At 40.1% G+C, this 72,089-nt stretch overlaps 3 long non-coding RNA genes across 4 annotated transcripts; 1 reads left to right on the top strand and 2 right to left on the bottom strand.

Annotated features, from left to right (window-relative positions):
* Window positions 1–34,070: 34,070 nt before the first annotated feature.
* On the bottom strand, window positions 34,071–39,015 carry LOC148005195 (uncharacterized). The gene is made up of 3 exons (XR_015622996.1): window positions 38,811–39,015; window positions 37,532–37,656; window positions 34,071–36,341 (listed from the first exon to the last, which is right to left on the bottom strand). It is a non-coding gene; the product is annotated as an uncharacterized LOC148005195 (long non-coding RNA).
* Window positions 39,016–41,692: 2,677 nt separating this feature from the next.
* LOC148005193 (uncharacterized) lies at window positions 41,693–68,100 on the top strand. 2 transcript variants are annotated; one of them, XR_015622993.1, is made up of 7 exons: window positions 41,693–42,067; window positions 44,413–44,649; window positions 52,804–53,066; window positions 54,153–54,342; window positions 54,439–54,512; window positions 58,687–58,800; window positions 65,847–68,100. It is a non-coding gene; the product is annotated as an uncharacterized LOC148005193 (long non-coding RNA). The 2 variants fall into 2 exon arrangements; XR_015622994.1 differs by having other exon boundaries at window positions 58,691–58,800; window positions 65,847–68,075.
* Window positions 54,721–65,585, bottom strand: LOC148005194 (uncharacterized). Its single transcript, XR_015622995.1, has 3 exons — window positions 65,430–65,585; window positions 63,450–63,642; window positions 54,721–57,180 (listed from the first exon to the last, which is right to left on the bottom strand). It is a non-coding gene; the product is annotated as an uncharacterized LOC148005194 (long non-coding RNA).
* Window positions 68,101–72,089: the final 3,989 nt, after the last annotated feature.

The raw sequence follows: 72,089 nt of genomic DNA, 5'->3' as shown, positions 1-72,089 counted from the left end.
TGGTGGTGTTGGTGGTGGTGGTGGTGGTGTCTGGTTGGTTGATATTGTTGCTCTTCCTATAGGGTTGTAAACCCCTTCAGCCCCTTCAGTCCTTTCTCTAATTCCTCCGTTGGAGTCCCCGTTCTCATTTCAATGGTTGGGTGGGAGAATTTGCCTCTGTATTTGTCATACTCTGGCAGAGCCTCTCAGGAGACAGCTATAAGAGGCTCCTGTCAGCAAGCACTTCTTGGCATTCACAATAGTGTCTGGGTTGGTGTATGCATATGGGATGGATTCCCAGGTGGGGCAGACTCTGGATGGCCATTCCTTCAGTTTCTTCTCCACATTTTGTCCCCATATTTCCTTTATTGTTTTTAATTTATTCATTTATTTTTATGCTCCAGATTGTATTCCCTTCCCAGTCCACCCTCCGACTGTCCCACATCTCATATCTCCTCACCCCTCCCCCTGCCCTCTCCTTCTCCACCAGGATGTCTGCATTTCCTTTAGACAGGAGCAATTCTGGGCTAAAAATTTGGAGATAAGTGGGTGGCCCCATGCCCCAACCCAGGGCCTTGCCTAACCTCTGGTCTCTACAGGTTCTCCCTTCCCTTTGGTGGGTATTTTAGCTAATCTCATCCCTGTTGGGTTAGCTAATTTTAAAAATTAGCAACTAGCAGTATGAGTCTAAACATACATGTTGATGCATGTATCTGTCACTGTCACCAGGATATAGGACAAATTCACCCCTTCACTACTTTTCCTTGAAATGCTTTTCTGTGAACTTGCTCTATCACAGCAGCATGGTAATCATCAACCCTGCTGACTGTACTGAGAATAACTGGGCACTAAGGTGTGGTTCCTTTGCAGAATGTCATAGGAACAGAATCAACACTGTGCTCAAAATGGACTTTCTTCACATTGCATAACTCTCTATATCCCATGACGTCTACTGTATCAAAACTTCATGTACTTCCAAATATTCAGTTATAAAGATATACTGCCTTTTTACATCTATGTGTTTACTACAGGAGATTGGAATTGTTTCCAGGATTTAGTGGTTATAAATAATGACAGTGCAAAAAATGGGGTACAGGACTAAACAAAGAATTCACACCTGAGGAATATCAAATGGCTGAGAAGCACCTAAAGAAATGTTCAACATCCTTTGTCATCACGGAAATGCAAATCTAAACAACCCTGAGGTTCCACCTCACACCAGTGATAATGGCTAAGATAAAAATCTCTGGTAATAGCAGATGCTGGCGAGGATGTGGAGAAAGAGGAACACTCCTCCATTGTTAGTGGGATTGCAAACTGGTACAACCACTCTGGAAATCAGTCTGGAGGTTCCTCAGAAAATTGGACATTGCACTACCTGAGGACCCAGCTATACCTCTCTTGGGCATATACCCAAAAGATGCCCCAACATATAACAAAGACACATGCTTCACTGTGTTCATAGCAGCCTTATTTATAATAGCCAGAAGCTGGAAAGATCCCAGATGCTCTTCAACAGAGTAATGGATACAGAAAATGTGGTACATCTACACAATGGAGTACTACTCAGCTATCAAAAACAATGACTTCATGAAATTCATAGGCAAATGGATGGAACTGGAAAATATCATCCTGAGTGAGGTAACCCAATCACAGAAAAACACACATGGTATGCACTCATTGATAAGTGGATATTAGCCCAAATGCTCAAATTACTCAAGATGCACAGAACACATGAAACTTAAGGAGGATGACCAAAATGTGGATGCTTCACTCCTTCTTTAAAAGGAGAACAAAAAATACCCATAGGAGGGGATAGGGAGGCAAAGTTTAGAACAGAGACTGAAGGAACAGCCATTCAGAGCCTGCTCCACATGTGGCATATATATATATATATATATATATATATATATATATATATATATATATATATATATCCACCAAAACGAGATAAGATGGATGAAGCTAAGAAGTACATGTTGACAGGAACCAGATATTGCTCTCTCCTGAGAGACATAGCCAGAACATGTCAAATACAGAGGCAAATGCCAGCAGCAAACCACTGAACTGAAAACAGGACCCCAGTTGGAGGAATTAGAGAAAGGACTGAAAGAGCTGAAGGGGCTCGCGACTCCATAAGAACAACTATGCCAACCAACCAGAGCTTCCATGGACTAATCCACTATACAAAGACTGTACATGGACTGACCCTGGGCTCCAACTGCATAGGTAGCAGTGAACAATTTTGTTGGGGCACTAGTGGAAGGGGAAGCCCTTGGTCCTGCCAAGGCTGGGGACTGTTGGGGGGGCAGTAATGGGAGGGTGGTTGGGGAGGGGAACACCCATATAGAAGGGAAGGGGGACAGGTTAGGGGGCTGATGGATAGGAAACTGGGAAAGGGAATAACATTTGAAATGTAAATAGGAAATACCCAATTTAATAAAAATGGAAGAAAAAATAAAATAAAATCAATTATGATCTTTAAAAGTAAATGAAAGCTACTATAGTTGAATACTGGTAATGATCATGATAAATGAAGGTTCTTCTAAGTTAAAAAATAATGACACTGAAAATATTTATACATAAATTTTATGTAAACCTAAGTTATTATTTCTCTAAATATCTAGACATGGCTGGTAAGTCCACACGGTAAGTACATATTAAAAAGAAAAACAAAAACTGCCCTTCCAAAACATTTACAAAAGGGTGCTCATTTTGAATCCTCACCTGCAGTGGAGGAGTGGTCTGGCTGCTCGTGCCTGCCCTCAGTTGGCAATGCCTTCCATTACTAAAGATAATCTCACGTGTGTGGTTCCTAACTCTAGAGATTCTTGATGGAGAATCTGTTTGTCTCTTGCTTCTGTTTTAATTGAAATCTTTATTTTTATATTGTTGAATATTGGATGTTTTTTATATGTTCTGAATAAAACTCCTCCATATGTATTGTTTATAAATCTTTTCTTTGTCTTCCCTCATTTTCTTTTTAGAATGTGCCACGGCTCTGAAGTCTTCATTTGGATAAAAAAAAAAAACCCTAATTTACTCGTTTATTCTGTGGATTGCGCTATTGATGTTTAAAATGCCTTCTGTCCAAAAGACATGAAAGATTTCTCATGTATTTTCATTCTTAAGGTGTAAATGGTATAATTGGACTTTTTCTTTTTACTACACAGTAAGGAGTGTAGTCATTCCATGTTCTCTTTACACTTTTCCCACATCTAAGGATACATTCTTCCTGTTTTCTCAGAGCACACAATACTCACGTGCTGCTCTTTTATCTATAGCTCATCTCTCATTATAATTCACTTCAGTTTATTACAGAGGAATTATTAGTACTTTCTCCTCATGTTTCTTCTGTTACTTCTGACTGATATGGAAACCTGTGTAGATGGGCCTCTACTGATTTATTTCAAGGAAAATGATAAGGAGAGAAATGTGTATATGTGTGTGTTTCTCTGTGTGTACACAGGTATGTGCGTGTTGCTTGAGTGTTCATTGTGAGAACAAATACAGTGGTTTAGATGGGAATTAAACTCAAACTATGTATTAACCTTCATCAGTGAGAGCTTTTATTAATGGTATCTAACTCCATAGGAAAATAAAAAGCATGATAAATAGCAAAGATGAGATTAAAAAATATTGACTTTTGTCTTTTCTGCAAAATAGGAAAGATATGCTCCTCTATTCTCATTTTAGCAGGAAGCCGCACAAATTCAACAAATCTCCTCAGCTGGTCTTTCAAGAGAACACTCAGAAGCCTTTGTCCTCTGCCAGGCACTGACCTTACAAGTCAGTTCCTCGCCCTGTATGGTTTTTATCCCCTGTGACCCTCCCTAAAGGTGGAGGTAAGGGAATTGGTTTATATCAGGTGTAGAAAGTTTGCTGTTAGCTGAACAAAGAACTATTCTTGATTTCATATAAAAAAAAAAAGCCACAAAGCCATCATGTTTGTTAAACTGGTATGTAAACATCCAGATGCCATTTTCTCTGCTGTTGAGTGATTTAGTACATCGGAAACACCCACAGGATAGGATCAGAGAGATTCGACATTATAATCCACTTTGAAGACCCCAGCGCCTGGCAGATTAGCTGGTACAGTTGGGAGCACAGTCCCAAGTTACCCAAGACCAGTATCCTGAAACAAACAACAAATCTATAATTTATAGCTTTGTAGATGTTTGAGTGAATGGAATCAGCAAAAAGGGATAGAAGCAGCTCGCGCTTTGGGCTAGCACTGTCAAAATCAGATCAAGTCTGGGATACAGTCACCAGCAGCAGACAATCATTTATGAGAGCCTGAAAGAATGTAGGACACCGTCTTCTGCACAGGCCACACCCCTGCACTCTCTCCCGCCCCACTCTCTCGACTGTTTGAAAGCAGTAAAGTGAGAACAAGACAACAGAATCTTAGAACAGAAGGAGAGGAGATGGAAGTAAGAAAATACACTTAATAGGATGGCCTGAAGGAACTTACAGAAAACTGCCTCCCCTCTCCCAGCACATAGCATTTGCCATTGCTCCATGCCTCGGGCTAGGACTGTGTGCCCAGCTCTTCTTTCCACCTTGGGATTCAGTCTGCCTTGGGGTTCACAGATTCTGCTCATTCTGTCCCAGCTGCTGTGAGTTTGTGTGCTGCTCTCCTGCTGTGTGTCTCCCTGTCGTCATGTACCACCTCTGATGTTTGCACTCCATTCTCTTCCTTCTCAATGGTCCTGAAACCTTGGAGAAAGGGTGTACAGTGTACATGTTCATTTTAGGAATGGGCATTCTGTAGTCTCTGATTTTCTGCAACTTTGGTCAGTTGCAGGTCTCTGAGTTAATCTCCACTCAGTGCAAATAAAAACTTCTCATGTGAGAGTGAAGAGATCCATTGACCTTTAGGTATACTGATCACTCACGGGGAGCTGGTTTACACTAACTTTATATAGCACAGAAGTAGTATATTCTCTTCATGGGGCATATTGCCTGGCTAGCCTTAAGCTCTTAGATAAATAATAGTGCCATATATGTTTCATCTCTTAGAACAGGACTTAAATACAATCAGAAAGTAGTTCGCTGCTCCCATGTTTGTATAGCCAGTCATTATTGTAGCTCACAGAGCTCACTCACATCTGGGTATGATTGATGACTACTATTCTCCTCTGGTAGCTTACACAGCACATTCTAACAGCATAAAGTTAGCCAGTGGGAATGAATCTTCCACATCCTTACTACTTTGATTTAATGATGTTTTACAGCGAAATTATGAGGTGTTTTTAACAATGGGTTCTTACCATCAAGTTCTGGATGGAAACCAAGAGTAATAGCAATAGATTGTGGGGTGTGTGTGTGTGTGTGTGTGTGTGTCTGTGTGTCTGTGTGTATGTGTGTGTGTGTGTGTGGTCTATAGGACCTCACTGGGCAAAGACCTCAAAAGAAGTAACCCATTCCTGGCAACTGGGTTTTTTATTTGTTAATCTAGCTTTGTTCTTAGTGTCTAATGGGACATTGTTGGCTATTATAACGTAATTCCATTTTAGCTCTTTTTTTTTACATGTGTGTGTATTTGAGTTTCTGAATATACATGTGAAACTTCTATCAGAGGTTTCCGTATGTCTTTTTGAATGGCCTTTAGTGTTATTTATCCCTTCCTAGACTCCCTCCTTTACCAGTCCTCCACTCCAACACTCCAGTTTAGCCCTTTCTGTTCCATTAGTCCCCTCTTACCCTTTGCAACAGTGCATTTTTCTCTCCTCTTCCTTGAATGACCTTTTGCCCCCACATGACTTCTTATTAATTTCATGTCTTTTGTGGACATTCCAGGTGGTAAAATATATCAGAAGATTCAAAGCTAACACCCAGAGATGAGATAAAGCACATTTACCTTTCTGGGCCTGGGTTACCTCACTCAGTAGGATTGCTTCCAGCTCTATCCATTAACCTGAACATTTTATAATCTCATTGTTGTTAATGGCTGAACAATATTCCATTGTGTAAACATATCACATTTTCATCTAATTATGTAAATTTTATTACCTGTGATTTATTTTATGTTAAATTGTTTCCATACATTTTTGTTTTGTCCCCTTGGGGTCAGGGAGGGTACACAGAGGACATGTCTACATGTGTGAAGCTTTCGGTTCAGTTCCTGGCGACAAATGTTGACTCTTGTTTTCTGCTTGGCCAGGAGAATATTAATGAGTTTGAAAAATGAATAGCAACTTCTCTTCACAGTTTGCTTTTGGAAGCAATTAAATACGTCATGTTTTTTCCTTTGAGAAAGTAACATGATTAAGGCAAGAATGGGAAAGATCTTTGTGTGTGGAAGTTTGGGGAGGAAAAGGGAAGGGCAGAAAAGAACTTCATTTCTCTGCTTTCTATTCATGTCTCACTCTAGTGTGAGACTACCTACTTCTTCAGGGGCAGGCGGGGTATGAAGTAGTCAAAGAATCCTGAGCTGAGTTTTCAAAGCTTTTCTGTGACACAAATGAAATATTTCTCAACAATTCACAGGGAGGATTATTCCTTCTTTCTGGAAAAGACAGTCCAGTGGCCTTTTTAATCACAGATACACATCTTTACATGTGGGGACAACTGACATTTCAACTCCAGGTTACTAGAGGTGCTTGAAGGTAACGTTCTTCGATAAGAGCAGAACCGTATTTAAGCTGAAAACCAAGTCTTTTGACATCAACTTTAAATGCTAAAAATAAAATTAAGATATTTTAGCAGTTATGAGAAATATAGATCTACACAATGTGGTGGGGACCCTACCCATTCGCACAGTAGGGTCATTACCCTACACATATACACAGTAGGGTCATTACCCTTCACATATACACAGTGAGGTGGCCACGCTGCTCATATATACAGCAGGATGTTTACCCTGCACTTATACATCATATACACATTGGGGTGGTTATTCTATACATATATACAGAGTGACTCACAGCTAAAAAATATTCCAAAGCATTAAAAATCACCATATGAGTAAGATTCATGGGCATATGTCTAGCTTAAGACATAGGGCACAAAGACAATAGAGAGACTTGGGTTTTGACAAGAACCTATGTGGCATTTTTCTGTCCATGAAGAAAATGCAATCATAAACTAAATATTCAACTGAAGGTCCAGGAGACTTAGTAAGAACATGTTAAGGTGGGCATATATAAAGCAGACAGGTAAGACACATTTCTCCCACTTCTCCATAGAGTCACAGATCTGCTTGTTTAAGGGCCTAGTGTAATTGATCTTGGCACCTTCTGAATTTTGCCAATTTTCTCACAGAATTCAAACCAAGAGGTAAGATCCCTTCCTTCTGATTCTTGCCCCCTTTTTTCTTGGTTAATCATGCTTTCTTCAACTATACCCTTGCTTGAACAAGTATGCTTCTGCTCTTATCACTGCTAGAAACGTCACCTTCAAGCACCTCTAGTGACCTGGAGCTGAGACCTCAGTCTCCACTTGTAAAGATGTCCCTGTGTGACTGACAACACACCGGAATGTTTTCCAGAAGGAAAGAATGATCTGACCTGCCAGTGGTTGAGAAATAGTTCATTTGTGTCACAGAAAGGCTTTGAACACTCAGTTCAGGATTCTTCAACTACTTCACATCCTCTTTCCCCTGGAGAGGTAGTTACTCTAGAGTAAGACATGAACAGAAAGCACAGCAAGTCCTGAGCATGGGAACTACAGGTCAGGACTGTTCAGGTGTCTATCTACCAGTTCCCATCTCTGTGACCTAAGTAAAACCCGTGCTGGAGTCATCATTTTGCTTCTACAAACATGTTCCTGTCATTAAGTAGGAACTGGAGGAGCGCTCTGAGCTTCCTTCAAGTCTTTTGGTTCTTTATACCGCAGGTGGCCAGAAGCCTCAAATGGTTAGGCCTCAAACCTGGGACAAACAGCTGAGATGCCTTTAAACCTATCAGAGTTGATGCTGGGCGCCTGCCTGGTTCCCGTACGTTCTCTCAGTCCCTGCCTGTTACAGGGTCCTCCTGGCTGGTATACCCTGCTCCCTCTCCTGAAGTCTCAAGCCAGAGGACAGAGGATGGGCTGCCCTTCCCCCAGCTGCTCATCTGCTATATAAGCCAATCATTTTGGCTATGCTGGCTTTGTTTGTTTGTTTATTTTCTTATTTATTTTCATTTTGCCCTTTTGGCATCTTGGTCTTGTGATTTTTGTTGTTGTTGTTTTTTTTTAAATTTTCTTTTGTGGGGCAGATTGCCAGGGCAGAGGGAGGATAAGAAGGGCTCAGGAGATGAGTGGGATTGGGGTGCATGGTGTACACTTCAAGAAGAATCAATTCAAGTTTTAAAAAATGAAATGAAAACACATGGCTTTCACTTACATGAACAACAGCAACCAGTATTCCAGAAAGCTATCTGTCCTCGGGCAAGTGGAGTTTACAGGTTAGAGGAATTTTTGTTTTATAGATCTCTTAAGCACAGTAATTTAAAACTTAAAACATAACTTTAACCCTCATACCTCACTACAAGGTCCAGCTCAGGGTCTGGACTCTCCCAGATGTCTCTGCCTCTGGCTATGCTCTGTCTTTTATCTACAATAAGTTAAAAATTACCACATGAGCAGTCATATTCTCTCTTTCTTTCTTTCTTTCTTTCTTTCTTTCTTTCTTTCTTTCTTTCTTTCTCTCCTTCCTTCCTTCCTTCCTTCCTTCCTTCCTTCCTTCCTTCCTTCTCTCCTTCTCTCCTTCTTTCCTTCTTTCCTTTTTTCTTTCTGTCTTTCCTTCTTTCTTTCCTCACAGATATAGTATGTTAGGATCCTTCCCTCTTATCTCCCCTGGCCCCGATCCCCCTCCCTTTCTCCTAAGAGAAGGGGAGACTTTCAATGGATATCAACCTGCTTTGGCATATTAAGTTGCAATAAGACTAGGCACAACTTCTTCTGTTGAGGGTAGATAAGCAGCCCAGCTATGGGAAAGAAGTCAGAGTCAGAGACATCTCCTGCTCTTGCTATTAGGGTTCCCCCATGAGGACCAAGTTGGACATCTGCTACATATGTGTAGAAGGGCTCAGGTCTGTTTCAAGAGTGTTCTCTGGTTGGTGCTTCAGTCTCTGTGAGCACCTAATGGGCTTAGTTGATTCTGTAGGCTTTCTTGCAGTGTCCTTGACCTTCCTGGATCCTTCAGCCACCCCTCCCCCTCCATAAAATTTCCTGAGCTCCACCTAATGTTTGGCTATGGGTCTCTACATCTGTTTCCATCAGTTGTGGGGTGGAGTCTCTTACATGACAGTTACACTAGGCTCTGGTCTGCAAGTATAGCAAAGTATCATTAATAGTGTCAGGGATGGGCACTCTCTCATAGCTTGGGTCTCAAGTGGGGCCAATCATTGGTTGGCCTTTCCCTCAACTTCAGCTCCATCTTTATCCTTGACCACTTTGTAGACAGGATGAATTGTTGGTTGAAGTTTTTGTGGCTGGATTGGTGTTCCTATTTCTCTATTCGAACTCTTGTCTGGTTACAGGAAGTGGCTGTTTCAGATTCTATATCCCCTATTCCTAGGAGTCTTAGCTAGGGTCACCTTCATAGATTCCTGGAGTTTCTATTGTCCTAGATTTCTAGCTCAGACCAGAGACGCCTGCCCTCACCAAATGTTGTTGGCCTAACTGGATGTCTGCATGTAGAAGAATGAAAATATATTCATATTTATCACCCTACACAAAACTCACATCCACCTGGATCAAAGACCTCATCATAAAACCAGATATACTAATATGATGTAAGAGAAAGTGGGGAATAGCCTTGAATGAATTGGTACAAAAGATAACTTCCTGAAGAGAACACTGAGCTCTTGTGAGAGTCGGTTGTTATAAGAATGAAGATGACCCAGAATTGCTCTCTGGTAGCTCTGTGAAGTGTTCTTTCACTCTTGTATGAACTCTTGATATTTGTCACAAAGTCCTCACCAGAGTGAGCCAAGTTGTTCCTGACATACTACTCTAGACTTTCCAGAACTGTGAGCTAAATAAACTTCTTTTTTTTTTACTCTATTAACCCACACAGGCATTTTGTTACATCAATAAAAAGTGAACTAATAGAACCACTACATTAAGTAAACTTTACTTAGTGTACCAAATAAAATACAATGGTAAACGCTAATTCTTCAGACATCAAATTAGCAAACACCGTGACATCATCTTTAAAGCAAGGACTTATATATTTGGCTAAAGTTATAGTTCAAGTTGGATCTAAGAAACTGAGTTAATTGGAAGATTGAGTCAATTTTCCTCTGTCAAAACGTTTGTAAATCTCAGTTTTGTTATAGGTAGACACTAAATTTACATACTGTGACTCTTTCTTGAGCCACTTTTATATGTGAAATATTGATTTGTCACATGAATAAGACATTTCCTGGGTGAGATTTCAGCATAAGTAAAATATCTTCAGTGTACAATTTCCTCTTTTAAACCCTGGAAAGAATTTAGTATAATTAAGGTCTAAACAATATTGACTCTGAAATTAAGTAAAAATATAAGGAAATTAATGCAATGGATGATAACGTAAAAGCAGATTTTTCTCCAGACACCAGGAGAGTTGTTTGTAGTGTCAGGTTCTTTGTGGGTATGTGACATACTGTGCAAGGGTAAAGACGGAGGTTTGACTGAGACAATGAGACAGAAGTGTTACAGAGGAATTGCTTTTCTTGAAACAGCTACAGTAGACCTCCACTGACTGTCTATGGAAACAGAGTATAGCTTTGACCTAGATTTTTAACAGTGTAGCATGCTCCTATTTTAGTTTTGATCTATTAGTTCAAAGCGATTTAGAGCTTCCAAGATGTACTGCCTTACGTCTTCTGAGAGTCATTTCTCTTTCTTTTTCACAGTCTTCTCCCTGTTTATGAATCTATCCTTTTTGTAAAACAGCAATATGCTTAAAATCCGCATTTAATGGCTAGTTCTAGTTACTGCGTCTGGCAAAAATAAAAGTGAGTGATGTTTCAGAAACTGATGTTTTGTGGTTTAGGCTGTCTTTAATATTTCACCGGAAGTTAAAGTAAAATGTGCTATTTTTTATAAAGTATATTTTAATCTGTTTTCAGTTTATTGCCTTAGTGACAGATGCCAGAATGTTCCTCAGTCCCTGGTCCTAATTGAAAACCTGGATGGGCACTGAGACATTCCAAACTGTAAAGTGAGATGAAAAGAGATCTAAATATCTTGATTTGGAAGAAATCTGAAGAATTTCAAGGTTTTCAACCTTAAAGCTACAAACAAGTGAGCTGGCAAAGTCTGACTTATTTCCCTGCATTCTTGTGGCGCTCAGAGGGTGTGGCCCAGGCTAGGGTGCCAGCCAGCAGTATCTTGGGGTTATGGATACACGATCCCAGGATGTCCTCATTCTAAAAGCATGTGTATTGATAAATATCCTTCAGGGAACTGAAGCTTGCTTTGATCCTGAGACTCAGGTCTGCACTGTTCTTCCTGGTTAGTCAAGTGCTAAGGCTTCTGTCCTGCAGACACAGGCAAGGAGATGTTATCAGTGAGTGGGTGTGGATCCCCAGCCTTTCCCCATAGTGCACATTGGGTGTCTCTGTTTTGATGTGGTCGCAGACCATATCAGCAGTTGCCGTTTGAGCCCCAAGGTTTGGTTGGGCTTTGTTAAAACCGAGCAGCCTTGATATTGAAGCAATCTGCATACAGATGGGACCTTAAAGTACAGCCAAGCTTCGATCTCCCAAATGCTTCTGCAAACATGTAGTTCTTTCTCCTTGCTTTCTCTCATGTAGTAATTGGTACACCATGAGTGAGATGTTTGTAACATAGAATAATAAAACTGGAAATACTCTGAGGCTTTGAGTGGGAGGAAATTGGAAATCACCAGTTTATCTCCCAAGCACACAGTGAGTGGCCTGCCAGGTAATGAAGGCAAATCAGATATTTTTAATAATTATTTTCTTTGTTTACATTTCAAATGTTGTCCCCTTCCTGGGCTTCCTTCCACGAATCCCCCACCCCACCCCCATCCCCTTTGCCTCTAAAAGGGTGCTCCTCCACCACCCATCCACTCCTGCCTCACCCCTCTAGCATCCTCCTTTTCTGGGGCATCAAGCCTCCACAGAACAAGTGCCTTTCCTCCCATTGATACCAGATGAGGCATTCCTCTGCTACATATTTTACAGGAGTCATGGCCTGGCCCATAAATACTCTTTGGTTAGTGGTTTCATCCCTGGGAGTTCTGAGTGGTTTGGTTAGTTGATACTGTTGTTCTTCCTATGAGGTTGCAATCCCTTTCAGCTCCTTCAGTTCTTCCCCTAACTCTTCCACTTGGGTATGTGGGCTCAGTTCAGTGGTTGACTGTGAGTATCTGTATCTGTCATATTCATGTACTGGCAGAGCCTCTTAGAGGACAGCCATGCCAGGCTCCTATCTGCAAGAACATCTTGGCATTAGCAATAGTGTTGGGGTTTGGTGTTTGCAAATAGGATAGATCCCTGGTGGAGCAGTCTCTGGATGGCCTTTCCTTCAGTCTCTGCTCCATTTTTGTCTCTGCATTCCTTTAGACAGGAACAATCATGGGTTAAAGATTTTGAGATGGATGGGTGGCCCCATCCCACCACTGGGGGCCATGTCTATCTACTGGAGGTGTTCTCTTCAAGTTCTATCTCTTCTCTATTGAGCATTTTGGCTAATGATAACCAGGCTCACAGCCAGAAGCTAGAAACAGCCCAGATGTCCCTCAACAGAAGAATGGATACCAAAGACATGGTACATTTATACAATAGAATACTACTCAGCTATCAAAAATGAGGACACCACAAATTTTGCAGGCAAATGGATGGAACTAGAAAATATCATCCTGAGTGAGGTAACCCAGACCCCAAAGAACATGCATAGTATGTACTCAGTGATAAGTGGATATTAGGCTGAAAGTTCAGAAATACCCATGATATAATTCACAAACCATATGAAGCTTAACAAGAAGGAAGGCCAATGTGTAGATGCTTCAATCCTCTTAGAAGGGGGAACAAAATAATCATGGGAGGCAGAGGGAGGAAGGGACCTGGGTGGGAGAGGGGAAGGAGAGGATAATGGGGTAAGGGATGGTGGGGGAGACCACTAGAAAGTCCCAGATGCTAGGAATGTGAGAAGTTCCCAGGACCCAATAGGGATGACATTAGGCAAATCAGATTTTTGTCTTCAGTGAAGTATCCTGGCAGATAGACAAGGTGGGCACAGAGATGGGAGGTTGGAGCCTAGTCCATGTCCAAAGTCAAAGAAGAACCAACAGAAATCATGGAAGCCGGAAGGGTGGCTTTGAAGGAAGCAAAGTCTAAAAATGATCCAAGGGAAATGGTTTTAATCAAAGGGTGGTCAAGCCAAGCATATTGCTTAAGAAAATCATAAAAATGGTTGTAGTATGGAAACTGATTCCAGAATAAAAGTCATTTTCTGAACACTTGATTGGGATTTCTAAATTTAATCATTTTCATCTGCAACAACAAATGTCCAAACCACATAAGAAGCTCTGGCTTTGCATATTTTAACAGTTTCCCCCTTTGCTTTCTGTCTACCAATATGTTTCCTCTCTCATTTGGTGATGCATTATATCCATGTTTCCTATTCACGTTCCATTGACTTCTGGCATAATGGTGATCACAGCATCCAAAGGCAAGAGTTTTAGGTCCACGTTAGTGCCCGAGTTTCCATAACTGCTCATACATTTGTTCATGGCCTTGGACAGGCTGTCTTAGCTCTCTAAGCCTGAGTTTTTTCTTTAACATGTGATAATGGGCTGGAAAGATAGCTCAGCATTTAAGAGCTCATAAAGCTCTTCTAGAGGACTTGGGCTTGCTTCCAAACACCCATGTTGAATGACTCATCATTCCAGCTTCTGGGAACCTGATGCCTCTTTGTGGCCTCTATAGGCAGCTACACACACACATGTACACACACACACACACCCCACACCCCACACCCCACACCACACACCACACACCACAAATCAAAACAGAAGCATAATATCTATAAAGCACTTGCTACATGTTTTCTGCCATGCAGGGGACAGGCACAATGGTGGCTGTTTTTATTACTTATATGCCTAAGTATTCTGAAGATTAGGCTAAGTGAGTATTGGAAGGTGTTTAGTGAAATAGTATAATAGATTTATGGGAATGACATAAAAATATAAGGGGTCAAAACAAAGCAAAGGTGCACAGCTTAAAATATCAGCTCAGTGTACAAAATCTGCAGATATATTCCATGTTATACAATATGGTTTCACTCTCAACCTTTAGAAAATTAAATTTTATTAATATCAGTATGCCAATATGGAATAAATTATGTGTTCTGTTCATTCATTTTTAGCTTGGGAATTGTATGGTTTGTTTTTTTCTTCTGGATACTGTATATTTCTCTCTCTCTCTCTCTCTCTCTCTCTCTCTCTCTCTCTCTCTCTTTCTGTGTGTGTGTGTGTGTGCGCGCACACTTGTACCTGTATTCCTCATACCTTAGGGTAATGAGGACAACAGTTGGTTTTGGGAAATGAGTTAAGAAACATGTATAGTTTTAAAACACAAATATAAATATTATTACAAAATTACATTATCCATAGAAGAAAAGTACTTTTCTTAATCCTGGATGTATATCCTAAAGAATATTAATCATAATCACTGAGAGACAGTAGCCTAAGCATGCTCATTACAGAATTATCCACAACAGTCAAGATATAGAATCTTGAGTCTGCTGGCCAGCAAGTGGATAAAGAAGACATATCATATACATCACAGTAGTAGTGTTTAGCTTTAAGAAAATAAGCAACTTTTACTTATGATAACATGGGTGAAGCCAGCGAGTATTATGCTAAGTGGAACAAGTTAGTAGGCAAACTCATGGAGCAACTGCTGCTACTTATTGCCAGGAGTAGTAGAGGGTTGTGTATTGCTGTTCATTGAACATAAAATTTCAGCTCTGCTAGGCAAAAAAGTTCTAGAGATCCGCTGTGCATTACAATGCCTACAGCCAACCACACAGGACTGTACACTGTAGGATTAAAGATCTCCCTTTATTTTTTACCATAAAACAAATAAAAGCCATAAAACAATGAAAAGAAACAAAGAAGGCTTTGGTAGGTATTAGATAGATGTACCTATTGTGGTTATTATGGTGATGTTAGCAAGAACGTTTGTATGAAATTGTGCACATTAAATGTTTGTGCCCTTTATAAACCAATCATGCTTCAATAATGCTGTTATAAAAAGATCCAAAAGCCTTACTTTCCTTAAGTCTATATTTGACATTCAGTTGGTGAGGGTCATTTCCATTTGAGATGTAGACCAGCACAGTCACTATCTCTTCCACATGTCACTCTTTAGTGCTGCTTGGAGATAAACATTCTCACGCTAACACACGTCTCTGCCACTTTGTCTCTGCCACTTTCTTTGCTTGCCTAATAGGCAAGTTCAGACTGAGAAGGTGAAAGTCTAGCAACCACTACCAAAACTAAGAGAAGAGTATTTTCTAACCACCCACACTACCTGAATGCTCTCTTGGAATCTGCTGTGTGCCTAAGATGCTATCTGCCTCAGGCAGGTAACTTTGGCCTTTCTCAAAACCAAATATTATTCTACAAGGAAATGATAAAAATGAAAATATTGTTCTCTCAAGTATTATCAGATTTGTGTGTTTCTAAACAGTATGAGGCTAGTTTTAATACCTGTGCACTGTCCACATCCGTCTACTGGTGTCCCATGGATTTGGCTTCGAAGACTCAGAGAAGATGGAATATTTTATTTGTAAGAAGTTTAAGGGTGGGTAAGAACTATAGGAAGAAATAATTTTCTTTCTCTCTTAATGTGTATTGAATTTACATATTTTTTATTGTTTAATACCTTTTCAAGTTGTTCCTGAATGGAAGTAAGCATCTACTATTTTAAGGTATGAACACACAAGGGTTTTGACTGTGCATTGTACTTGACTAGCTTATGGCATTTGGTTCCTGGGGCCATCTTCAGATGGAAATTGCTGTCTCTAGTTTTCATTGCTGTCCCTTGTTTTTATGACAGCATTGTTGTGCCCTTCCCCTAAGGTTCCCAACCACTTTCAGTCTCAGGACCTCTCTTTTGTCCTTGGTGTTTCTTCTCCATTTCCTTTTCTCTTGGGTCCCACTTTTTATCTTGATTGTGTTTCAATATCCAGGGCACTTTCACTGCTTTATAAATGTCACATGTATACTAATAGATGCACTTCATATTCTAACACTGTCTACCTGCTTGCCTGGATGGATAGGGCAGATTTTTATAGACATTCTAAATTTGAAGGGTCTGACACACAACATGTATTTTCTCCTACTAACCTTAGACTTGCTTCTTTTCCCCTGCTTCTCTCTCACCATGCTGTGAGGAATCTACAGTAACCTTTAAAACTCTAGGCTGTGATGGAATCTCTCCACTGCCTGCAGACTTTTCACCACCAGGAATGTCTCATGTGTCTTTCAATTGTTAACTCTCAGGCATCCTACCTAGCACGGGTTGTGTGATGCTTTGTGCTCCGTTGGGTTGATATGGTACAAGCTCTTTCTAAATAGACCCTTTGTAGATTTTAATATTGCCTAGAGCAATACAATGTTTGAATAATTATTAACAGAAAATCATTCCCTCTACCTCACTGTCTTCCAGGGACACAATGAAGCCATACCTGTTTTCATTTGCCAGTTTCTTCTTGGCAGAGAGCAATGTTTCCGGCACATAGAATGATCTTCTCAGATCTTGAATTTTGACTGAGTGAGTGACTTCTTTGCATCTTGCAATGACCTGCAACTTCAATCAAAATAGGTTTTGCTTCTTTTAAGTAAAGTGCCTTTCAAATCTGAAATCTGGTCTTTATCATTGTTCTCATTGGCTTTGCTTAAAAGGGCTCTTCAAAGCCTTGCGTACCACTAGTCCAGCTCTACTCAAACAAACATTAGTGCTATTACATTCTAGACAACTGAAGTAGATGTTCTTTCACTAGAATGATTGCAATCTTTACACTCAGTGTTCATTTTTACGCAATTGAAACCTTTCAGTGAATAGGGCCATTGACTGTCAGGTTGTTAGCTGTGCTGTGACTGCTATGACAAATGATGAGTGGTCATGGTAAGATGGTCACTATCACTTCTTTTGACTTTGGACTCTACCTTCTCAGCTAAGGAAATTCTGGTTTAGTTTTCTAGCACATTCTCTTCTAAGCATTTTGTCATCATCACCTGTCCCAGTGTGTGACATTGAGGTCATCTTTCTAGAACTGCTACAACTGCGGGCATGAAGAGATTTGTGACAAATATCCTGTGTGATCTTATGTTTTAGACAAAAAATAGAATGACCCATTTTATTGCTTTTCCACAATTCTGTGAGTGATTGAGTGCACTTCTAGGTTAATTTTAAAGATATTATATTTCTTTTGAAGTAAATGTATCTATGTGCATATGCATTTGCATGTGTATATGTGCACACACATGTGTGAGAACAAACCCTCTCAGGCCAAAAGAAGGCGTTGGATTCCCTGGAGCTGTCATTACAGGCAATTATAAGCCACCTGACATGTGTACTGGGAACCAAATTGGGGTCCTCTGCCAGAGCAGTGTACAGTTTTAATAAATGACCCATCCCTTCAACCTCTGGTTCCACTTTTAATATACTTTACCAATCATGGGAAAATTATCTTTGAGTGGCTAAGTTGGAAGACATCTTGAGTATCCATTCTCTACATTCCAAATCAAGTCTTCCTGGTCTGGGATTGACACTGAAGGTCTCATTTGAAGACTGAGGCCATAGAGGCCAATTTACCATACTACCACTTCTGAGGATCATTTTCTTGTGGAACTTACTAGAGCCCCAACCAAAGCTATAATTCCAATATTTTTTATTAGTCAACAAAACTGAGCAATGGACAGTCTAAATAGAAAAGCTATCTTAAAATTAATGTGCTGATAACAAGTAATTAACTACTAAGTTGCCAAAAATGAGTTATTTATTAGTATTAGAAATCTGAGGAGTGGGGAAAGGACTCAGTGAATGAAATGTTGGCTGTGGAAGTATGAAGACCAGGATTTAGAACCTTTAGCATCGACATAAAAGCCAGGTATGTGTATGTATCTATAATCCTAATGAAGGGGAGACAGAAGTTGATGGATCCTATGGTTTCCTGGCCAACCACCCAAGGTGAAGAGGTGACTACCAGGCTCATTGAGAGCCCATAGACTCTGGATAGTTCACACTGAAAGTTGGGCCCAGTAAGAACTCCCTCTCTTCATTATGCTTGTTCATTTTCTATGCTAGATTGGTTATCTGTATTTTCTAGTAACCAGAGGCCACACTTGTCTTTTGATCTATTGGCATTGTGAATGCCCTTAAAGATCAATTCTAGGTTCTACCATCCCCAAGTCTCATTTTCTTCTTTGTACATGTATTCCTTTGTTTACATGTACTTCCTGTGTTACACAGTCTCAGCAGTACCGCTTGCATTATAGTTTAAGCGGTCCTGTTCTTAAATTGTTGGTATCATCTGAGCAATTCTACCGCAGTAAAAAGCTACTCTAGTATAATACATTCAGTAGAACAAAACTGTCATTTACTTTATTATTATAATCATCACATATCAATTTTATATGTTAGTAGGATTTCCTGTCCATGCATGCCCTGAGCATCAGTCATATCTCCCTGCCCACCTGTTCTTCTACTTTTCTATTTTATTTTTCTATATCAGGATTTAATTTAGGTTTTTATGAATGCTAGGCAAAGGTCTACCCATGAGCTGTAATTCTAGCTTTTCTATTTTTGGCTCCCAACTTTTCATCCAAAGCCCCTCTAAGTCCTTGCATGCCCCTCTTAATTTCTTCCTGTCCCTCTTCCCTCCCTTGTGTTTAGTCACTACTCTCTTGTCCCATACAGCTGAAAGATTGATTTATGAGTTTACATAAGAGTGAGGACATATAACATTTATTATTTTGTGTCTGGCTTGCGTCAATAAATATAATGGTCTCTAATTCTCTCCATGTTGCAAATGGCAAAACTTCATTCCTTTTTTTATGGTGAGTTCCATACCAGCATCAGACATTACCACATTAAAAATACCATGAATCCCCTAAGGGCTATTAAGATCGATCCCACATTTTGGCTGTTACAAGAAGTGCGGCAGTAACCATTGGAGTGAAGGTATCTTTTTTTGGTGTGAAGATGAAATTTCTTTTTGATAATTTGTAGTGCAATTGTTAGATAATATGGTAGATTTTTGTTTTGTTTTCTCTTGTTTCTTAGAACAGACTTTATACTTTTTTCTACAATGACTTTCTGACTTACATTCCTTCTCATGGGTTTAAGTGTCCTCTACTTTAGATCTTTCTAGCATCTCTTACCTCTTACCATCCTGCCAGTAACCATTCTATGTGGAATGAGATGATATTTTGTTTAGTTTTGACTTCAAGCATAAGTTAGATAGAGTGGTTTTCCACGTTTGATTGTCTTGTATGTCTCCTTTGAGTAGCATGTGTCTGTTTTTAGCCTACTGTTAACTGTCAGTTTTTTGGAGTTTGTTTCCAAGTACTTCTACACTCTGTTGTCAGACCAGCGTCTATTCAAGCTCTTGACATGTTTCTTCTATGTTGCTTGTGCTGGATTCCTAGCTTCTTAGTTAACATTTATGTTATTGAATTGGTTTTTGTGCATTATGAGAGAAAGGAATGTAGCTTGATTTTTCTGTATCATAATATTCAAATTTCCCAGTACTATTTATTGAACAGATTGCATTTTCACTGCAGTATGTTTTTGACACCATAAAACAAGACATTCTAGCATATTACCAACAGAGCTAAAATTAGTGGTTATAGCAAGATTCATGTACTTTCTCTTGGTAGATGATAATTTTCTCTATGTATGTATACTATGCATTTTAGGCAAAACAGTCATGAGATGAAATGGTCTCAAATGTTTAGATCAAGACCTTTATTGAGACGTTAAAGATTTTAGTCTTATCCAGCTAAAGATGAGTTCTCCTTGAGTATATGTTTCCATCTCTGAGAAAAATCACAGCCATTGATATTCGGCAGTGTTTCTGGGTGTAAGTTTTTTCTAAGATCATCATACAGTACTCTATGCTACAATGTATATGAAGAATATAATTCTATTTTCATCCAAATTTCATAAAAATTCATTGGTTATTTAAAACATTTCACTACATTTTAGTTGCAAATTTCCATTCTTATGAATCTCATGTCCAAGATTTGGTACACAGATACAGATATTTGAATAGGCATAGCTACTGTTACTAAAACCATCCCTCTCTATCTGGAGGTTAGCCCATCACTGAAATTACCGCATAAGTGAACAAGCTAACTATTCTAGCATGGAAACACAAAACCTTATTTGTGATAATGGGATTTGACTTGTCTTCTTTCTTTCACTTTTAATAATATCATAATGCTGATGTATTGAATGTAATTAGCATAGACAATCTTAAGAAATTCTTTACTGTACCAGAAAATGTGGATTAGCATTTAAGTTATTGTTTTTTCCAGACACTGACTTTGGGGCCAGGCCAAATGGATTTCTGCTTCTTAGACTGTGATAATCAGTGTAACTGTGGGTGTGTGCTGCCAGATTAAATCTACAAGTAGATTTTTCTCTTTTTAGTGACAATCACTTTTTCTTCTATGGTGTCAACTGGAATGAAAGAATTATTTTTTGGACATGGGTAGAAGTCAACAACTACAAGTCAGCAAGTGAAAAAAATTCCTTTCTCCTTAACTATTTTTCCTCCTCAGCTTCATTCCTTCTGTGGAATTGGGGGTGGTGGAAATTCATTTCTCTTCCATATAAATAATAGCTGAGTCTTATGATCCAATGGTTCATTTCCTACTCATAAATTATTCATGTAAAGTGGAAAGGCAAGAGAGAGAGATAATATGAAGATTGAGCTCCGAAGGAATACTTACTCAATAAAAGATTGGCTGGACTCTTCTTAACAAATGTACAGTAATCAAATTGCATTTGATCCAGACTGAATCCTACTTGTTCAGACATGAGGAACCCATGAACAGTGTCTTTTACATCAGAGTAGTTGATTAGGGCAGGGCCTCAGATGGCAGACCCAGGTGTGGGATCTTCAGTGACTCAGGAAACCTCTGAGATGAGCAGGTGACAGTCTGTGGCTTCCTCTTACAGTTGGGGTAGGTTTTAGAACTCTGTTGTGAGTGGACCTTTTCTCTCCCTAGTTTGCAGGCTTAGGTTAGAAGTGTAGCTAATGTTTTTAGATTGGAAGTTGAATCTTGAAGTATAGAATATACTTCTTGGAGAACCTCAAATTTAAGCAGCTGTGCATTTTGAGTAAATTGCTAATTTCTGGAGATTTTAGAGAGTGCTTAACTGGATTCACACTGACTCCTAGATTCTATTTAGCATCTAGCATTGTCTTGCAGTTATTGCTATCTGTACCTTTGGATGTTTTTAATTGGATGCTAGAGCAGTGAGGTGGGAGTGGGTGAGTGGGTGGAGAAGCCCCTTTATAGAGGCAAAAGTGGGGGGAAGGATGGAATAGAGGGTTTGTGGAGGGGAAACTAGGAAGGGGGATATCATTTGAAATGTAAATGAATAAAATGATTAATAAAAATACTCCATTGTATGTCATTTTTGTGTAGGCTCTTTTGAGTTTTTAGACTGAGAACTTAAAATACTTCTTACACATATGCACTCTGAATTGTGCAATTTTTGTCTTGAAAAATGGGAATGAAAGATGGGGAACAGAGACAAAAAGGGAGAAAGAGGACTGCAAAAAGTAAGAGATAAATAAGAGAAACCAGACAAAAGGTAGATAGATATAAGGAGTGATACATACCTCAAAAATAAATGAAATAAAAATTAATGCATGTTTAGAGCCCATAATTCTTGATCAACTAAAATTTTGACATACATTTACATATGTATATATGTCACACATGCACTGTATATATACATATACACATATACATGTATACATATATACACATACACATATACATATATACATAAATGCATTATATTATACATTATATATTACATATTATATGTTATATATCATGTCATATGTTACATATTATATATTATGCATTACACATTATATTACTATATTACATATTATATACTATACACTATATACACCCTCTGTGCTAATATGTGGTTAGAGAGTAAGAAATAATGCTAGCTTAGCTAGCACTAGGTGAGACTATGGAACTTTGGAGACTGAGAACAAATCCTCTATACACATAGTAGGTCTAGGTGCATAGCTTCAGAAGTCTGTGGGAGATTCACAAGCATCTAAAAGGTCCTTCTGTGTCCGGCATGGGATCAGCAGCCCGGACAGTATCTGTAAGGTGCTTAGTTCCACATGGTGTTTATGGGGCCATGGCAGGAGTCATCATAGTGGACCTTGTATTCTATTGGCCATTTGAGTTTAGGTAGGATTGCTTACATGAGCATGGGTTTGTGATTATTTACAATGTTATAGGTAACTTACCAGTGACTGCACCACTGAAGAAAACTGTAACTACTCCCTTAGCAGCCATTAGCTGTCAGTAGTTTTTCATGGGTAAAATGACCATGCTGTACCCAGAAGACAGCACTTCCTAGCCCTTCTTCCTGGTTTCTAGCACTTCCATTCTTCTTGCCCATCTTCTGCGATCTTTCGTGGGCACTGGAAGGAGTGATGAAAGGGTCCTGTCATAGATTCCTGTTTGGTGTTAGCTCTCACCAAACCCACAGCTTCCCACATCCCCTTCCTAGTCCCCATTTAAACTTTTCTATTACAGTATTCTTTCCTCTATCTTTGTATCTCCCTCTTTAAGGTCTTCTACCTTATGCCCTAGTTTTTGCTTCCTGGACTCTTTAGGCACTCTATAAATATAGAAATCTAAGAACTCATATGTGATAAAAAGAAACAGCATTTGTCTTTCTGGGTCTGGGTTATCTGGTTCAGTATAATATTTTTCCAGTTCTATAATTTTTCTGAAATTTTAATTTCATTTTTCTTCAGTGATAAATTCCATTATATTAATTATTTTAAATCAATATTAAGAAACTACTTCGATAATTATTATAATGAATTCCATTAATTATAAAATTAATATACATTATATTTTTATTAGTAGCCTATTATCTGACGGACATCTATTCCGATTCCACTTCCCATCTATTGTGATTACAGCTGCCATAGACATGGATGTGCAAGGACTTCTCTTGGAAGGTATGAAGTTCCGTGGGGTATACACATAGGAGTGTTATACCATGGTCATTGGTGCTACTATTTTTAGCTCTGTGAGAAACCTCTACACTGAATTTTGTGCTGGCTGGACCAGTTTATTATACTTTCACCAACAATGCATAAGGATTCCTTTTCCCCATATCCTTACTAGTCTTCTTTCCTTCCCCCCTCCTCCCTTCCTTCCTTCCTTTTCTGTTTTTGAGATTATGCTGTAATTATAATATTTCTCCATTTCCTATTCTCCCCTCAAATCACTCCATTTATTCCTTCCTGCTCTTCTTCAAATTCATAGCCTCTCTTTTTCACTAATTGTCATTTCATACACATGCCTATATCCCTCACCACATCCTCCTGCTCGTGTGCACGCACACGCGCGCGCGCGCGCGCACACACACACACACAATTCTTTTTTTTAATTTTTTTTATTATATATTTCTTTACTTACTTTTTTTTAAAATTTATTTAATACTTAATAATAATTCTTTGGTTTCCGGGCAAACATCCCCCTCCCCCCTCCCCTTCCTTATTGGGTGTTCCCCTTCCCAACCCTCCCCCCATTGCCGCCCTCCCCCCAACAGTCTAGTTCACTGGGGGTTCAGTCTTAGCAGGACCCAGGGCTTCCCCTTCCACTGGTGCTCTTACTAGGATATTCATTGCTACCTATGAGGTCAGAGTCCAGGGTCAGTCCATGTATAGTCTTTAGGTAGTAGCTTAGTCCCTGGAAGCTCTGGTTGCTTGGCATTGTTGTACATATGGGGTCTCGAGCCCCTTCAAGCTCTTCCAGTCCTTTCTCTGATTCCTTCAACGGGGGTCCTATTCTCAGTTCAGTGGTTTGCTGCTGGCATTCGCCTCTGTATTTGCTGTATTCTGGCTGTGTCTCTCAGGAGCGATCTACATCCGGCTCCTGTCGGCCTGCACTTCTTTGCTTCATCCATCTTGTCTAATTGGGTGGCTGTATATGCATGGGCCACATGTGGGGCAGGCTCTGAATGGGTGTTCCTTCAGTCTCTGTTTTAATCTTTGCCTCTCTCTTCCCTGCCAAGGGTATTCTTGTTCCCCTTTTAGAGAAGGACACACACACAATTCTTAAATGTATTCTGTTCATTCTATATAATATCACTTGTGTGTATGTTTTCAGGGCTGATCATTTGTCACTGGACAGCCAATTGCTGTACTCTTCCATATGGAAGGCCATCTCTCTCGCTCCCAGTGTTACTCAGTTACCTTATGTAAAGTGATATTTAACACTTTGAAAAATGTTTATTAGCCATTTTTATTTCTATTTTTGAGAACTCTGTTTTCCATTCTATAGTACATTTTGAAATTTATACTATCAGTATTTCACTAAATATATTCCTTAATTGAAACATTCACCACATGTATCATTGAAATAGCAATAAGTATGTAGGACTTTCTTTGTAATACTCTCATTTGCATATATCTTACTTATAGGTTAACATAGATTAGATTTTAGAAACAAGATAACATTGAGATTGTGTATAGGTTTCTACTCCTGTATCAGTAATGATAATGGCTGAATGGCATGGTTTTACAGATAGGTTCTGCAGAGTAATAACTCTTTGATTGATTAAACCTACATGAACACAGTATAGAGAATGGTGGAAAGTATATTGCATGTTTTGATCTTCAATCTATGTCAATATCCAGATTTCTTAAGGAAGATCCCAGGCATTAATATAAAGTTTCTGAGATTGTACAACTTCTTCACATATGCTGACAGACGAGTCTTACATTCTTGTAAAGCACGCTATGTTGTTAATGTTTAAAATGCACACAAAGAACAAATGCCTTTCTATCTTCTAACAAAATCCTCCCCATGGTAAGTCAGAAAATTGTTGCAATGCCCATCAGATGTGGCTCTGTGAGATCCATGAAGTCAGCTGAGTGATGGGGATAAACAAATACATCAACATTAATCTAATTCCTAACATCTCAAATTTGTTACCTTGCAGCTTTAGATGTCCAAATCAAGATGTCCACAGGACTGTGTTTCTTCTGGAAGTGTAAAGAACAAATCCCTTTCCTGACTGCTCTTGGTTTCTAGGGACAGTCTTCTAGGAGTGGAATGAGTCCAGTCCTCCTCCACCTTCAAAATCAGCTCAGCGTCTTTTCTCCTCTCCATTCTTAGGTATTCTCTGATTGTGGTCCTGCCTCTTTCTAATAATTACACTGGGTGCATGTGGATAATACATATTGGTCTTCCTACTAGAAAATCTTTCATAGTTATCACAGCTGCAAACTCTTCTGTCCCATGTAACACCATATTTGTTGGCTTCAGGGTACAGGATATAAGTATCTGAGGTCCTAAACCCAGCCTCCCATATAGAAAGCAGTGTAATATCTCATTGGTTACAGTCTCTCATGAGTGTCCAAGTCTCTATCACCCATGCCCTGAGTTCCTTTTTTCTTTCCTCTTTTTGTGGATTTGCTGAGTCTCCCATGGTTGCAAGATGACTCTCATGGCAAGCAGCACATCATTTGCTTTTAACACACTCAAAGAAAAAGATGGAGTCACACACATCCTTTTTGTTTTCATCCAGGAAGTGAAACCCTGACCATGTCTTCTACCTTCTAGGGAGCACTACTTACAGGGGTACCTCGTGCTGCAGGAGAGAATGTGAGTACGCACCTTGCACATCTTACTATTTCCTTTTTGAGGGTTATCATGAAAAACAAAGGGTTAAGGTAAGTCTTAGATACACCAACCTTCTGGTGGCCAGGATTCCTTGTTGCAATCAATAGATTCTCAATATTTAATTTCAACAGAAATATTGGAAGGAGACTGAGTAAACAACTGAGCTCCTTCATTATAAAATCTAATAATTTGGTTGAGAGGCATACCCAGTGCACTGCAGACACCTTCCAGTAGAAATATCACAGCAGCTGCTGTGTGTGGTTGGCAGTAGTCATTCACTGTTGTTGCATATGGAGCCAGCATCTTCACTATAGTACTGCCATGACACTGCCTATCAAGAGACATTCCTGCTAATAACCATTCATCTCACTTTTGTCGGCAGCCAGACCCGTGTTGTGTCTGATTAGTGAAACCTAGATGTGCCTCCACTTACAATTGCAAAGGGTCCTGGGAAATAAGTCTGGGAAACAACCTGGGAAATAATCCAGGTTATTCAGAGAACAGAGCCCAAAGTTCAAGTCCCTTTGCTATAAGAGATATAATGGAAGGATGAAGAGGAGGTTGAGTAGAGGCGATGCAGAGATAGTAACCATGCTGACATTTCATTTCTGCTTAGGTCCGTACTGTAATACTAGCTCAGGACAGATGTCCATGGGCATGTTATACTTCAGAAGGACCAAAATGAGAAATGGATTCAAGGTAATCCTGAGAAGGAGAAGACAAGGAGAATTTTTCTGAAGTTTATTCCCATGTTCATCTCTTCCTTGTAGTCAGTGTCACCAAGACCAGTCCCATCAGGCTTTCAAATTGTATAAGCCAGGCCACTAGTGAGCATCCCAGAAGCCAGATCCCATTCCTTACGCAGGGATAGTTCTGTCTGGAAGGTAAAGAGCAACTTAGTGTGATAGTGTCAACACCCTCAGGATGTGGAGCACATGGTCTTGCAGTTCTTTTTGTCTCTAGGTGTCCTCTGTACTCAAGATGGAGTCTACAGAAGAGTGGAGAAAGAAGCAGGAGGGACGATCCAAGCAGGCTTCGGAGGGTTTCATATACAATAAAGTTTGGCAGTTTCTAGCTAAAGAGAAGAGAAAGCCGTTTTCACAGGGTGCAAAGCTATCATGTAGAGAGTGTATCCAAAAGATGTGAGACAAAACCCTTCTCCATCCACTGCAATTGATGCTACAGTTAAAGTGTGTGTCCCTTCACGTTCTGTCCAAAGTTTCTTAAATCTTATTCTCTCAGAAGTAATGACAAATTAAAAGTCACCAGGGCATTTGTGTCTCAGTTTTTTTATCACCACTGTGTACTCAGGAATGGATATGATGCCCTGCAGGGTATAGAACTGGATGAATGTTGAATGGATGGATGAGTTGATTCAGGTAGCAAATTATCAGATGAACAGTGATAAAGAGGTTATTCTATGGAATAAAATAAATAAGCAATATTTATCTACTGAGAAAAATTTCATAAAAGAAAAATAGTGTCTCTGAACTGTGCCTTGGCCTATATGGTTTTAGCCTCCCCCCCACCAATATAACAGAGACTATAGACACCTGTGGCAGGAAAAAAGCCACAAAAGCAAAAACTTATATATAGAAATGCTTTAGTTTGTTCATAAGGTTGTGAATTCAGTGCTTAGTCGGATATCCTACAAGCAGTCTCACACTTAAACATGGGCACATTTACATACACATATACTTACATACATATACACACATGCTCACTGATACACACGCACACATCCATTAACATACATATTTAAGCATACAGATGCAGACAAACATACATACAGACACACACATACATACACTAAAACACATATATATACTTACACACTCAGACACACACATAGACACAGACAGACATACAGACACACAGACACAGTCTCACACACACACACACACACACACACGGGAGGTGGGAGAGAAGTTGTAGATTTCTGTTGAACTCATTATTTTTCTGACTGAGAGGCCAATGAAATGTTATATTGGAGAGAATCAGGCTTTAATTCTTTTAGGTCAGAGCTTCTCCTGAGAGACATTTTTCTTCAGTGCCCTGGGAAACTGAACTTTCTCAATGGGATTAGTGGCATTTGCTGTTTCAAATCGAAACAGGATCTACTGACCCACACTAACTTTACAATCGGCACCATCTACTCTGTGGTCACTGCTGAAGTATTAGCACTAACCTAAGGAGGCAGGAAGTGACATTAGTCTTTGTTCTGTTCTATTCCGGCCTAGAGATGGAGTCTGAGATAAAGAAAACACTGCAACTTTCCTGTAACACAATTCTTCCCTGTAGAGCCAAGGCTTTCACAGAAAAGCCAAAAGGGACTTTATGGTCAACCAAGTTGCATATTTCCCTTGTCTAGCAAGTTTCTAATGGCTATAGCTGCAATCCGTCTTCCCTTAGCTATATTCTTGCAAATGAGGGAGAGCAGGACAGAAAGAGGGTATCTTAGAAACCTTAATTCCATTTACGGAAATACCACAGCAGTCTGCATGTATATCACATAATTATGTCTGAGGTAAGCTTAGGGAATGTAGTCATTTGTTCAGGGTTGTTTTTCCATTGCAAAATCTCCAAATAGAATTATCAAGTCTATCAAATGTTAATTTGTCAAGAAAAGCAGAATAGCTAATAAGGATAATTAGATTTATATTGTAAATAGAGAATTATCCCGAGGGCTTCCATTTCTCCAAAGGAAGCATGGTTGAAGGATGAGTGAGGGGAGTCTTAAAAACAAAAAACAAAAAACACTACACTCATCTTTTCTACCAGCTACATGCTCTCGCTCAGGGAAAAATTTAGAAGGCCACTAAACTCACACCTTGGGTTTTCAGTGAGATCTATAGCCCTAACTTTGTTTCTGGTTCTCAGTTGTGGGTTGTCTCCTGTTGAAATCTCCTTACCCCAATTCACACCACAGAGAGAAAAGCATAGCTTGATTCTCCTGGGCACTGGGAAAGGACAATACAACCCAAGTCCCCCACAAACAGCAGACACCAAAGTGCTAGCAGGATCTTAGGGGTCACTCAAATTTCCAGTGCATGAATATTGCAGTGATGTCCCTTAGTGGTGGGCACTGATCAAAAAGTGAAAAGGCTCACTCTTTTCCCAGCATCTAGGCCTTTTATAGCACTTATACCACATTCTGGATTCTGGAAATACTGGCATTTCTTGTTTTCCATCCCTGGTGTCTTTTATAATAGCTGTAATTTGGAGAAGTTGGTCTGAGGTAAAACTAAATCGCCTTTATATAAATAAATATACTGTTTATATTGTAGGTAAGTTAGAGAGCAGAGACTACTAAAATGGAAATTTCTGTTTATGTCACGTGATTAAGACTCATGTTATGTTGACTCATGTGATATTTTGCTGAAGCAGACTCGTGTGATGTTTTCCTGAGGCAAGATCCATGAGAGGACACATGCTGTTTGGAAAGAGTATAAGTAGGACTCAATGGATAGTAATGGGGCATTTGCATAGCTAGCTGTGCAACTCTTTATTGGTCTCTCATTTTTGCCGATCTTCACTTTGTTGAAAGAGGCATGGCAGAAAACTCCTGGTATTCTGATTGTTTCTGGTCACTATAACTGACTTGTGCCAATTCAGAGGAGGCCTGGTGGTTTCTACTGGATCCTGCTGCTGTTGCTGATTTGTGTTTGGTGACACTTTTGAACTGGAATGATGGTATCCTGAGAAACAGAGATTGGAATCACCCAAAAGAACTACTTCTAAACAGGTCCACATCCCCTTGTCCTATTTACCATTTTTTTCTCCTGTACCTTTGGTCAGTGGGCTAGAAGAGGGGTCAAAGTGTTTGAGAATTCTTATTAAAATAAGTTTTGAAAAAATCTAAGCCTACAGATTGCAAATATGTCCTTCATTGTACAGCATTCCAGTGGATAGGAAGACAGGTAGGAATTTTGAAGGGATTAAAATTACAGTGAAAGCTATACACTTGTCTGTTTCCCTTTCCTGGCCCATGGCTAGACTATTTCTGTCAGCTCAGTCAGTCCTTTCTTTTGCTGTTGTTACTGTTGTTCACAGGGTGCAAAGCTATCATGTAGAGAGTGTATCCAAAAGATGTGAGACAAAACCCTTCTCCATCCACTGCAATTGATGCTACAGTTAAAGTGTGTGTCCCTTCACGTTCTGTCCAAAGTTTCTTAAATCTTATTCTCTCAGAAGTAATGACAAATTAAAAGTCACCAGGGCATTTGTGTCTCAGTTTTTTTATCACCACTGTGTACTCAGGAATGGATATGATGCCCTGCAGGGTATAGAACTGGATGAATGTTGAATGGATGGATGAGTTGATTCAGGTAGCAAATTATCAGATGAACAGTGATAAAGAGGTTATTCTATGGAATAAAATAAATAAGCAATATTTATCTACTGAGAAAAATTTCATAAAAGAAAAATAGTGTCTCTGAACTGTGCCTTGGCCTATATGGTTTTAGCCTCCCCCCCACCAATATAACAGAGACTATAGACACCTGTGGCAGGAAAAAAGCCACAAAAGCAAAAACTTATATATAGAAATGCTTTAGTTTGTTCATAAGGTTGTGAATTCAGTGCTTAGTCGGATATCCTACAAGCAGTCTCACACTTAAACATGGGCACATTTACATACACATATACTTACATACATATACACACATGCTCACTGATACACACGCACACATCCATTAACATACATATTTAAGCATACAGATGCAGACAAACATACATACAGACACACACATACATACACTAAAACACATATATATACTTACACACTCAGACACACACATAGACACAGACAGACATACAGACACACAGACACAGTCTCACACACACACACACACACACACACGGGAGGTGGGAGAGAAGTTGTAGATTTCTGTTGAACTCATTATTTTTCTGACTGAGAGGCCAATGAAATGTTATATTGGAGAGAATCAGGCTTTAATTCTTTTAGGTCAGAGCTTCTCCTGAGAGACATTTTTCTTCAGTGCCCTGGGAAACTGAACTTTCTCAATGGGATTAGTGGCATTTGCTGTTTCAAATCGAAACAGGATCTACTGACCCACACTAACTTTACAATCGGCACCATCTACTCTGTGGTCACTGCTGAAGTATTAGCACTAACCTAAGGAGGCAGGAAGTGACATTAGTCTTTGTTCTGTTCTATTCCGGCCTAGAGATGGAGTCTGAGATAAAGAAAACACTGCAACTTTCCTGTAACACAATTCTTCCCTGTAGAGCCAAGGCTTTCACAGAAAAGCCAAAAGGGACTTTATGGTCAACCAAGTTGCATATTTCCCTTGTCTAGCAAGTTTCTAATGGCTATAGCTGCAATCCGTCTTCCCTTAGCTATATTCTTGCAAATGAGGGAGAGCAGGACAGAAAGAGGGTATCTTAGAAACCTTAATTCCATTTACGGAAATACCACAGCAGTCTGCATGTATATCACATAATTATGTCTGAGGTAAGCTTAGGGAATGTAGTCATTTGTTCAGGGTTGTTTTTCCATTGCAAAATCTCCAAATAGAATTATCAAGTCTATCAAATGTTAATTTGTCAAGAAAAGCAGAATAGCTAATAAGGATAATTAGATTTATATTGTAAATAGAGAATTATCCCGAGGGCTTCCATTTCTCCAAAGGAAGCATGGTTGAAGGATGAGTGAGGGGAGTCTTAAAAACAAAAAACAAAAAACACTACACTCATCTTTTCTACCAGCTACATGCTCTCGCTCAGGGAAAAATTTAGAAGGCCACTAAACTCACACCTTGGGTTTTCAGTGAGATCTATAGCCCTAACTTTGTTTCTGGTTCTCAGTTGTGGGTTGTCTCCTGTTGAAATCTCCTTACCCCAATTCACACCACAGAGAGAAAAGCATAGCTTGATTCTCCTGGGCACTGGGAAAGGACAATACAACCCAAGTCCCCCACAAACAGCAGACACCAAAGTGCTAGCAGGATCTTAGGGGTCACTCAAATTTCCAGTGCATGAATATTGCAGTGATGTCCCTTAGTGGTGGGCACTGATCAAAAAGTGAAAAGGCTCACTCTTTTCCCAGCATCTAGGCCTTTTATAGCACTTATACCACATTCTGGATTCTGGAAATACTGGCATTTCTTGTTTTCCATCCCTGGTGTCTTTTATAATAGCTGTAATTTGGAGAAGTTGGTCTGAGGTAAAACTAAATCGCCTTTATATAAATAAATATACTGTTTATATTGTAGGTAAGTTAGAGAGCAGAGACTACTAAAATGGAAATTTCTGTTTATGTCACGTGATTAAGACTCATGTTATGTTGACTCATGTGATATTTTGCTGAAGCAGACTCGTGTGATGTTTTCCTGAGGCAAGATCCATGAGAGGACACATGCTGTTTGGAAAGAGTATAAGTAGGACTCAATGGATAGTAATGGGGCATTTGCATAGCTAGCTGTGCAACTCTTTATTGGTCTCTCATTTTTGCCGATCTTCACTTTGTTGAAAGAGGCATGGCAGAAAACTCCTGGTATTCTGATTGTTTCTGGTCACTATAACTGACTTGTGCCAATTCAGAGGAGGCCTGGTGGTTTCTACTGGATCCTGCTGCTGTTGCTGATTTGTGTTTGGTGACACTTTTGAACTGGAATGATGGTATCCTGAGAAACAGAGATTGGAATCACCCAAAAGAACTACTTCTAAACAGGTCCACATCCCCTTGTCCTATTTACCATTTTTTTCTCCTGTACCTTTGGTCAGTGGGCTAGAAGAGGGGTCAAAGTGTTTGAGAATTCTTATTAAAATAAGTTTTGAAAAAATCTAAGCCTACAGATTGCAAATATGTCCTTCATTGTACAGCATTCCAGTGGATAGGAAGACAGGTAGGAATTTTGAAGGGATTAAAATTACAGTGAAAGCTATACACTTGTCTGTTTCCCTTTCCTGGCCCATGGCTAGACTATTTCTGTCAGCTCAGTCAGTCCTTTCTTTTGCTGTTGTTACTGTTACTGTTTTGGGTTTTTTTTAATACCAATTAAAGGTACTTATCTATCTTTTGACTTACTTTTCTTTTCTATGATAAGACATTATGACCAAAACATCATATACAAGAGTTTATTTTGGGCTTATAGTTTCAAAGAGTAGGTTCCTGCCCATCATGACTGGAAATATGGCAGCAGGCACTCAATCAGTCAGGTCTGGCACTGGCGTAGTAGCTGAGAGCTTGTATTTTGATTCACAAATGCCGGGCAGAGAGAGCTAACAAGGAATGGCAGGGGCTTTTGAAATCTCAAAGCCTACCCCAAGTGACATGACTTTTCCAACAAGGTCACACTTCTTGTTTCTTTAATTTTTATTGGTTGTTTTATTTACATTTCAAATGTTATATCCCCTTCCCTGTTCCCCTTCCTCCAACACCCTATCCCACCCCTCCCCCTGCTTCTATGGGGGTACTCCCCTAGTCACCCACCCACTACTTCCTCACTGCCCTAGCATTCCCCTATGCTGGGGCATCAAATCGTCACAGGACCAAGGACCTCCCCTCTCATCAATGCCAGAATGCCAGATAAGGCCATCCTCTGCTACATATGCAGCTGGAGCCTTGGGTCATCCCTCCATGTGTAATGTGTATTCTTTGGGTGGTGGTATATATATATAGAAGCTGTGGGTAGTGCAGAATGAGATTTGTATTTGCTGTTATTTAAATAGATAGTTCTCTCTACAACTCAAAATCACCCCTACCAAGACAAAAAAGAATTATCTGACTACTGCTTTACAAAATTTCCAATCTACAGCCCATTAGTCAATTGCTTCTTAAGCAGACCAAAACATGAATTAATGATTTACACTTTATTATTTTTGTCTTACAAAAGAAGGAACTGAAGGTCTCACATCTGCTAGGCAAGCACTCTACTACTGAGTCACATCCTAAGCCCATAAAGATGTGTTTGTGTGTGTAAGTGATCATGCTTTGTCTTATGGTAATATAGGGAATATTATGCTCCTCTTAATTTTATGCATTTAATAAAGAAATTAGTGTAACTTTGAGGTAATCTTTATTTATTTGATTATGCTTAACTTTAACTTTATTCTTTGGCTATTTGTGTAGAATATCAGTTCATTAATATATTTATTAGTATGTTGATATGTGTAAGTACTTTAACTTATTCCATACTGATTTTAACATACATTCTTTTTAATGTTTAATATAGTCAAATTTATTAGTAATTTCATTTTTATATAGTTACAGCAATTTTAAACAATACTTCTGCACTGGCTAGCTAGTGTGTCAACTTGACACACACTAGAGTTATTGAAAAGGAGTGAGCGTCAGTTGAATAAATGGCTCTGTGAGATCCAACTATAAGGTATTTTCTAGGGTTTGGGGATTTAGCTCAGTGGTAGAGCGCTTGCCTAGCAAGCAGAAGGCCCTGGGTTTGGTCCCCAGCTCTGAAAAAAAAAAAGGAATTTTCTACTTAGTGATCAATGGGGAGGGCACAACCCATGATGGGTAGTGCCATCTCTGGGCTAGTGGTTCTTGGTTCTATAATAAAGTAGGCTGAACAAGTCATGGGAAGCAAACCAGTAAGCAACACCCCTCCATAGTCTCTGTATCAGCTTCTGCTTCAGGTTTGTGCCCTGCTTAATTTCTTGTCCTGACTTCCTCCTCTGATAGACTATGACCGGGAGTGTATGCTAAATAAACACTTTTCTTCCCAACTTGCTTTTTGGTCATTTTTTTTTTAGTTTTTTAGAAACACTAACTAAGAAAACTTGCTTGACAGGAGAACAGATAACACTCAGATACATTTTCTTTGGTTTTACTTTTACACTGCATTGTTTAATGCACTTGGAAATTATTTGGAAGAACACTCAATGGCAGAAGCTTAATATTTACTTCCAAGAGATAAAATTTTATTATATAACATTGTTTGATTGTTTTTACCTGTATGATGCTTTCTTGATATGGCAAATCAGTTCAGGTTTTGTTCTGCTTGCTATTTTCTTTGAGAAGCAATTGACTAATGGGCTATAGATTTGGAAAATGTGTGAGACAGTAGCCAGATAATATTTTGGTCTTGGTGGAGGTGATTTTGAATTATAGAGAGAATTATTTATTTAAATAATAGAAAATATAAATCTCATTCTGTCAGTGCCACAGCTTCCATTGGTGTTGATTTTACTATTACAGCTTTTTCATCTCTAGTACTATCCCTACCACTCATAACTTTGTGTGTACTGCATGCATTATAGAAAATACAAATGCAGACCACAGACATGTAATTCTACACACAGTGCCCTTTATTGTCTCAACTTTATAAAGGTGCAAGTGTAAATTGAGCCTTAGAGAAGCTAATGACATTACTTAAAGGTTAAAATTTGAGAGTACAAATCCATTTCCCACTCTACATGTCAAAAATCAGGAATAAATTTTTAAAATGATTTTCTCATCTGAATGAACAATGCAGTAACTGTCTATTGGTCAGCAGGCTGATTACAGTTCTGTTAGTGCCCACAGAACTTCCAAAGCACAAGCCCTTGTTAAAATCTGCTACTCATTTCAATTTTTCCAAATTCTGACTGGAATGGACCTGATCTATGTGGTTGATATACTTTTTTCTCAGAGGGAAGCAAGGGGCATGGAATTATTTTTTCTAAGTATTTGTACAAGATTTTTATATTAATATTAGGCCATCATGGGTTGCAAACAGTGGTGTCTCTGTGGTTTTCCTGTTGTCTGAGAGTATTAGCCTTAAATAGAGGCTATAAAGAGCCCATTTGCTTGCTGCAAACTCGAGTTCCTCTCACCAACCATGATCAGACAAATATAAATGGTAACTTGGAGGCACCTCATATATAAAAAAGTGCAGTCACTGTGAATTATATGATATAGCAAGGCATAAACATGCTGTGGGTCTTTGGTTCTTTATCTTTAAGACAATAATCATTCTTAGGAAAAATATGATGTAGAAAATGCTTTTGTAACTGTAACACTGATTAAAAGTGAGGAAGCCACTCTGTGTTACCAAGAAGGCAGCTGTTTTCCTTGGGGGTTTATTTAAGGAGGTCTAGTCTGGTTTGTTGCTAGTAAAGAAACATTGATTCAGACTTCTGAATGTGGCTGATTGCTTTCCCTTTTACCGTTTGAAAAATCCCCACAAAACCCCAAAGATGATACTGTAGTACTTGACAATAGTTTGCTTTCTAGTGGTAAAGTTTTGCCTTCTGAGAAATAGTATGAACACTGAGAAATAGTATGAATTTAAATCCAAACCCAATCTATGAAATAAAGATGCCCCATTTCGTTTTGCTTTGTTTTGATTGGTTTTTTGTTTCCTTGTCAGCTCGATGCAAGATACAGTCATCTGAGAAAAGGGAATCTTAGCTGAGAAAAAAAATGCCTTCATTAGATTTGCCAGTAGGCAAGTCTGTTGGTGGTATTGTCTTGATTAGATGGATGTGGGAAGGTCCAGCCCACTGCAGGTGATCCCATGCTGGGCAGATGGTCCTGTGAAGTATAAGAAAGCAATCTGTTCCAAACTTTGTCTCCATATCCCCTCCTATGAATAGTTTTGTTCCCCCTTTTAAAAAAGGAGTGAAGCATCGGTACTTTGGTCGTCCTTCTTCTTGAGCTTCATGTGGTCTGTGGACTGTGAATGTCGGTCAGGGGCAGGAAGGTGGGGTGGTTGAGGAGGGGAATGCCCTTGTAGAAGAAGGGGAGGAGGATGGGATGGGGGCTTATGTCCGGAAAACTGGGAAAGGGAATAACATTTGAAATGTAAATAAAAAAATCCAATAGAAAAAGAAAGAAAGAAAACAATCTGAACAAGTCAGGAGTTGCAAGAAAGTAGTACCATTCCACTATAGCTTCTGCTGCAATTCCTGCTTCCATGTTTCTGCCTGGAAATCCTGCCCTGGCTGCCCTCAGTGATAGAGTATAGCATGAGTGTTATAAGATGAATAAATACTTTCTTCCCCAAATTGCTTTTGGTCCTTATCTCTGTCATAGCAATAGAAACCCCAAGAGGGAATAATTTCATAATGTCAACTCCAAACACTGTTCAAGTTGATCAAGTTGTTCTGTCAGTGAAACTTAACCCATATCATAATAGTAAGTATTTATTCTCATCCTAAAACATATATTGAAATATCCCATTTAATGATATATGCAAATAATATTATCAAATAAATAATTTGTTTGCTGATGACTAAAATTTTGGAGAACTAGAATTAAGATACTCAAGGGAAGAAGAGTTACTTACTAACTTCAGAATATGATACAAACTTATGAACACAGAGATTTACGTAGTTTAACTTTGGGGGTATATATGATTATACAATAGTGATAGAGGGATACTGTGACTATGTACTATCCTACTATGTGGCCCTACATAAATAACCCATGGGTATTTGTCTTGCATATTCATCTTCTTCGATAGTTTATGCAGCTGCAACGACCCATGCCATCCTCTGAGTTTAGCAGTTATTACTATCTTAATCAGAACAGCTGTGGTTATCAGCAAGAGACACTCATATTGATATCCTGCTTGTGACAGATTGAATGAGAATAGCCGCCATAGACTCATATATTTGGATTTTGGGTCACCTATTATTGGAATGGTTTGGGAAAGTTTGGGAGATGTTGCCTCATTGGGGATGTGTCACTGGGATGGGCTTTCAGGTTTCTAAGTCCAGTACCTGGCCCAGTCTCTCTCTCTCTCTGCCTCATGCTGGATCAGAGTGTGAGCTCTCATCTACTTCTCCAGTACATTCCTGCCTGTCTGCTGCCATGTTCCCTGGCATGATGTCCATGGATTCACACACTGAAAGATAGAAACCATAGCACAATCACCTCAATTAATGATGTTTTCACAGCAGACTCTCACAACTACCATGTTCCACAATTGTGGATCCAACCAACATGGATGAGAAGTAGTTTTAAAATTGCACCTATAGTATTCATGTGCAGGCTTTTTCCTTATTGCTACTCCCCCTACAAAACAGTGTAACAACTATCTACATGGAATTTACCTCATATTAGATATTATCATTGACCTAGAGATGATTTCAAGTATATAGGAGGATATGCATAGTTACTTTTATATTGCTGTGACAAAACACCATGAGCAAGGTAACACAGAAAAGGAAGTATTAATTTGGGTGCTCCAAGTTCCAGACGGTTGAAGTCTATGACTATCCTGGCAGGGATGCAGGGAGGGCAGCCAACTGGGCAGCAAAAAGGTAGGCATGTTCCCGAGGCAGTAACTGAGCTCTTACATGTGGAGACAACAACCACAAGGCAGAAAGAGAGAGACAGAGAGACAGAGACAGACAGGATAGATAGATAGATAGGTAGATAGATAGATAGATAGATAGATAGATAGATAGATAGATAGATAGATAGATAATAGAGTATAATGATGGGAACAGGATAGACTCTTGAAACCTCCAAGTCCACCCCATGACACACTTTCTCCAACAAAGTCATACCTCTTAATTGTTTCCGAACAGTTGCACCAACTGGGAACTAAACATTCGACTATGAGCCCCAGCCATTCTCCAGCAAACCACCACAATTATACTACAAACACTATTTGATTTAAGGGACTTGAGCAGTCACAGAGATTAGCACACATGAAAATTTTCTGGAATTAAACCCCACTAGATATGGGAAGACCACATCTTATCTGGTTATAGTTCATCTGTTAATATATGTAAGACAGGTTATATGTAATACTTAGTGTAATTAATGAAAACAAAAGGTTTTTAGAGATAGTAGATAAAATTTTCAGTGTAATTGGGAGGCTGTAGACAATGGCTAGGCTACAGATATTTTACTATTTTTCATTAATTTATTTATTTAGCCACTTTACCACAGCTCCTCCCTTCTTTCCTCCCAGTTCCACCCTCCCCTCTCCTTTTCCCATCTCCTTCTCTCCTTCTCAGAGAAGGGGAACAACCCCAGCCCCATACTAACCTGCCATGGCACATCAAGTCACATCAGAACTGACTGCACCCTCTCCCACTGAGGCTAAATAAGGCAGGACAGCTAGAGGAATGGTATTCAAAGGCAGGGAACAGAGTCGGAGTCAGAGGCAGCCCTCCATCCCTACCCCCCTTCAAATGGTTATGGCACCCGCCCACATGAAGACCACATTGCTGCACATCTGCTACAGAGGCCTAGGTCCAGCCCCTGCATGCTCTTTGGTTGGTGGTTTAGTCTCTGTAAGCTCCTATGGGCCCAGGTTAGTTGGCTCTGTAAGTCTTGTAGTGTCCTTGACACCTCTGTCTCCATGCCTTCCCACAAGATTCCCAGAGCTCTGCCTAATGTTTGACGGTGGCCTCTGCATCTGTTTCCATCAGCTGCTGGATGAATCTGCTCAAGGGAGAGCCTAGTATAGGCTCCCCTAACCATACAGTGGAAAAAGGAGAGCATCTTCAACCATTTGGTGCTGGTTTAACTGGATGTCTGCATGTAGAAGAATGCAAATCTATTTATCACCCTGCAAAACTCTCAAGTCCAAGTAGATCAGAAACCTCAACATAAAACTGAATACACTAAATCTAATAAAGGAGAAAGTGGGGGGATAGCCTTGAACTCATTGGTATGGGAGACTTCTTGAACAGAACACCACAGCTCAGGCACTAAGATCAACAATTAATAAATGGGACCTCATGAAACTGAGAAGCTTCTGAGAACCATCAATTGGGAAAAACAACAGCCTATAGAATAGGAAAAGATCTTCATCAACCCTCCATCTCACAGGAATTTTAACAATAAAGGGAGTGCTAATATCCACCAGGCAGCATTGCTGGTGGGGACTGGAAAAAACATGTACATTTCTGCGCATAGTGTCTGAATATGGTAGGCACTGGACAATTAAATGGTTCTTTAACAATGAACAATAATGCTCCTAGTAGTGTTTAAACAACTCGTGAACATAACCCAAGCCACAGCTTCCTTTCCATTTAGCTTGTGACTTCTGTCAGAACATCTGATGTCTCTTACACTAGTGAACTCACCAAATATAATTTTCCATATATGAATCTCCCCTGCCCCACAACTCTTACACCAACACCCTCTCACCTGTAATTCTCTATGTTATTTTATTTGTTGTCCTAACAACTAAAGATATCAAACTGGTTACATTAGGTATTTTTGCCCACATTGGATCTTTGCCAAGACCCAGATGGTCTGACTGGTGCCCGGATAAAATCATAGAATTACCCATAGCACACCCTCCACCAAATCCCAGAACGGCATCCCCATAGACAGGGAGCAACATGCTTTCCATGTGACCATATAGACATCTTCAACCATTCATTATTTCATGTGTCTCTGATATGCAAATAAAGAGCTATTCAGAGAAAGAATTACATTGCTGATAAGATGCCCAGTTGAATTTCTCCTTTTCCCTACCTCCTGGTTGCAATATAGGGTCAATCACTTAATTTCAGAACAATTTATTTACAAGGCTCTTCAGTTTCCTAGTAAAGCGGCAATCAAGATTGATTAACATATCCTTAATCTCATATCCAGATTTCCTGCTGTGTTAGCCCCAGTCTTTTTATATGTTTGCACTGAGACTTCGAGTCATTTACTCAGAAACAGGAAAGGCTGCTCTGATGGACGGCATTTAGGAAGGGAAATACACACTGTCCTCTAAGCAAAGTGTGGCATGAGGATAAATGGGTAAATTTTCAGCGGCTTACTCAAAACATGGAAAAAGAACCAGTTGCATTCCTGTTGAAGTGAACATTCATCTCTCAAAGTACATGCTGTTTTGTATTTTGTAGGAAAGAAAGAGAATCAATACTTTCCTGTGAGCCCATAATGCCTAGCGATGAAGGGTACTGTGGCTATCTAGTACCGGCACACTCCTTTGATATACATGACAGCATTGTGTTTCTTAGATGGGTAGGAATAACGACTGTCTTCCCTTAGACCACTTGCTACTATGCCCCAGAAATGGGCTACAAGTCCTAACTTCTGCAGGAAGATTTTCGAATGCTTTCCACGGGTATTTATTATCTTTTTTTTAACTTTTTGGTTTACTTATTGTCTGTTTATGTGCATGTGTGCACGTATGTGTGTGGGTATGTGAACATGTGTATGTATGTGAATGTGGAAGCCAGTAGTAGACATCGATTGCCTTCCTCAGTCACTTCCCACCTATTTTTGATAAGGTTCCCTCACTGAAACTGGTACTCAGATTTGGCTAAAGCAGTTGGCCAGTGAGCTGGTATCACCCTTTTTAAATCTGCCTCCCCTGCTCTGGGATTCAAGATGTATGCTGCAGCACCTGGCATTTTATGTGGGTCCTCATATCTGAATGTAAGTCTTTTTGTTTGAATAATAAACACTTTGTTGCCTGAATTACATTCCCACCCTAAATATTTATTTATTTTTATTATACTCAGGTTCTGGTTATAATAAGTTAGATGGATTTCTTCAGCTTCTTTATTTAATGATATCCTAATCTTTTTATTAATGTGCATGACATCCCCGAATAGAAACTCTTTAGATAACCGACTTGAAGGACAGATTAGGTTAGGGGTTCAAGGTAATATCCCAGAATTTGAAGAGTTCTACATATAGTATTAAGATGTTGAACTTTTCCATTTTCAATAAAAAGTCAAAATTCCAAATCCTAAATGTCATGGCTACAAGTGTGTTGGAGAAGGGACTCTCAGCCCATAGTGTTGGGCAAGACTTTTTGTGTCCTTTTGTTGTTCAGCAGGGACAGATGGAGTCTGATTTTTCTGAAGTCATGATCAAGGGCACTACTTCAAGGAGGTGATCCTTTTTCATGTGGTCCCAGGGGGAACATGAATGTCATAGACAGAAGCAGCTCAGGTGCAGAAGGAATGAGAGTTAGAACAGAGAGACCAAGTGAGGCTCTTCTCATCTAAAACACCTGCACTGTGTCAAGAGAAGTTAGATGTTAAAGGATGTGCTGCTGTAGTACCCTTAGGGTCCTGTGCATAAGTAGCAATGTAGGGGGGTCCCCACTGGAGGAGTAAGAGAAAGGATTGAAGGAGCGGAAGGGGTTTGCAACCCCATAAGAACAACACTACCAACCAACCAGAGCTCCCAGGGACTAAACCACTACCCAAAGAGTACACATGGACAGAACCATGGCTCCAACTGTATATATAGCAGAGGACAACCTTGTTGGGCACCAATGGGAGGAGAAGCCCTTGTTCCTGCCAAGACTGGACTCCCCAGTGTAGGTAATGTCAGGGCAGGGAGGCAGGAAGGGGTGAGTGTTTGGGTGGGGAAACAACCTCATAAAAGCAGGGGGAGGAGGGACAGGATGGGGAGGGGTTTATGGATGGGAAACCGGGAAAGAGGATAACATTTAAAATGTAAATAAAAAATATTCAATAAAAACATAAAGAACTTTGAAAAAGTAAAAAAAAATAGTAGCAATGTAGGAAAGACAAAATAACTTCCATTCAATATTCTTTCTCCTGCCATTTTCTCACTTTCATATATAATTCTAGTTTATGATTCCCTTCAGATATACTCAGAATTTGAGTTAGGGGCTCTCTACCTGTTATCGTAGACGAAACTTGGTTGTCTCCGGCAGCTGTGAGCAAGTACATTTTGTGGAGTATCCCTGAAAAAGGAGTACCCCTGAAAAAGGCTTGGTCTATTTTGCTCAAGTTTCCTAGATATTGCAGATGGTACCAGAATACACTGGATCACTGACATTTATGAGCAATGAGTCACTCATCTATTTAGAGAAAGTGAAGCTTCTGAGTCTGCCTGAAAGAATCCACAGACCACAGAAATGTGTTAGGTCTAAGAAATGAAGACCAGAGATATGAGGGAGTTAATACCCCAGAGATGACCCTGAGTCCATGAGGAATGGGAACTGGAGAGTAAATACCCCAGCTTCCTTGCCCATACAGTCTTAAAGGGTGTTCTGAAAAGTTTCCCAGAGGATTTCAGAGGAGCCAAGCCCTGATTCCCATAGTAGCATGTGATTGCTAAGAATACAGATGTAATAGACTGTTACAGAAATGACTACTGAAAGTGTATGGGTGCTGGAGGGGATTGACTAACATAAAAGTCCATTGAAAACTGCTCCTGTAGAAGTGTCTTAAACTATATACATGCACACATGTAAAAGGAGAACAAATATAGTTACCCTATAAGAAGGGACAATGGCTCCTAAATACCATAGGCTATCCAATAAAAAGCCCAGAGCCAGGTAAGGGCTACTGCTTTTTAAGTTGTTGGTCAGGGGAGACCCATAGCCCTCCATCCCTAACATTATAGGCTACTGCCATTAGTCTTCCTTACCCCTCACAACATGATGTTAAAACCCTTTTTCTGAAGATGCTGTACACTTGGGTCACAGGACATGGAGAAATCAAGTTGGTGCCAAGTTGAAAATGTCATTCTGGTCATCTGGGTTTCACACTGCAGAAATGTGCTGTGCACACTGCAGTGGGAGAAAACATATAGTCTTATCCACCTGGGAACCCTGAGATTACATAATGGCTGGTCAGTTGAGTTACACCCACTGGTACGAACAATGGTGGAATGGGTGTTCCGAGGATAATTTTCTGATTGGATTCAAAACCTGTACACAGGACAGAACCATTAAATGGCCCCAAACCCATGGCTGCCTAGGTTGTAGGCCATAAAGGAGAACTGCCCCCTAAATTTTTAACATTTTATCCCTAGATTTCTCTGTCTTTCAACCCTTATCAGAGACGTTTTTCTTTTTACAGTATGCTTTGGATAGTTTTATGTTAAATTCACAGAAACTGTAGTCATTTGAGTGGAGGGAACCTAGATTGAGAAAATGCCTTCATAAGATAGTACCATAGGCCAGTCTGGGAGCATTTTCTTAGTGATTGATGGGGAAGGATGTAGTCCATTGTGGGTTGGGTGGGGCCACCCCTGGGCTGATGGACCTGGGTTCTATAAGAAAAGTAGGCTGAGCAAGCTATTGGGAACAAACCAGTAAGCAGCATCCATCCCTGGCCTCTGCTTCAGCTCCTGGTCCAGATTCCTGTCCTGTTTTTGTTCCTGCCCTGCCCTCCCTCAGTGAAGGACTATGAGGTCCGAATTGAACCTCTTCCAAGGACCTCTTGAATGAGACTCACGGAGACAGTGATCGATGAAATAGCAAGAGAAGTTTAATTCCGGCATGCCAGGGTCCTCCCACTTCAAGAGGAGATGACCCTGAACAGACTCTGACAGGGAGTTATATACCTTGCAAACAATCGGGGTGGAATTCAAACAATTGGTAACTAGGCAGGGAATTATTGGTGGGGTAATGTGACCTCCAAGCTGACTTGTAGTCAGTGAACCATTCTGGACTTTCCAGGGAGGATGGTTGGGAGTCAAGGGGGAGGTCAGTTGGGAGTCACAGGTAGCTTTGTTTGAAACTTTGGTTTGCAGTTGCTCCAGGAGCTAACTACTCCCTGGAAGGGAGGGGTCTTTGTGCTTGGAGGTTTGCGGTGGAACTTTCCCATTGGCCTTAGATTGACCTCAACTCTGTCTCTTTCAGGACTAGTACCTGGAAATGTAAGCTTAAATTCACCCTTTCCTTCCCAAGTTGTCTTAGTTATGGTGTTTCATCAACTCAAGAGTAACCCTAACCAAGACACTGAAGCAGGTCAGTGTGCAGAGAATAAGAGATTGTGGTGTTCTCAACTCTGGATATCATGGGCCTGTTGCACCCATGAGCTCACCAACAGTGGCTATGACTGCATTTATGAGAAGACTGCACATGATCAATGTAGCCGAATATCCCAGTGTGGATGGGAAAGGCCTCGTGACATCTCACATCTAGGTAAGAAGCTATGGAATGGCTGCTGGAGGAAGGGAAGTCAGTTTTCTTTAGGTGTGTGGCCCTTGAGAAGATATTTATGCTGCAGTAGAACTAGTGCACATATAGGTAGCACTAAGTGGACCCAGTAGGTTTGAAAGAAAATTGTATGATGTTGGGAGGGGACTGTGAGCAGGAATCGGAGAGGAAGGAATAGGGAGTGGATTATCAAGGTCGTGTGTATATGAACTTCCGAGACAGACAAACACAGAACACAGCTGCTAGTTGTGCACTTCCTCACATCTTGGATTTACTTCCTTTTCTGTAGTCCTTCCTTTGCTTAGCTCTTCCCTGTTCTGCCTGGGGTCATCTTCCAAGAAAACACATGTGTATTTGAATATTTGTCTCCGCGTCTACTAAACCAATTTAAGTAAACATTGGATTTTGTTTTTACCCAGTACCTAAAAGAAATCGTTTTCTAAATTAAAGTGTACAGAGATTATGGCTAAAGTGATTGTGGTGGTCAGTTTTGATTGTCAGGGTGACACAATCTAGAATTACCTGGGAAGGGAGTCTAATCAAGGGATTGACTAGATCACATGGGCATATAAACATCTGTAGGAGATTATCTTGATTAGATAAATTAAGGTGGGAGGACCTACCCATTATGTGTGGCTCCATTCCCTGGGCAAGGGATTCTGAACTGCGTCTTCGAAGAGTTGAATCCTACTGTGCTTGTATTAGGGAATTGGTTGAGGGACTGTGGCGTGATTGGCTGCTGCAAGTTCCTGCTACCTTGACTTTGCTGCTGCAACAATGAACTATTATCTGGACTTGTGAGACCCAAGAGGCCCTTTCTCCCTTAAGTTGTTTTATCACATGATATTTAATCTCAGCAATAGGAAACACAATGATGACAGAGATCTTATGCTATCTATTTCATCTCTGGTCGACTTTGATTTGGGTAACGTAATTGGTTAGGACCTTATGACGTATGTTGAGTGACCAAGGTTTGTGGAATTCTATTTCCAGGCATAACAGGGCTGTTGCAACTCTTGAAACCAGAACAACTGTGATTATCTCCATGTGACTCTCATACTCTTGTGCCTGTTAATATCTCCTTTTTGAAAGAAAGGAAGAGTCATAAGTAGTAGCTTAGCTAGGGTTGGTGACTCAGTCGTGCATTCCTTCTAGGATTAGGCTTTTTTGGTGATGCTGCTGCCCAGGTCAGCCATGCTTCTATAGGGAACCCCAGTAAACTCATTGGTTCACCAAGCTGGACTTAGATGGATATTTTCTTTACTTTGTTGTTTACCTCTCTATTTGGAGTAAAATGTACTAAAGTCCCAGAAAAGCCATCCAACACTAAGAAGGTCTCCAGTCCAGGACCACACTCTGGTGGCCATAACTGCTGAATGCTGCCACTGCACCTTGTGTTCTCTGTGTGCATGACAGGGATGTGTACAGATGTCTGTTTGTGTGACAGGAAGTGTCTTGTCCAGGGTGTTGGGGGGACACAGCACCATGACTATAAGAAAGTTACATTTGGCAGCTGTCGTAAAAACCCTGTCTTCCTACTGTGTATATTACAATCAACAAACATTGTGAAGACTGTACACAAATATGTACATTGAAATTAATGCCAGGTTCTGAAGGAGAGAGAGAGAGAGAGAGAGAGAGAGAGAGAGAGAGAGAGAGATCATTGTTCATGTATTCACCATCAAAAGAAACCATTTCATTTTAGTTAGAATAGATATAAAGACTTAATTTAGAAAATCGGAATAACTAGTGACTCATGTGTTTTTAGGAACGCTTGCTTTTCCTATTTTGTATTTTAAATACATTTGTTTTCAAAATGTTTTCTCTTATAGCCCTCGGCAAGGAAAAGGGACATTTAGTTATGTTCTGTGCTGTGAGTATTCCCTGGGAAGAGTTACTAAGAGTAGCTAAAGGCGGTGTCTCCAGGCACACTGTTACAAAGGCACTGGATGGTGAGGAATCCTGCTTTAGTCTCTGTCACTCCTGATTCCAAGACTTGCTTCTTTTTCAGAGTCTAGGAAATGGAGTGATGTAAAACTGTCAATAACTTCGATTTCCAGTAAGAGTCACAAAGTGAAATCCCTTTGTCTCAACTAAGAGATTCATCGTATTTTCTTGGACTAAGATGCATTTTTGGGGTTTCTTCTGCTCTTCCTGATAAGAACATAGCTTATAAACTTTACACAGTTTTATGTAAAGTAAACCTTAGAGCAGAGGCATGAGAGATTTTTTTCTATTCACATAAACACACGGATTCATAGTCTTACATGATGTTGATCACAAGAGATAAGGATACCAAAAGCAACTTAAAAACAACTGGAACAAAGGATCTGATTAGAAATGACAGTTGTTTTGGAGTTTAATTTTGTAGGACAAAGGCTAGCTTTTGAGTGTTTACTTTAGGGTTGGGGAGTTTACGTTATGGAGGTATTCGCATCTCCATTTCATTCATTTGGCCATGACACACTTCCTGGATATTTCAAGCCTCTCTGTTTTCCAAGATGACTTTGCATTCTGAAGAGGTTTCCTGCTTGATTTAATTCCATTGACTGATTACCATGGAAACTCTTGGTGTCGTTTCCTCTTCCTGGAATGAGATATTGACTCTGTTTCAAATAGAATTTTTGGCACAGAAAATAGAATACATTCCGTAAAGTAAACTGTGTATCCACAGGAATGCTTTTTAGAGTGACCTTTTGAGTGGAGAAGAGTCATATCCTCGTCACCACAGAGTTACAAAGATAGTGCTACGGTCAGGTAGTAGCATGGTCCACATCAAAACAAAGCTACACCCATCAGGCTTAATTTTATTAAGGAAGAACTTGATAACAATCCTTTGTGGCATACTAGTCAAATTAACTATAAACAAAACAACCAATTATATAACATCCCTAACATTTTACAAGAGCCAATCACTTTAAATTTCTCTATGAACAATAATACAAGGATCCAATCTACATTTTGCCATAGATTTTATTTTTAAAGGGCATTTTCAAGCACTCATGCATGTGTTGGACATACTGAGCCATTCTGTTAGAACCTGTTCTCTGAGACAAGGATCATACTCAGACTTTCTCTGCTCATCTTCAGCTATTTTTACATCGAATATAGGCAGGGATAGTCAGTTATAGTTATGAGAAAGGGGGTTTGTGTTTACTATGCTTACTGCAGAGTGTGTGTGTGTGTGTGTGTGTGTGTGTGTGTGTGTGTCTGCACAAAGATAGCTAGCAGATCCTTATATATCTGTATATTGTATGTAGACATGTGGCAATCAGAAGCATTGCTAGAAAAAAAAATCAGCAAGAATTGAGAGAAAGCCCTATACATTTAGATAACAGCTTCGATAATGTTAGTTTATATCTTTATAAGACCTTCCTTTTTGAAAGACTTAGATTTTTCCTTAATGTTTGAAAAACATGTGTGAGTTATAGTTAAAGATTTATTCCTAAACATATAGGTGAGGCCTATTTTCCTACGACATACAAGGGGAGTAAAAATCAAAATTGTGGCTCCTTGAAAACTTGTCGTCAGAAAATGAAAGGGTTCTTTTCGATAACTTGAAGTATCACTGTGGAGAATTGTTAGTTATGATTCTTTCGTTAAGCAGAGACAACTGGAAAACATTATTGTCTTTTCCCATAGTCAGACATCTATAGAAATGTACAACCTTAAAAACCTTTACTAAAAATGAAAATTAATACATGTAGCACTTGCTAAAAGACGTGCCCATTTAGCAGATCTAGAAAGAACAATGAAATAATTTTATACACTCCGAATATTGAAGATAAGATATTTCAAAGTGTTGACCATAGTTGTAGGGATCTACTTTGATTATTCAGAAGAGAGGGGTAGATGATAATTGCCAATGTACTGTAGCTGTAGCTGCTTCCTCAAAACTTGTACAAACTGTTGGAATATCTCATGATGACAAAGCAATAAAGAGAGCACTGGTCTCCACTGTGTGCTGCTTACTGTCAGTGTGACTGACTCAGTGCTGGGTGTAAATAAAGCAAGGCTTCGCAGCAGATGCCTTTCAAGTTCAAACGCATACACTGTGCAAATTGCACTTTTAGACTATTACTGGAATTATTTTTGACCCCGCCTTCCACCATCCTGTAAATAACCGTTTGAATGCATCGTATTGAAGGAAGCATGCAAGAATTGTCTGCCTGCAGTTTTTGGTCATAAGACATTTGGAAAGATGATTAAGATCTAAACATCAACTGATATGTTTTGTTGAAGAATCTTAATGATTTCCTTGACCTAAATTATGACTTTTCATATTATTTCGGATCTTTGCAGATAATAATACATTTCTCTCTTTTTCTCTCCATTCCTTGCCCCCATTCTTGTTTCTCTGTTTCACTCTCCTCTGCTCCTTCCTCCTTTCCTTCCCTCCTTTCGACTCTTCAGTTACCTTGTGAGTTTTGAGGAGGTGGGGAGATTTTCCATGACACATTTTTGACATTTAAACATGAACCGCTGAAGCACAGATTATTGTCTCTCTCTCTAAAGTATACAAACATCATCAAGGCTTAATAACCAGACTCATACCAAGGCAGTGAGCCTCGTATTAGTCATAGAGGACTTGGCCAAAATGAATATCCTCTGACACAGCAGTTATGATTCTGGTTGAGGTGAGGGCAGAACAGAGCGGAATCATCTCAATAGATCAAAACCCCTCTTTCCATGCATCATTAATAAGCAAGAGTTTTCTGTCTATGTATTAATAAATAATAAAAAAATAAAAAATCCATTAGCTGGAGTTAAAGATCTGGATCCAAATACTTTCTGCTTTAGTATATCAGAGATTAGAGTGTTGTGACGGCCATCTTTTCTATCCTTCCCTGGTCTTCTCTGTTCTCTCTCATGGCCCTTTTCTCCTATCCTTTATATTCTTCTCCTTTCTTTGTTTTTCAAACTCTTATAACCATGCATCAAATACTCTTTACCTAAAACTTGTTATCACCACCATTTTTCACACTTATGTTGAGAACTTTAGAACACACTGAAGCTGAGAAGATCAACAATGGTGCTTCGAGTTTTGTTTTGTTTTTAAAAGAATGGCCCACGGGGTCAATAGAACTTGGAGCCTGGCTTATTTGTCCATCTTTAACTTACTTTGGCATCTGAAATACTTTGACTGCTTTACAGATCACCATGTGCTCAACAGATCTATGCAAATTCGCGTCAATCTTTTGACCTCTGTTTTTTTTCTTATTTTTTTGTTTTTTTAATTGAAAATACACTTTATTTTTGTAATACTCTTTTTTTTTATTAACTTGAGTATTTCTTATATACATTTCGAGTGTTATTCCCTTTCCCGGTTTCCGGGCAAAAATCCCCCTCCCCCTCCCCCCTCCCCTTCCTTATGGGTGTTCCCCTCCCAACCCTCCCCCCATTGCCGCCCTCCCCCCAACAGTCTAGTTCACTGGGGGTTCAGTCTTAGCAGGACCCAGGGCTTCCCCTTCCACTGTTGACCTCTGTTTTTATTCTGTCAGAACGAACCCAATGAAAGCCTGGTAGTGTGTCTGGTCACCAACCAAAGATGTATCCTTGAAGCACTTTTTGATAGAAAAAATTTAAAAAACTGTAAATAATGTTTACCCTTAACTGTAGAATTAGGCATGTTCAGTATAGAAAAGTTTAGAAAGTACAGAGTGCATAAGGGAGACAATACAAAATTGTGTATAATCATAACCACCAGAAATATAATTAATGCATTAGTATGTTTATCTTTATTTCATGTTCATGCAGTATCTTGTTTTCAGAAATAGGATTTTAGCATTGCTGTGATAACAAGGCTTGAATCTCCTGAAGCTTGAATATTTAAGTATCAGATGACTATTATTACTTTATTTTGCAATGAGAAGTACAGACCCTTTGACATCAACCTTTCACCCCTCATTTCTCTTTCAGAAGGCTAGATTCTCTTTTTTCACTTTTAAATATTTTTATGAATTCTTACATACTTTGCATGCATGCATGCAGTATACTTTGATCATATTAACCCCTCTCTTATCCCTAACTCCACCCAGATCCATCTCTACTCCCCTACCCATCCCAACTTCGTGTTCTCCTTTGTTTATATTTTTATAACCCACAGAGTTCATGTTGTGTTGCCCACATACATCTACTAGAAGCCATCCACTACAGCATGGTCAACCTACCAGGACCACATCCTTAAAGGAAACTGACTCTTCTTCTCCAAGAAGCCCTCAACAGTTCAAAGCTCATAAGGCATCCTCATGGCCTCATGAGTGTCCTCCCCATCTTTTGATGTTGACTAACTTGATCTTGTGCATGTTTTGTTCAGGCAGCTGCAGTTGCTGTGAGATCACGAGTCAGAAGTCCTGTCATGTCCAGAAGATGCTGCTTGACAGCAGTTCCTTGTCCCTTACGATGTTTCTTACCCCTTTCTGTGATGCTCCCTGAGCCTTGGGGGAAGGGTGTGTGATATCCATGTCCCATCTGTGGCTGAGTGTTCTGTTGCCAGCCACATCACCTAGTACTCTACATATCAGAGCCCTGCAATGGTGGGACCTGGTGGATTACAGTCTCCTGCTGGAAAACTTGCAGCAGATGGTGAGCTCCCAGCTCTCAGCGTTGGATCTTTCAACAAGCCTCAGACACAGCATTGTTTGCTGCAAGCACTTACAGTCAGTCCGAACTCGGCAGTAGCCCACATCCTGCCAGTCTTTACCACCACACCTGGGCATGTTTTGTTTGCTTTTCTGTATTTGCGTCAAATTCTGTAACTGATAAAAAGAATTCCAGTATACTTTCCCAGACTGTATTAATCAGCCAATTAAACTACAGGATTACTCTGTATTGCTCTACTTAAACAGGGAAATCAAAGGGCATTAAAAAAATGTTTGCTTGAACTCAGGGTTCAGCTGGTAAGACATGAATCTGTTGACTCCATGATACACAATACATCTGCTTCCTGGCTATTTAGATTGGGTCGTAGTAAGTGCTAGTACCGGGATGCAGATGAACAAACAGAGTCTTAGGAAAGCTGCTAATTTATGCACAGTTGCAGTTGTCATAAAGGGGAGAGCAGAGAATCAAACCAAATCAAAATGGCTCCCTGATAAAGATGGTGGGGCTAGGAGCTGTTAGTAGGCAAAGTGCTTGCCTCACTGGCATGAGGACCCAAGTTGTACCCATAGAACACATAGAGGAAAAAAAAAAGTAGACATGTTGGCAGAGACACATGGATCCTTTTAGCTTACTAAACAACCAGACTAGCTACTTGGTAAGCTCTAAGCCAGTCAGAGAATGTCTTGAAAAAGAAACAAAGAAAATGGAAGGTTTCTGAGGAGTGACACTTGAGGTTGTACTTGCTTTCTAAACACATGTGCGTGTTACCAGTATACACATATATAGCCACACATGCATGGGCACATGCACACACACACACACACACACACACACACACACACACACACACACGCAGTAATAATGACATGATGCAACTTCTCTAAAGTTCTGTGATTATATGGTGTACCCTCCTCACACTAAATCCAGGCTTCAGAAAACTTATTTTAGAAGTGAGTATGAACCTGATGATTTTATCTTTGCACCAGGACACTACATCTCTACTTCCAAGTCAGTAAGTTATCTATACCATTCACTGCCTAAGTTGGGCTAAAATTCTAGCCAGAGGACATATAGCAGAGGGCCAAGGATCAGTGAATGGCAGCATGTCCATGAAGAGCCCTTCTTCTGAGCCCCCTGCTTCTGCTCTTGTTCTCAACGGAAATAAGGCTTGAAGAGCTCATGCCAAAATGTTGATGTCAGACTGTCAGCAACTCAGTCACAAAATTATCCTTACCCTTTGTAGACAGAGTAGTGAGCTTGGCTCTAAAACAAATAAGTGGGTAAGTGAAGCATTAGTGCAAGTGAACAAATATTTTGCAGACAGACAGAGCAAGGAGGGAAATGTGTGCTTAGTGCTAGGTGAATAATGGAGGAAAAAGTAGGAGTTACAGAATTGCCTGCAAGATGTGCAGGGATAAAGGAGGAGTGGAGACTGAGGGAACAGCCAACCAATGATTGCCCCAACTTGAGACCCATCTCATAGAAAAGAGCCAACCCCAGACACTATTAATGATACTTTGCTATGCTTGCTGACAGGAACCTAGCAAAACTGTCTCCTGAGAGGTTCCAGCAATGACAGAGGCAGATGCGGAGACTGACAGTCAAACATCAGGCAGAGCTTTGGAAATCTTGTGGAAGAAATGAGAAAGCTGGAGGGGAAAGGACACCACAAGAAGACCTAGAGAGTCAACTAACCTGGGACCTTGGAGGTTCACAGAGACTGAACCACTCGAAGAGCATACAAGAGCTGGACCTAGGACCCCTACACATTTATAGCAAATGTGCAGCTTAGTCTTCATGTGAGTCCTCTAACAAGAGGAGCAGTGGCTGTCTTGTTCTCTGTTCCCTGCCATTGGGTCCTCTTCCCTCTACCTGGACTGCCTTGTTGGGCTTCAGTGGGAGAGGACATGACTTGTCCTGCTGCAACTAAATATCTCTGGGTGGGATGGTATCCAAAGGAGGCTCCCATTCTCTGAGGGTGCAATGGGGGAAGGGATTTATAAGGGTGGAACTTGGAGGAGAGGAGGAATGGGGCTGTGATTGGGATGTAAAGTGAATAAAAAATAATAATTATTGGAAGAAAAGGAAAAAAGAAATCACTGTATTTAGAAGACTAAGTACTGGTTAGCTCAGATATTACATTCAGGCCTAGATTCAGTCACTTGTCTAAGAGGTAAGATTAGAAGCTTAAAGTCTAGTTTCACTAGGGTTCAGTTAGGGGAGGTAGCATCCTCTTTCCTCTTGGAAGTAGCTCTGTCATACAAGATCAACAGTGCTAGGAACTAGGGACACAGCTCAGATTATAGGTTGTTTGCCTGACATGCACAAAACTCTGGCTTCAATCTCTACCATTATATAGACTGGCTCAGTGGCAAAATTCTAATTCTAGCCCTTGGGAAGTAGATCAAGGCCAGTTTCTACTATGCAGTGAGTTTGACACCATCCTGAGCTACAAGACTGTTTTGGAAGAGAGAGGAGTGCCTAGATTTCTCTACACTGTGTTTCAGAAACATAGACATGAGAGGAATCAGGTTGTTATGGCAACCATGGTAGTAAAACAAGTATTGAAATGCATCTCTTTTGTATCACCAAGTATCAAGGAGAAAACCAGAACAAATCACCATGAGTCCTTAAATCTTCCACATTTCAATTCCTCTTTAGTATCTTATTTCTCTCTTTCAGAGGGGTAGATTCTTAAAACATGAATTTTCTGATCTTGATCTAAGACTCATTATAGATGGTTATTATTTAATCCTCCTTTTTTCTGGACCTTGTACAGGTACTGATGCTGCTTGACTATTGACTCTTTACTGGAAGCCTACTTCCTGTGCTCCATGGCAGAGATTCCCAAGTTCATTCCTCCCTCTCTGCTTCTCTTCTTACAGCACCTCTTGGAGCAACCATTGGGGTTGAAGCTGCTTAGGCTGCCATTTCTTTTCTGAGGAGTTCTGGTGGTATCACATTATGGATGACAAATTTGTATCCCGGAGACGGTATTAAAATGGAGGTTATGACCTATGTTGTAGTACTTTGTTAGATGGTGACTAAGCTAAAGCCCTTTGCCTTTTCCAACAAGTGAGTTTTTATTACCTGTTAGATTCTTAAGCTAAAGTCTATTTCCTAGTTCTAATAATTACAGACATATTTCTGTTTGCTCTGTTTTAACCACAGACAGATAGATACGAGTTCAGAACCTCTCAGATGGTGTGGAGATCTTGGGAACAGACCTGGTTTTCTTCAAATGGGTAATTTTTTTTAATTAAAAGGTTTGATTTTTAACCTTTTCAAAGGAAAGGTGGTAGTATAGGAGATGAACCACCAACTGAGTCAGACCAGAAAGTCAGCCGTGAAGTTCAGAGGGAGACACTGTGTTAGAAAGCAGAAGTGACAATCAAGGGCATATATCCCGTTTCATACACATTAGTTTTTCATAAGATAGTGCATTCATGTTTTAGAATTTCCAATTCTGCTGTTTTATTTCACAAACATATTGAGGGAAAATAGTCCACTCAAGTTTAATTAGTAATGGTTTGATATAATAATTTGAATAGGACACAATCCAGGCTCTCAGGGCACAGACATTAATGGCTTTTCCTTTATGTACCTTTTTATGTAGCTTTATGCACAATGCTCTTATTGTGCACACTTACTCGGCCATGCACTCACCAGCTGAGATCCCAGCCTAGTTTTGGATATTGTCGCTGAAGGAGCTCTGCCTTGTTTGTAATTTTTTGAAACTTTCCTTGTGTTTATGCTCATAAATATACTGCTTTCATTTTAAAAGTTTATTTTACAGTTCTTCACAAGAACTTGGTTCTTGTTACTTACTTGGTTTTTTATGCAGTTAGTATAATGAAATTTACCCTGTTGTCAGTGATACTCAAGAAATAATGCATTCTTATCTTATTCTTGAAAGTGCTTATCTTTCAAATTTTAGTGTGTATCTGTGACTTCGGGTAGATTTCTCCATGGCAGGTTGAAAGAAATTAGCACTCTGTCAGTGACATTAATTGAATTTCAGGCAATTGAATACAGGCTCTGACAAACTCACCTAAATGCTGTCTCTCCAAACATATGCACCCTCTGTATTCAAAAGCCCAAATGATGATGTTGGAAATAACATAAAATTGATGAGTTTTTGAACAAAACTAAGATATCTGCTAAAATTCTATTCAGGGCAGAGTTGATCTCAGTTACTTATTTTGCTTTTGCTGTAGAATTTTATCTCTGAAAAACTGGACATTCACTCCTAGAAAATATGCTGCAAACTCTGGGCCTTTGTTATAGGAACAAGAGCCTTTCTGCAGGCAAACCTTCCCACTCTTGGGAAGAAGTTAAAGGCTGATGAAATGGTTATGGCAACAGTTTCTCACACTGAATGGCTAAAGTGACACCGATGATGGAAATGATGGTTAAGAGCCCATTGGAACACGCCTGGGCACCCGTGAGAGCTTTTGCTCTACAGATCCAACCCTCTGTACCAGCATGCAGTGCCCCAGGCATTGGCGATTCATGCCTGTCACCAATCCTGGGCTCCAAGGTGTTATCGTGTCTTGAAAATTGCGTAGATTTTGATCATTTAAAAAGTGCATTTAACATACAGGCCAGTGTTCAGAGGACTCCATTTAAGTCAGGAAGGTCTCCAGAAATCCTCAGATGTAGGTATTTGTCATGATCTGATTCATTTACTGGGCTCATCCCACATGCCACAATGCTAGTAATTTCAGGGTGAATGGCACTGTCTGCTCTCGCCGACTGAACTTTACTTTCTCCATGGTTGTGTCAACTCCCTTTTTCTTTCTGTAGATGTCAATAATGAGGTAAAATATAAAATCCAATAGCTGGCTGAAGTTAAAACAAGCAAACAAACCAACAGCATAATTCAGCTATAATACCTTAAATTAATTTATAAATGCTTAGGTCAACTTTTTGAAATCCAAATTTAATTTCTTTTGTGTGTATGTGAACAAATATTCAATTTTGGTGTTTTGTGTGATAGGAACTATTTCATAAATACCACTTATTTTATTTCTGCTTGATGCAGCTTGAAGTTTCAGTGAGCATCTCTGGAATGATTAGGTGACACATGGGTTTCTTTACGTTCTTGTTCACTGCACTCTTGCTGAAGGCAGAGTCTGCCTCTAGATGGATGATCCAAGTGGAGGTTGCTCATATGGCCCCTAGCTGGAAGATGCTCCCTGATCTGCCTGCATCCGAAGTTCAGTTAACTCCATGTGGTTTGGGTCCCCTGTAACTTTCCCGTATCCATTGAAGACACATTCACCTATGGTTTGAAGGACGCTATACCTATTCCATTTCTGTACTTACTTTTTCATTTGTTAAATATTCATTGAGGTCCTATTATTCACCTACAATTATAAGTTCTAGGAGTGTAGTTTGAAAAATATAAGGGAAAAAAAACTGTCTATAACAGTTCACAGTTCAGTCAGGAAGCCAGACATTTAATGAGTCAGATACTGATGTGTGTGGTGTGTGAGAAGGTGAAGACTACAGTGAAAGGCATCTCAAGGGAGTGAGATTTTAAGGAGATAGAAATTCCCTTTGCCCGATTTTAGTGAAATGATGTAGGTGTACATAGAGTTAGCAGGGAAGGCCTAACCAAGATGGCAACTTGCTTTAGAGCGAGCAGGATGCTGGGGAGTGCTCCCCTTATTCTTTTCAGTCGAAAGACAAATACTGCGAGCTTGCTGCATGCTGTCAGCAAGATCATGGGTAAGTCATTCAGATCTTCACAGGAATTCATACATCCCTGCCTTCTAGTATGTGTGTCCTTATATCTGCTTTGTGATGTTACAGCCAGTCCAGGTGACTTCGGTATAATCTCTACCCAGTTCTGTGATACACCACCTTCTATTTCTGAGCTTTCATCTTGCTACTCCATCCATTCATTTCCTAGTGAGATTGAGAGAGAAGAAATTTTCAGTAGCACATTGAATCCTGTGGCTGTTGTATTATCTATACAACTTTCACCAAAGTACCAATTAGCATTTCTTAAGCACTGGATATGCCCCGGATAATATTGTGAGTTCTCAATTTATTATCTGGTTTCGTGCCCTCAGTGGTCCTGCGTGGGCAGGATCCCTGATCTTTGCCAACTTTAGCATTAGAACACCAAGGGCAGAAGGTTAGCTGTGCTGAGATTTAGAGTACGTGTTGGATCATTGAGTTCTAGCAAGAGACTGAACTACAGGCCCTCACAAATTACCTCTAAGATAAACATTTATGTTTATGTGGGAATACTAACAACTTTTATGGAGTTTGGGAAAGGGTGAATGATCACAGTTCCCACTGGGTTCAGACATCCAGTGCAAGTCCTTTAGCGCAGTAAACAGTGAAGACATTTTCAAGGCTAGCTATAGCAGAGTAAGACGCAAGAAGTTACAAGTTAGGTTAGAACACTTTGTGAGGCAGTTACTCACACAGAGATGTCTGGTGTGGAAACTACAGCAGCCGTAATGGGAAACAGTGCCACAAAGAACTTCAAACAGGACTACTAGATGATCTGGCTGTGTTAGTGCCATGTGGTAAAGCCACAAAGGAGCTTCTGTGTTGACTGCAGTCTCGTTTGTCATGGCCAAAGGATACCAGAGTGTCTGTCATCCATTTCATGACTAAAGAAAATTTGGCACATATGTACACTGGAATAGTATTCTGCTATAAAAGGGTGAAGTTCTGCAATTTGTTACAGCATGGATAAGTCAGTTAAGTGAGACAGACAATGTCTAGAAAGTGATAACCTCAGAATCTCATATGAAGCAGAAAAAACTGAAAACAAATGCAGCTTAAGAATAGAATGGGGCTGGAGAGAGCACTGACTTCTCTTCCAGAGGTCCTGAGTTCAAATCCCAGAAACCACATGGTGTCTCTCAATTATCTGTAATAAGATCTGATGTCATCTGCTGGTGTGTCTGAAGACAGCTACAGTGTACTTATAATCAATCAATCAATCAATCTTTGAAAAAAAGAATAGAATAGAATGGTTGTCATCAGAGGCTGGGAAAAAAATAAAATAAGGGAGAGATGGATAAAGGTTGCTCAATAAGTGCCAAATTATAGGAGCAAGAAGTCTTAGCATCTGCCACACAGCAGTGTGAGTGTAGATAATGGTTAGAAATTGCATATTTTAGAAATATAAGAGGAAGGATTTGGAAATTCTAATTATTTGAGGGGGGAAGCATGTTCACAATGATTCAAACATTATACAACCTATATGTTTATTGAACCTAATTATTTTAATATATCTAGAATAGCTTTTAAAATTCACTATTAATATATAATCAGCATGCATACATTTATGGATACAGGTGTGTGTGTGTGTGTGTGTGTGTGTGTGTGTGTGTGTGTATGTTATGTTTTAGTAAAAACAGCACAGGACATTCACAGATTTCTCTTCTCAAGTCAGAGTGCATTGAAGGCTTTTGAGAGTCAATGGCTTGGGATTAAGTTCCCAGGGTTTGCATGTAAAAGAGCAGAAGAGGAAAACCACTTGACTCCGAGCTTCATCTGACAAAGGTAAGAGCACCATAATGAAAATATTTTGAATCTACTTTTGCCTTTACAGTAGGCTAATCACACTGAGCCTGAACTACTCAGTGCATTATGCACTATTGTTCATTTAAACGTCTATTAGAATGACCTCCAGGGCCTGGTCCACAGCTCCCTGCTCCCAAATCCCGAGGGAGAGAGAGCTCATAGCCCAGACAGGTGGGCACTGCTGAGACTGCTGGGCAGGAGAGACTGCCAGTACTGCCCACCCCTGCCCACATCCATGGCCCAAAACGAAACTGTATAGGGTCTCTGGGAACAGGAAGATAGGGGCACTCAACACTGTGGTCCAGACACAGCCCGGATCTGAAGGGACCCAGTCAAACAGCTGCCTACACCCAAATCCAGTGGGAGGGAGAGCTAAACCTTCAGAGGGGCAGACACACCTGGGAAGCCAGAGGATACTACTCTCTGCCCACATTTCTAACTCTAGAAGAAAACGCCTAGCGCCATCTGGGCCCCCTGTGCACTGAGTCCCAGTGAAGGTGGGGCAGGCCCTTCTGGTTGAAGCCCTCATGAAGAGCTGAAACTCGGCTCTGAGAAGTGACTCCAGGCACAAGACTAGAGGTAAGACCAACTTTTCTGCTCCAAGCGACCTGCCTGGTGGACTCAGGACACACACCCACAGGAACACCTGAAGACCAGTAGACAGGAACGACTACACACCTGAAAGCAGAACACTCTGTTTCCATAACTGGCTGAAAGAGAACAGGAAAACAGGTCTACAGCACTCCTCACACACAGGCCTATAGGACGGTCTAATCACTGTCAGAAATAGCAGAACAAGGTAACACCAGAGACAACGTGATGGCAAGAGGCAAGTGCAGGAACCCACGCAACAGAAACCAAGACTACATGGCATCATCGGACCCCAATTCTCCCACCAAAGCAAACACACCAGAAAGGCAAGATGTAGATTTAAAATCACATTTGATCATAATGATGGAGGACTTCAAGAAAGACATAAAGAACTCCCTTAGAGAAATGCAGGAAAACACAAATAAATAAGCAGAAGCCTATAGAGAGGAAATGCAAAAATCCCTGAAAGAATTACAGGAAAACACAATCAAACAGGTGAAGGAATTGAAAATGGAAATAGAAGCAATAAAGAAAGCACAAAGGGAGACAACCCTGGATATAGAAAACCAAAGGCAGAGACAAGGAGCTGTAGATACAAGCATCACCAACAGAATGCAAGAGATAGAAGAGAGAATCTCAGGAGCAGAAGATTCCATAGAAATCATCATCACAACTGTCAAAGATAATGTAAAACGGAAAAAGATACTGGCCCAAAACATACAGGAAATCCAGGACACAATGAGGAGATCAAACCTAAGGATAACAGGTATAGAAGAGAATGAAGAATGCCAACTCAAAGGACCAGTAAATATCTTCAACAAAATCATAGAAGAAAACTTCCCTAACTTAAAGAAAGAGATGCCCATAAACATACAAGAAGCCTACAGAACTCCAAATAGATTGGACCAGAAAAGAAACTCCTCCTGTCACATAATAGTCAAAACAACAAATGCACAAAACAAAGAAAGAATATTAAAAGCAGTTAGGGAAAAAGATCAAGTAACATATAAAGGCAGACCTATCAGAATTACACCAGACTTCTCACCAGAGACTATGAAAGCCAGAAGATCCTGAACAGATGTCATACAGACCCTAAGAGAACACAAATACCAGCCCAGGTTACTGTATCCAGCAAAGCTCTCAATTAACATAGATGGAGATACCAAGATATTCCATGACAAAATCAAATTTACACAATATCTTTCTACAAATCCAGACCTACAAAGGATAATAAATGGTAAAGCCCAACACAAGGAGGCAAGCTACACCCTAGAAAAAGCAAGAAACTAATCATTTTGCCACAAAACAAAGACAAGCACACAAACATAATCTCACATCCAAACACGAATATAACAGGAAGCAACAATCACTATTCCTTAATATCTCTCAACATTAATGGACTCAATTCCCCAATAAAAAGACATAGATTAACAAACTGGATATGCAATGAGGACCCAGCATTTTGCTAGCTACAGGAAACACACCTCAGAGACAAAGACAGACACTACCTCAGAGTAAAAGGCTAGAAAACAACTTTCCAAGCAAATGGTCTGAAGAAGCAAGCTGGAGTAGCCATTCTAATATCGATTAAAATCAATTTTCAACCAAAAATCAAAAATATAAGGAAGGACACTTCATATTCATCAAAGGAAAAATATGAACTCTCAATCCTATATATCTATGTTCCAAATACAAGGGCACCTACATACATAAAAGGAACCTTATTACAGCTCAAAGCACACATTGCACATCGCAGAATAATAGTAGATTTCAACTCCCCACTCTCATCAATGGACAGATCGCGTGGAAACAGAAATTAAACAGAGACATAGACAGACTAAGAGAAGTCAGGAACCAAATGGATTTAACAGATATTTATAGAACATTCTATCCTAAAACAAAAGGATATAACTTCTTCTCACCACCTCATGGTACTTTCTCCAAAATTGACCATACAATCGGTCATAAAACAGGTCTCAACAGATACAGAAAGATAGAAGTAATCACATCTCTGGCTAAAGCTGGTCTTCAATAACAATAAGGAAATAATGCCCACATATACATGGAAGTTGAACAATGCTCTACTCAATAATAACCTGGTCAAGGAAGAAATAAAGAAAGAAATTAAATACTTCTTAGAATTTAATAAAAATGAAGGTACAACATACCCAAACTTATGGGACACAATGAAAGCTGTGCTAAGAGGAAAACTCATAGCGCTGAGTGCCTGCAGATAGAAACAGGAGAGAGCATATGTCAGCAGCTTGACAGCACACCTAAAAGCTCTAGAACAAAAAGAAGTAAACACACCCAGGAGGAGTAGAAGGAAGGAAATAGTGAAATTTAGAGCTGAAATCAACCAAGTAGAAACAAAAAGGACTATACAAAGAATCAATAGAACCAAAAGCTGTTTCTTTGAGAAAAACAACAAGATAGATAAACCCTTAGCCAGAATAACCAGAGGACACAGACAGTGTGTCCAAGTTAACAGAATCAGAAATGAAAAGGGAGACATGACAACAGAGTCAGAGGAAATTCAAAAAATCATCAGAACCTACTACAAAAGCCTATATTGAACAAAAGTTGAAAATCTGGAGGAAATGGACAATTTCCTAGACAGATACCAGGTACTGAAGTTAAATCAGGAACTGATAAACCATTTCAACAACCCCATAACTCCTAAAGAAATAGAAGCAGTCATTAAAGGTCTCCCAACCAAAAAGAGCCCAGGTCCAGACGGGTTCAGTGCAGAATTCTATCAGACCTTCATAGAAGACCTCATACCAATATTATCCAAACTATTCCACAAAATTGAAACAGATGGAGCGCTACCGAATTCCTTCTATGAAGCCACAATTACTCTTATACCTAAACCACGCAAAGACCCAACAAAGAAAGAGAACTTCAGACCAATTTCCCTTATGAATATCGACACAAAGATACTCAATAAAATTCTTGCAACCCAAATCCAAGATTACGTCAAAACAATCATCCATCATGATCAAGTAGGCTTCATTCCAGGGATGCAGGGATGGTTTAATATAGGGAAAACCATCAATGTAATCACCTATATAAAGAAACTGAAAGAACAAAACCACACGATCACTTCATTACATGCAGAGGAAGCATTTGACAAAATTCAACACCCCTTCATGATAAAAGTCCTGGAAAGGACAGGAATTCAAGGCCCAAACCTAACATAGTAAAAGCCATATACAGCAAACCAGTAGCTAATATTAAACTAAATGGAGAGAAACTAGAAGCAATCCCAGTAAAATCAAGGACTAGACAAGGCTGCCCATTCTCTCCCTACTTATTCAATATAGTTCTCAAAGTCCTAGCCAGAGCAATCAAACAACAAAAGGAGAACAAAGGGATCATATTGAAACGCAAGAAGTCAAAACATCACTATTTGCAAGTGATACGACTGTATATTTAAGTGATCCCAAACGTTCCACCAGAGAACTACTAATCCTGATAAACACCTTCAGCACAGTGACTGGATATAAAATTAACTCAAATAAATCAGTAGCCTTCCTCTACACAAAAAGAAACAAGCTGGGAAAGAAATTAGGGAAATGACACCCTTCATAATAGTCCCAAATAATACAAAATACCTTGGTGTGACTTTAACCAAGCAAGTAAAAGATCTGTACAATAAGAACTTCAAGCCTCTGAAGAAAGAAATTGAAGAAGACCTCAGAAGATGGAAAGATCTCCCATGCTCATGGATTGGCAGGATTAGCATAGTAAAAATGGACATTTTACCAAAAGCGATCTACAGATTCAATGCAATCCCCATCAAAATACCAATCCAATTCTTCAAAGAGTTAGATAGAACAATTTGCAAATTCATCTGGAATAACAAAAAACCCAGGATAGCTAAAACTATCCTCAACAATAAAAGGACTTCAGGGGGAATCCCTGTCCCTGAACTCAAGCAGTATTACAGAGCAATAGTGATAAAAACTGTATGGTATTTGTACATAGACAGATAGACCAGTGGAATAGAATCGAATAGAAATGAACCCACATACTTATGGTCACTTGATTTTTGACAAAGGTGCCAGAACCATCCAATGTAAAGATGATAGCATTTTCAGCAAATGGTGTTGGTTCAACTGGAGGTCAGCATGTAGAAGAATGCAGATCGAATCATTCTTATCACCTTGTGCAAAGCTTAAGTCCAAGTGGATCAAGGACCTCCACATCAAACCAGATACACTCAAACTAATAGAAGAAAAAGTGGGGAAGAATCTCGAACACATGGGCACTGGAGAAAATTTCCTAAACAAAGCACCAATGACTTATGCTCTAAGATCAAGAATCAACAAATGGGATCTCATAAAACTGCAATGCTTCTGTAAGCAAAGGACACTGTTGTTAGGACAAAACGGTAGCCAACAGATTGGAAAAAGATCTTTACCAATCTTACAACTGATAGAGGGCTTATATCCAAAATATACAAAGAACTCATGATGTTAGACTGCAGGGAGACAAATAACACTATTAAAAATGGAGTTCAAAGCTAAACAAAGAATTTACAGCTGAGGAATGCCGAATGGCTGAGAAACACCTAATGAAAATGTTCAACATCTTTAGTCATAAGGGAAATGCAAATCAAAACAACCCTGAGATTCCACCTCACACCAGTGAAAATGACTAAGATCAAAAACTCAGGTGACAGGAGATGCTGGCGAGGATGTGGAGAAAGAGGAACACTCCTCCATTGTTGGTGGGATTGCAGACTGGTACAACCATTCTGGAAATCAGTCTGGAGGTTCCTCAGAAAATTGGACATTGAATTACCTGAGGACCCAGCTATACCTCTCTTGGTCATATATCCAAAAGGTGCCCCAACATATAACAAAGATACATGCTCCACTATGTTCATAGCAGCCTTATTTATAATAGCCAGAAGCTGGAAAGAACCCAGATGCCCTTCAACAGAGGAATGGATACAGAAAATGTGGTACATCTACACAATGGAATACTACTCAGCTATCAAAAACAATGACTTTATGAAATTCATAGGCAAATGTTTGGAACTGGAAAATATCCTGAGTGAGGTAACCCAATCACAGAAAAACACACATGGTATGCACTCATTGATAAGTGGATATTAGTCCAAATGCTTGAATTACCCTAGATGCACAGAACACATTATACTCAAGAAAGATGACCAAAATGGGAATGCTTCATGCCTTCTTTAAAAGGGGAATAAGAATATCCTTAGGACGGAATAGGGAGGCAAAGTTTAGAACAGAGGCAGAAGGAACACCCATTTAGAGCCTGCCCCTCATGTGGCCCATACATATACAGCCACCAAACTAGATAAGATGGATGAAGCAAAGAAGTGCAGGCTGACAGGAACCAGATGTAGATCTCTCCTGAGAGACACAGTCAGAATACAGCAAATACATAGGCGAATGCCATCATTAAACCACTGAACTGAGAACGGGACCCCTGTTGAAGGAATCTTAGAAAGGACTGAAAGAGCTTGAAGGTGCTTGAGACCCCATATGAACAACAATGCCAACCAACCAGAGCTTCCAGGGACTAAGCCACTACCCAAAGACTATACATGGACTGACCCTGGGCTCCAACCTCATAGATGGCAATGAATAGCCTAGTAAGAGCAACAGTGAAAGGGGAAGCCCTTGGTCCTGCCAAGACTGAACCCCCAGTGAACGTGATTGTTGGGGGGAGGGCGGTAATGGGGGGAGGATGGGGAGGGGAACACCAGTATAGAAGGGGAGGGGGAGAGGTCAGGGGGATGATGGCCTGGAAACTGGGAAAGGGAATGACAATTGAAATGTAAATTAGAAATACCCAATTTAATAAAGATGGAGGAAAAAAAGAGAATGACCTCTAGGTCACCAAAGAGTCATCAGGATACATATCCCACTTTAGTAGCACTTAATCTAACTCTACCACTTGCAATACTGTTAGGGGAAAGGAAAATATTGAAAAGTGTCTATAAAAGACAAATTATTCTGATACAAATATTTACTCACAAGATCCATGGAAAATAGCCACTCCAGAGAGTATTTGTTGTATCCTGACTCAGGGCTATAGGAGGAAAACTACTACACTCCAGGCAGCCTTGACAAAGGCAGCACAGAGGCATGCTGGCACACAGACAAGAGTTCAAGAATCTAGTTAAGATCTGTACCTGGTACAAGATGGGACAGGTTATATTCACTATGAAAGCATGTGATAATGGGTCATGGAAAATACAGTGCGGGTGACGAGAAGTCAGGGGAAGTTTCTTGATTTCCATTGAGAGCACAGTTTCTAAACACTTGTCCTGTGTACGCCCACACAGGTCCCACAGTCTATAAAGGGATCATTTAGGTCAAGCAAAGGGAAACAGCATGCTTCTGCACTTAATCATTCCTTACAAATATTTGCTTTGTACTTACTTGTTCCAGGTACCGTTCCTCTGTCCTGCAGATACAGCAGTGACAAGAAATTCCCACGGAAAGCATCATGATTAAGTGCTCACACTTTTAGTGAGAAGCAGTTACTCTTTTGTACTTAACCCTTTTAACTTCCATGAAAATACCTTTGGGAGGGACAATAACCTCCATTTTATAGGCAAGAAAACAGGCCCTAGAATAACTTGCCAGAACAGGGTGAAGACCCAAAAAGTGGTTCCTTCCTTGGCTTGCCATCCTGCCTTTGGATACTAGGAATAAAGGGTGCATTTGGAAGGTGTTGAAACATTGAGCTTGGAGGAAGGAAAACCATCACTCTCCTGATAATGCCAGAGGTGCTTTGCTTGGTCGAGCATACCGGTTATCTAACTTCATCCTGCCGCATGCTACAGATAATGTAAAACAGTGTGTGGTTAAGTGTAAAGAGCAGAAATTGGTGGAGTCCAAGGACTCATACTATACTGCCACAGAGAAAGAAAACAAAAGGGGAAAACAAACAGTGAACATTATTTTTCAAGTCTGCCTCTAAGACTCCTGGACACCTACCTGTATGTATATTCAAAGTTAAAAGTGCACTTAATGTTTAATGGCAGACGTGTGTCAGGCCCAGCGACTCAGTGAGCAGAGAGGAAGTATTTCTACTCTTTAAAAAAAATCCTCATAGTATGTTGAACATGTGTTTTAAGAGGAGTTTTTCACATCCTTTTTTATGTTTGAGAAAAGGAAAAAGAGTCAATGTGGCAACATCATTTGAATTTCACATCCCATTTCACAGTTTTTAGTTCTTGAGAGTAAAAAAATGGCTTTCTTGAATTATGTTGACTGGTCATATGATATGGGCATGTGCTTTTGTGTTTTCTATGCATCACCTGCACACAGACACAGGTGTCATCATGTGAAGGCAATGACCTACTTGTTCGTCCCACTTTCAGTCACATAAGATCCAATATCTTTGAGTGTCCACTGATTACTCTAGAAACTCCTCTCCCCTCAATGCCCGCAGCACGCTGATAGATCAACTTCCTACCCAGAATTTGCTGGGTCCATTGATACCCACAGGAGTCATTCAACTTTTGCAACAACTGGAGGGGTGAAGTCTTGATATACCAACATTGCCCGTGTGAAAGACAAGTTGGTGACCATCAGAAGAGCATTTCTTTACTTTCTGTTGTGACACTTTTCTCACATGTTCCAGATGATGGAACCCAGCAAGGCAGGAATAACAGACAACTTCCAGGGAGAGATGGAGACTCATCCTTCCAGGCACCATGAATTTATGGCTACTTCATATTTCCAAGCTACTTTCTATTTCAAAGAGAACACTGTGGACTTGCCAGTCTCTTTGCCAATATGCTTCTAGCAGGTTTGTCCTGATGTGTTCCTAAACATGAGTAAGCTAGTGGAATGCATCATCAGACTCAAGCTGGGAGACAATATAATGCAGCTAGGAATCACAAACATGATTGATTGCATTTACTCCTTACAATAATTCTACGAAGAAAGAATATTACTTCCATGAACCAGTCATGTCTAAAAGAGCCCAAATAATGTATGTAAGTACATGGAAAGTACCCAACATACACTGAGTAGTCAGGACTTCAAACCCATGTTTAGCTCTCTTTCCACTGTGACAGTGTCTTCTCAGTAAACAAACAAAATCCAACAGTCTTTATTGAAGTCCATTTGAAAACATTATTCAGGAGTCCTCATCTTTATATGTTATATGTTCCTGGAAAATGCATGCTCCGATAACCCAAATTCAGACAAACTGTTCAGTTGCATTGTGAGGAGGACTGGTTTATGTCCCTTTCACTACTGGGTGGTTAGGCTCATGTGGTACAGGTATGCAGAAAGGATTTTACCTGGTAGACTGTAACCACAAATCTGTAACCACCAGTTTTATGGGAGAGTTATTGAGTAACAAAAGCTCCCATGTCTCAATAAAATGCAAAACAGCATTTTACTATTTTAAAATATGAAGAAAGCGCCATACTTCTCTGTACTTAAATATTATGAATGAGATTAAGTGTGCCTTTCAGAGTTCTTATATATCCATGTACACTACATACCATAGTTTAGTTTAAAGCACTTATTCAAATAAATGTGTAGCCTTTATTTATGCAAAGAAGACAACTATCTGAGTTTTTTTTCTTTCCTGATTTGTATTGTCTACACAGTAAGCTATTTGAGTATGTGAATCTGATTGTATAGAGTAGAGATTGCAATAAAAATATAAGAACATTTGCTGAATTGAGAAAAGTTAAGATCATAGATTTTCACCATGAAAAATAGTGTTATGGACTCGGTGGTTATAAAAATAGCTTTCCGTAGGTATACATATGTACATAAAGACACAAATGGTCTAGGTTTGCTGGGAAGCTGTGATTCCACATTCTCTTGACACCTTTTTCCCTCAATTACAGACACTATTCACTGCATATCCTTGGAGATTTTGCATAGCACTTCCATTCTTTCCTGTTTTATCAAATCTATGGAAATTTGTTCTTGAAAGCACATATATTTCCAAGAGGGTATCTGCAGCAAAACTATCTTGACAGAGGGCTCCTCTTGACTGAAAGCCTTAGCCAGAAGCTGGAGACAACCCAGATATCCCATGGCAGAAAAATAGATGCAGAAAACGTGGCTCCTTTACACAATGGAATACTACTCAGCTATTAAGAACGGAGACATCATGAATTTTGTAGACATTGGATGTAACTAGAAAATATCATCCTGAATGAGGCAATTCAGGTCCAAAAGGACATCCACAGTATGTTCTCACTAATACGAGGATAGTAGACAAAGAAAAAAAAAGTACAGAATGACTGTACTGGCTAGTTTTGTGTGTCAACTTTCACAGAGAAAGGAGCCTCAGTTGTGGAAATGCCTTCATGAGACCCAGCTGTAAGGCATTTTCTTAATTAGTGATCAAGGTGGGAGGACCCAGCCCACTGTGGGTGGTGCTGTCCCTGGGCTAATGGTCTTGGGTTCTATAAGAAAGCAGGCTGAGCAAGCCAGGGAAAGCAAGCCAGTAAGAAACATCCCTCCATGGCCTCTGCATCAGCTCCTGCTTCCTGGCCTGCTTGAGTTCCAGTCCTAACTTCCTTTGGTGATGAACAGCAGTGTGGAAGTGTAAGCTGAATTAGCCCTTTCCTCCCCAACTTGCTTCTTGGTCATGATGTTTGTGCAGAAATAGAAACTCTGACTAAGACAATGCCCAAAATACAGTCTGCAGAACTTACAAAGGTCAACAGGCTGAGGATGCCTTGATCCCACTTGGGAGAGAGAAGAAAGCAACCACAAAGGGGGGAGGGAGGGAGGGACAGGAAAGGGAAAGGGGATGGGACTTGGGGGAGAGGGGAACATGGTCTGGTATTGGGTGGGGAGGGAAGGACTGAAGCCTAAGGACCAACAGAAAGAATGGAAACAGGTGACCTCTGGAAGAAGGAGGTTGGATGGACCCTCTAGAATGTCCAAGAGACCTGGGAAGTGAGAGACCCTCAGGACTCAAAAGGGAGGACCCTAGATGAAATGCCCTACAGTGGGAAGAGGGAACTTGTAGAGCCCACCTCCAGCAGAAAGACAGGGCATCAAGTGAGGGATGGGGTTGCTATCCCACAGCCTTGCCCATATTTCTTCCTGTCTGAAAGAAATGCAGGGATGGAAATGGAGAAGAGCCGGAGGAAAAGAGGGTCCAGCGACAGGCCCAAAGTGGGATCCTGCTCAAGGGGAGGTCCTAAGACCTGGTACCATTACTGAGGCTATGGGGCATTCACAAAAAGGGACCTACCAGGACCGCCTTCCAAAAGACCTAACAAGCAGTTGAAAGAGTAAGATGCAGATATGTGCACCCAACCAATGAACAGAAGCTGCTGACCCCTGTGGTTGAATTAGAAAAATCTGGAGGAAGCTGAGGAGTAGGGCAACCCTGTAGGAGGACCAGCAGTCTCAATTAACTTGGATCCCTGAGATCTCTCAGACACTGGGTTAACAACCAGGCAGCATACACCAGCTGAGATGAGGCCCCCAACACATATGCAGAGGACTCCCAGGTCTGGGTTCAGTCAGAGAAGATGCACCTAACCCTCAAGAGACTGGAGGCCCCAGGAAGTTTAGAGGTCTGGTGGGGCAGGTGGGGTGGGGGACATCCTTGTGGAGACCCAGGCGTGGGGTGGGGAGGCAGTATGGGATGTGGAACTGTCGGGGGGGGGGGGGGCAGAGAGTGGACCAGGAGAGCAATAAAATCTGGAGTGTAAAAATAAATAAAGAAAGAAAAAAATGCAAAGTTTATCAAAATACAATACAGTCAAGTCTCCAGTATTGGTATTTGTATATATTGCCTTAAAGACCAAGAATTTAATTATGTTACAAAGCATGTTTGAATTCTGAGATTTTGTATGATAACTGTTTAAATGGCCAAAATAGTAGTAACTTACAGTATTTTCTTTTACATTTAAATGTATAGATACATTTTTATATTAATGGCACAATACATGTTATATGCAACATTAGTTGTAGTAAATCCCTTGTTTTGTGTTTGATTATTTCCGATTAGTGAGACAATGCTATTTACTACTGTCCCAAGGTTAAAGTTTGCAAAAGTGACTCTAGAGGTAGTTCCCTTCGTCATTATATACACCGGAGTAGTCACAGAGTCATACAGAGAAGAGATAGGCACATGCTGGATATGCAATTCTTGAATGAATACCCAGAATTGTTTCCTTGCAGTTTATCTGGACTCGTTTTACGAAATTCTTTCAGCACAGTTTAGGGGTGTTTTGATGAATGTTCGTTTGTAATTCCAGTTAGATAAATGTAAATTAGTTTGGGGATTGGGATATTTTCCCATGTGCAAAGTATTTGGACACAGATTTGCATATTCAGCACCCATGTCAGGTTTGGAGACCCATGGCTTTAACCTTAGCATAGGGTAAGTAGGATTCCTGGAACACTTGAAAACCAGAGCTCTAGGTTCAGTGAGAGACTCTGCCTCAAAGAATAAGGTGGAGAATGATGAAGAAAGCCACCCAATATCAACCTCTGTCCCCTGCTCATCTGTACAATAGTGCACAACCACATACACATGTGCACACACATGTATACACTACACACATGAACACTCACTCATACAACACTACACATGGACACTCATGCATTCATACAACAGTTTTAAGGGGGGATAAGAATAGTTTCATTTTTCAAATTATATTTACATACCAAAGGGAATGTTTTTAGTTAGCCTCTGGGTTATAGATGCGTAACAAGAAAGTTTTTAGGTTTGGTAGAACAGAGGCAGCCAGGTAGCATGACTTTTCAAAGTGGCACAGGGATGGCAGCTAGATGTTTAAATCCAAGACTTCCTGCCCTAAGACAAGGTGTTGTCGGGAAGCAGCCATGAGTTGGGAACTAAAGCACAGCGTTCTATGGGAGTAGATCATGTGACAGGGACTGAGCAGAAGGAGGCTGGAGGAGGTACTTCCTAAACTCGCTTCCTATTCTGCTAATTAATTGAGAATGTGGCAGCACTATCAGCTGGAAATCACCTGAATTTATGGATAGCCCTGTTGCTGGGCTTTGATAGTTATTCTCCATAGGTCCATGTGTTTGGGGCTTGGTCCTCAGATTGGTGCAGTTGGGAGGTAATGAAACATTTGAGAGGTAAAGCATAGTATGAGACGTGCCCTGAAAGGGGACAGTGGGACCTCAGCCCCTACCTCTTTATCTTTAATTTTCAGCTCTTGGCATATTCTGCTACATGCTTCTGCTATTATGTACTGCTTTGCCAGAGACTCTTGGGATAAGGCCAACTTAAGCTTGGATTTGAGCTCAAAACCATGAGCCCAATTAAACCGTTCTCTTGATAAGCTAATTGCTTTGAGCTGTTTCATGATAGTGATATGAAACTCGTTAATGCACTATGAAGAGAAGAAACTTCCAAGAAATACTACTGGCTGCTATATAAACAGAGGTAAGTTCCTGTTGCAGCCACTGAAAGCTGGAGTTGAACCAGCCAGTATGTCACTGGGATACCCACACATCACATTCGTTGCATCACTAATCACAACATCTAAGTAATGGAGCCAAACTTGGTGTCCAACAGCAGAGGAATGGGTAAAGAAAATGTGTTATATATGCAAAATACAAGTTTTCAACCACAAAGAAGGTTATTTTTGCCATTTTGGGAAGATGCATATAGCATATAGTTTCAGTGAAAAAATATGTTCTCTCACATACATA

The sequence above is a fragment of the Rattus norvegicus genome, chromosome 6 (assembly GCF_021556685.1).
Source record: "Rattus norvegicus strain SHRSP/BbbUtx chromosome 6, alternate assembly SHRSP_T2T, whole genome shotgun sequence".
In the NCBI taxonomy this organism is placed as follows: Eukaryota; Metazoa; Chordata; class Mammalia; order Rodentia; family Muridae; genus Rattus; species Rattus norvegicus.
Note: the sequence above shows the minus strand (reverse complement) of the source record. Positions and strands in the feature narration are given on the sequence as shown.